The 71,101-nt window shown below is 54.3% G+C and overlaps 2 protein-coding genes across 3 annotated transcripts in view; both read right to left on the bottom strand.

Moving 5' to 3' along the window:
• The window catches only part of pcloa (piccolo presynaptic cytomatrix protein a), a 113,941-nt gene extending 104,549 nt beyond the window's left edge, over positions 1–9,392 (bottom strand). The window contains 4 exon segments of the mRNA XM_042335464.1: positions 1,786–1,922; positions 2,162–3,464; positions 6,886–7,590; positions 9,267–9,392. Of these exon segments, the coding sequence (XP_042191398.1) occupies positions 1,786–1,922; positions 2,162–3,464; positions 6,886–7,422 (1,977 nt within the window). The 5' untranslated portion in view covers positions 7,423–7,590; positions 9,267–9,392.
• Positions 9,393–20,277: 10,885 nt separating this feature from the next.
• On the bottom strand, positions 20,278–55,621 carry sema3ab (sema domain, immunoglobulin domain (Ig), short basic domain, secreted, (semaphorin) 3Ab). 2 transcript variants are annotated; one of them, XM_042335629.1, is made up of 17 exons: positions 55,466–55,621; positions 46,973–47,133; positions 43,090–43,152; positions 39,613–39,732; positions 36,410–36,503; positions 35,011–35,130; positions 34,166–34,308; positions 32,280–32,394; positions 31,715–31,784; positions 31,145–31,289; positions 30,677–30,896; positions 28,182–28,273; positions 27,812–27,853; positions 27,317–27,474; positions 23,264–23,331; positions 21,622–21,767; positions 20,278–20,844 (listed from the first exon to the last, which is right to left on the bottom strand). In XM_042335629.1, exons 1-17 carry the CDS (start codon positions 55,569–55,571, stop codon positions 20,344–20,346), a joined length of 2,364 nt encoding a protein of 787 aa, XP_042191563.1. In that variant the 5' UTR covers positions 55,572–55,621; the 3' UTR covers positions 20,278–20,343. The 2 variants fall into 2 exon arrangements, with proteins under 2 accessions (XP_042191563.1, XP_042191564.1); XM_042335630.1 differs by having other exon boundaries at positions 39,613–39,729.
• Positions 55,622–71,101: the final 15,480 nt, after the last annotated feature.

Raw genomic sequence — 71,101 nt, 5'->3', positions numbered from 1 at the left:
CGGCCATCACGTGACCATTCATTCACTCACCCACCATACAATCACTCCCTCCCCCTCCTCCTGCTCTCTCTCCCACCCTCTCTCGCTCTCTCTCCATCTGCTCTCTCTCTCTCTCTCTCTTTCCCCCACTCTTCTCTCTACCCTCTCCATCTCGCTCACGCTCGCTCTCTCTCTCCTTCCTGCTCTCTCTCCATCTCTCTCGCACGCACTCTCTCTCTCTCTTTCTCTCTCTCTCTCTCTCTCTCTCTCTCCTGCTCACTCACGCTCTCTCCCCCCCCACCCCCCGCCCCCTCCTGCTCGCTTGCTCTTTCGTTTCCTATCTCGGTAATTCTCCCCCTAACACACACGCACGCAGGCACACACCGACACTCCCGCTCTCTCTCTCTCTCTCTCTTGCGGAGGATAGAAGGTGGGGGGGGGGGGGGGAGAGAGGCGGTGATTGAAAATCACCGAGAGTCACTGTGGGAGACAAATCTCATCACGAAACCAGCAATTTTCAGCTCCATTTGCTTCCCAATCAACATCTGAAAGCTTCCCCCTCCGTCCACCCCACCCCACCCCACCGCCCAATCATTCTGAGTCGGAGCAATTGTGTGTGTGGGGGAGAGGGGGAGGTGGAGGAGGGGAGGGGGAGAGGAGAGACTCTGAGCTCACAGTCCAGGCTGCCGTTCCACCGCAGCGCCGGGGGGAGAGAGAGAGAGGAGAGAGAGCGCAACATTGTCGGAGATGCCACCCTTTGGATGAGATGTTAAACACCCACCGCCACCCCTGTCTCTCCTGGCTGACAGTCACCCCCCGATAAAATCAGTCACGCACTTCATGGCTGTGTGCGGGGACATGGCTGCGCGCAAATCGGCTGCCTACAAAGCGCACAGTCACTACACTTTACGGCGAAATCCCGTAAAAAACACACGGAGACAATAGGAGCAGCTGCCACATCGAACCCCGCTCTAAAGGCTCCCTCTTTTCTCCAAGATCGCCGACAACAACAACTTGCACTGACACAGCCCCCCCCCCCCCCCTCCACCCCCACCCCTCGCAGGGGCTGGGTGCTGGGTGCCGGGTGCCGGGTGCTGGGCGCCGGGTGGGCCTCGGAATTGACACGGGTTCCTGACCCGAAGCTGAATCTCTGCGAAAATCTCTTTTACGAAAAACAAATGATAAAAAAAACGTACATAAAACCGAGCGACGAGGAGAGACCACCAATCAGAGTGTTTGCCCCGGAGCTGGTGACGCGCCTTCGCTCCGCGTTAGCCTCTCGCTCGCTCGCTCGCTCGCTCTCTCCGTGTACATCTCTCTCTCTCTCTCCCTCTTTCTTCCTGTCATTTAGGTCCACATCATCACGTAAGCAATGGCTGAGCGCACACTCACACACACATAGACACACTCACACACACACACACACACACGCACACACACTCGCACACAAACGCACACACACGCACACACTCACACACTCTCTCACACACACGCGCAGGAGCGAAAGGGCACACGACACACGCCGGCTAAACACCGCTACATGAACCAACCATAAATGATGTGCACCAACATGTACCCGATACCCGGGCACCAACACGTAACAGCACGCGATGCGCGCGGACTGATCTGTGCCGACACGAAACCCCCGCCCGCAATAACACGCACCAACGTGCGCGCGCTGACACGTGCCAACACGCACCAGCGCGTGTGGATATCCAATCCCACCGACCCGAGGACGACAAGAGCTCTGCGCGCGCCTGTGGCCGCTGTGTGGGCAGCCCCGAGCAGACAGAGACACAGACCTACCTGGGTGAGGTGAGGGGTGGGGTTGAAGCCACACAGGTTACACACCACCGTCCGGCACTGGGTGCAGCTGCTGAAGTTAGGGGCGTCCCGGGACCCCACGTTCAGGCTGGTTTTGCAGAGAGGGCAGGAGGTGGAGGCTGAGGCCGGGGCTGGGTCCGGGGGGGCCTTGGCTGGGGCTGGGGGGGCCTTGGCTGGGGCTGGGGGGCCTTGGCTGGGGCTGGGGGGCCTTGGCTGGGCTGGGGGGCCTTGGCTGGGGCTGGGGGGCCTTGGCTGGGGCTGGGGGGCCTTGGCTGGGGCTGGGGGGCCTTGGCTGGGATTGGGGGGTCCGCTTTCTCAGTGACCGAGGCTTTAGGCTGTTCCTTGAGCTTGTCCGGACCTGGTTTGGTGTCTTTAGCCGCCGCTGTTGTTGTCTGTGGGCCCTTCTTGACCGGCCCCGGGTCCTTCCCGGCCTGCCCTGTGTCTGCCGGTTTTGAGGCCGGTTGTTTAGGTGTCTCGGAGATCGTTGCTGTTTTCTTCGCCGCGGCCGCTGGTGGGGGCTGGGGGCCGGGGGGCTCCTTCGCTGCGGGCTGGGGGGCTGCGGGGGGAGCTGCCTTCCCCGCCGGGGGTGCAGGGGCTGTGGAAATCAAGGTGGAGGCCTGGCTGAACAGAGAGGCCCCGAAACCGAACAATTTGCCCGTCACCGACTCCTGGGGGGTGGAGGACTGCGGGGGGGCAGCCTGGGAGGCCCCCCCGAGGTTCAGGCTGAAGCGCCGGGGCTGCTCGGCGGGCTGGGGCGGGGGCTGGGCAGCTGTGGGCTTGGTTTGCGGCCCTCCCTTCGCCTCCACTTTCGTAGCCTGTGGTTTGGGGGTCTTGGGGCCTGGGCCCTTGGTTGCCGAGGCCTTGTCTGCGGGGGTCTGGCCTGGCATTTTCTGTTGAGGCCCATCTTTGACTACAGGGGCCCCGGTTTTTACCTGCTGGGCCGCTGGCTTCCCCCCGGCCTGTGTCTGCATTTGTGGTGTCCTAGAGTCCGGCTGAGTTTCCTTACTGTGTTCCGGTTCCTTCCGCAGCCCGGGCGGCTGGGCCTGGGGGCCCTGCGGGGGTTGCTTGGCCACCGGCCCCTGGGAAACGGGAGCCGTCTGCTCTGAGAGGCCTCTCACAGCCTGCGGCGGCTTCTCACTCTCCGGCTGCTGTGGCGCTTTAGTTGGATCGACTTTCTGAGCTGCTGCCTGAGAAGCCTGAGGCCTAGCTGTCGGCTGCTGAGTCTGAGGCCCAGTCGTGGGCTGTGGAGCCTGAGGTTGCTGAGGTTGAGGCCCAGTTGACGCCTGCTGAACCTGAGTCCCAGAAGGCGGCTGTTTGGGTTGAGGCCCGGTTGAAGGCTGCTCAACCTGAGGCCTATGACCCGCCTGTTTGGCCTTCGCTGGGGGAGAGCCAGACATGGATTGCTGCTTGGCCAATACTGGCTGCTTCTTCGGGGCTCCTTGTTGAGGCTGTGGGGAGGGCTTGGCTTGCTCGGGTCTCTGAGCCGGTTCCTTCTTCGGGGAGGCAGGCTGAGGGCCCGGTTTGGCTCCCAGGGGGGCGGTCGCTGGTGGCCCCTGAGCCGGCTTGCGGTCCTGGGGAGGAGGCTTGGGGCCCGAGGACGAGGTCATGGCCATCCCCTTGGCCCGCTGCACCTGACAGTTCAAACAAAGCCATTCTCTGACCTGAAAAAGCACAAAAAAAAGTATTAAGAACCACACAATGACAAATATGTGACGGTCTCCAGTCCCCGGGTCCTGAGCCGGGAGGGGCCGCAGTGTCCCAGGGCACTCACTGCTGATGGCAGCACAGCCCGGCCCGGCCCATCGGCAGGACCCGGAAGGGCCGACCAGTCACTGGGGGCCGGGAATCCTCCCCCTCAGCTCCTGGTAACCCCACAGCCAAAGACAGAGAGAGAGAGAGACTCCTTCACTTTTCGAACAGCGCCACGAGATCTTTAACGTCCACCTGAACAGACGCAGACGGGGAGTGAGGTTTAACATCTCCTCCGAAGGACGGCATCTCCGACAATGCGACACCCCCCCCCCCCAGCGCTGCACTGGAGCATCAGCTTAGACTGTACGATTTTAGTTAGTTAGACTCCAGCGGTTACGCACACTGTGGCTCCTACCAACCTGAGCGGAACAGCCTCTACTCCAGCGAGAGAGCACGCACACTTTGGGCCAGAGGAACTATTCGCCCACAAAATACACAGTCACTCCACCTTACAGTACATCTATCTTGCGAAGCACTTTGAGACATCTCAACGATGGGATAATAAGCCCTTAAAAAGAAATGTGGCCACTCGATCTACGTGGGACACTGCTGTGGGGATTGGCTGCCATGTTTCGCCCACAAAATATACAGTCAATTCACTTTGCTCTATACCAAGTGCAAGGATTATTGTTATTATTATTGTTATTATTATTATTATTATTAACTGAAGCCCTATGTGAGCGAAGCTCTCGGTTGGAGACTTAAGCAGCGTGACAGATAGCTGTCTAACTCAAATATACTGAAAACTGTTAATGTTTAACCAACTGGAGCCATTTTTGCTGCAACAAAGGAGGTCGGGAGATGGTTTGATGGAGACACGAGGAACTGGGGGCGAAAGAAAGGAACCGCTCCCATCAGCCACCACTGAGCTAACACACCTCACAGGGTTACGCTTCTGAAAGAGATACCGTGAGCATCAGCCATGGTGTCTGTGCTGGGGTTCGCGCCCCCACTGGAGCTCTCTACTCTCACCCCATTCCCTGCTCTCTCTCTCTCTCTCTCCCCATGGTGTCTGTGCTGGGGCTCGCTCCCCCACTGGAGCTCTCTACTCTAACCCCATTCCCTGCTCTCTCTCTCCCCCATCGTGTCTGTGCTGGGGCTCGCTCCCCCACTGGAGCTCTCTACTCTAACCCCATTCCCTACTCTCTCTCTCTCTCCCCCCATCGTGTCTGTGCTGGGGCTCGCTCCCCCACTGGAGCTCTCCACTCTAACCCCATTCCCTATCTCTCTCCCTCTCTCTCTCTCCCCCCATGGTGTCTGTGCTGGGGTTCGCTCCCCCACTGGAGCTCTCCACTCTAACCCCATTCCCTACTCTCTCTCCCTCTCTCTCTCTCCCCCCATCGTGGCTGTGCTGGAGCTCGCTCCCCCACTGGAGCTCTCTACTCTAACCCCATTCCCAGTGTCAGCCAGTTGCACATGGCAGCGTCCCCACAAACAGTCGTGGATCGAGTGACCAAATTATTATATTTTATTCTTTTTTCTGACTTGCGCAATTGTAAAAAAAAAATCGTAACATTTGTGATGGATTCGGAAGCAGTTTTTTCCCCCTTTATAGGGATCAAACAGGATTGTAGGATCATCCGGGGCATCCGTCCCACCTCAATGATGGGCGGTGTCCTATAGGGTATTGGTTAGGGCACTCGCCTCGCAATTCATTATTGTTAATAATACTGTAACGTGGTCCCTCGATCCACGGCTATTTGTGGGATGGGGGGGGGGGGGGCGACGCTGCTGTGCGCAACTGGCTGCCGCGTTTCGCCCACAAAACACACAGTCACTACAGTGTACAGCGTATCCTGTGAACGCTTTGAGACGTCTCGAAGACGTGATGAGACGCTGTGTCAAATGCGAGGAATATTATGGTTAGGATCATTATTATTAGGGTGGAATCGGGGGCCCGTTTTTGGGGTTATTGGCGACGCACAGAGGGTGTAGCATCCGATCACGTGGAACCAACACAAATCAAGAACGTCAACCCCCACTCCCACAGATCTGTTGGTCCGCTTCTCCTGTCCTTCCCCTCCTCCCACTCCCATTCCTACACACATCTCTCTCTTCCCCCCATCGGCCCCCCACCCACCCACACACACACACGCACACGTGCGCACAAACACACCATTGCTTCTCACCCCTGCGACACACACCAACCTACTTGCCTCTCCCCAATTTCCCCCCCTCCCACATATATGCATATCTCTCCCCCCCCCTCCTCCCCCCAGACACCTCTCCTGCTTTGATATACTCACACTTGTATCTTCGCCCCCCACCCTCCCACTCCGACCCGCATGCATCTCTCCCCGCACCACATAAACACACTTGCCTCCCCTTCCCACACACTCCCCCTCGTCCCCAAACACACACACCTCCCTCCCCATCAAACACCAAACCCACAACCGCCCTGTAATACACATCACACTGACTGCGGGACACAGTCCAGAGACAAACAGCACAAGCACAGGGTGGGGAGGGTGTGGGGGGGTGGGAGGGGGGGTGGGGGGGGTGGGGGGGGGGGGGGGGGGGAGGGGGGGGGAGCGTAAAACCACAACATTACAAATGACATTTTCATTAATGGACAATAAACCAGTCGTTCTCTCTCCTGTCTGGCCCTGTGCTCTCTGCACGTCACACTCTGACCAGCTAACGCCATGTTTAAGCTGCAATGTGGAGCTCTCTCTTTTACACACACACACACACAGTATATATAAATATATATATAGATAGAAATGTAGGAAAATGACCGTGTTTTATTCCAGGTCACACCCACCGAGTCACTGAGCGAGTGTCCAGCACAGCCTCTGAACCTTCATATAACAGCACAACCCTGTGTGAGAGATTTTAACCTCTCTCTTTCCCACCCCCCACCCATCTCCTTCTCTCTCTATCCCCTTTTCTCTCTTCCACCTTCTCTCTCTCTCTGCCCCCCCAACCCCCCCATCCTTCTCTCTCTCCCCCCCTCTGCTCTTCCCCATTCTATTCCCCTTCCAGTCTCTCCACAACACCCCCCCCCCCACTCTCTTCTCCATCCATCTCTCCCTCCCACATCTCTCTCTCCTCCCCATCTCTCTGCCCTCCCTCCCGCTTTCTACCCCCCATCTCTGCTCCTCTATCTCTTTCCCCCCCCCCCCCCTCCTGCCCTACATTGCATAATCGCCAGACAGTTAGCATTAAACGCCAGGCGGTTGGGGTCGGTTGAAGAAAAAAAGAAAGAAAAACACACTGACCTGTGCGATGTGGGGGTTGGGATGGGGGTGGGGGGAGGGGGTGGGGTGAGGCCAGGGATTGGGGAGTGGGGGAGCGAGAAAAGAGAGAGAGAGAGAGAGAGACACTGACCTGTGTGATGTGGGGGTTGGGGTTGAACCCACACTGGCTGCAGACGAGGGTTTGGCACTGGGTACACTGGCTGGCATTGGTTTTCTCGGGCTGGTCCAGGTGGTGGAGTTGGGTGGTGGTGCAGATGGGGCAAAGGCGGCTCTGTTTCTGGGGCCCGGGAGCTGTCTGTGGTGCTGAAGGTGGCTGGGCTTGGGGCTTTGCTTGGGCTAGGAGTTGGGGTTTGGGTTTGGGTTGGGCTTGGCTCTGGGGGTGAGGCTGGCCCCCTTTGCCCTGCAGCACAGAGCCAAGATGGGGCTGAGATGGAGATGGAGTTGGCCCGCCAGGAGCCTTGCTCGGAGGCGTCCCCTCCTCCTGTCTCCTGAACAGTTGCTGGGAGGCAGATTTCACCGGAGCTCGCCCGCCCTGGACACCTCTCTGCTTCTTGGTCGCCTCCTCCTTGGCATCGCTCTCGCTCTTGGAGTCGAAGAGATGGAATTTGTTGACCACAGAAGATACGGCGCTCAGAGGGTTCCCTTCGCTCAGAAAACTGGGCATCATATTGTCAGCCTTCTCTCTGACCCCTTCCCTCTGCTCCACCAAGGCTTCGTTTGCTCCCACTCCTTCTTCTGTTAATCCATCCTCACGTTTTCTTTTTGCTCACACGCGCACGCACACACACAGGGGCGAACTCGCCCCCTCTGCTAATCACCAGCCACCTTCTGTTTCCTAAAGGGTTCAGGGTAGAGAGAGACACACACACACACACAAATAGAGAGACACTGAGGTAGAGAGAAAGACGCACACGCACATAGATAGATGTAGAGAGATAGAGAGACACACACACACATGAACACAGATGCAGAAACACACACAGATACGAGAGAGACACACACACACACAGATAGAGACACACACACACAGATAGAGACACACACGCACACACATAGATAGAGAGACAGAGACACACACATACACAGAGAGAGAGAGACACACACACAGACAGATAGAGACACACACAGATAAACAGGGAGAGAGAGACACACACACACACACACACAGATAGATAGAGAGAGAGAGACACACAGACAGATAGAGAGGGGGAAGGGAAGGAGAGAGAAATAGGTTAAGACAAAAAAAATGAATTCATAGAAACGCGTCCATTAAAAACATCATAAACACCAAAACAAAATTCTAGTATTTTTCATTGCGATCTCCCCCTCCCCATCCCTCCCAGAACCGAATAACAACAACAGTGACATTAATCACATCAGTACACCCAGAGGGGGAGAGAGACAACAGAGGCTAATCGTAAGGTACATTTATTCTCTCTCCCCCCCACCACACACACACACAAAATAACACTCCCCACCAAATAAAACAGTCTAGACTCATCTATTCCGATTCCATCTCGCAATATAAATAGAATATCCCAACATAATAATCATATACAGTATATATTTATGTATAAAAGAGAGATGGGAGGGAGGGAGGGGGAGAGGGAGAGGGAGGGGGAGAGAGGATGGAATGGAGGGAATGGAAATAGCATAAAACACGATTTACAGAGGAAGAGGGGATAATAATCTGAAATAATAATCCTTGCATTTAAATCTCGAAAATAAAGCTTTTTTTAAAAAAAAAGCGAGACACACATACACAGAGATAGAGACACACACAGAGATACGTAGAGACAGAGAGAGACACACACAGACAGACATACACACAGATAGACAGACAGACAGATATATAGAGACACACACAGACAGACAGAGAGACACACACACAGATACAGACAGATATATAGAGACACACACAGAGACACACACAGATAGAGACACACACACAGAGACACACACAGATAGAGACACACACACACAGAGACACACACACACAGAGACACACACACACAGAGACACACACATAGAGAGAGACACACACACACAGACACACACACAGAGACACACACAGACACACACACAGACACACACACACACAGACACACACACACACACAGACACACACAAATAGACACACACAGAGACACAGATAGACACACACACACCGATAGACAGAGAGTATTGTGTAAACCACAATCAGACAGAGGGAGAGAGGCAGAGGGAGAGAGGCAGAGGGAGAGAGACAGAGGGAGAGAGGCAGAGGGAGAGACAGAGGGAGAGAGACAGAGGGAGAGAGGCAGAGGGAGAGAGACAGAGGGAGAGAGACAGAGGGAGAGAGACAGAGGGAGAGAGACAGAGGGAGAGGAGAGACAGAGGGAGAGACAGAGGGAGAGAGGCAGAGGGAGAGAGGCAGAGGGAGAGGAGAGACAGAGGGAGAGACAGAGGGAGAGAGGCAGAGGGAGAGGAGAGACAGAGGGAGAGGAGAGGCAGAGAGGAGGCGATCCTTACAATATCCATTCACAGGGGACAAAACGCTGCTTTTCTTCTTTCTTTCCTCTCCTCTTCGCTTATTTACTGATGTTCCACCTCTGGGGTGGGGTGGGGGTGGGGGGTATTAGTTGTTTTGCCCCTCTCCCCTTTTTTCCCCCCCTCTATCTCTCCCTCTCTACAGACCTGGGAGGGGAGGAAGAGAAAAGTGACAGGAGAGAGAGAGAGAGGGAGGAAGAGGGAGGAAGGAGGAATGGATGGAGAGATGGGAGAGAGCATCTGGACCAATAGAGAGGAGAGGAGAGGGATGGGGGAGGGAGGGATTGCTTATTAAACCCTTGTGCTGAACACACCCCAACCTCTCCTACAGGTTGGGTTGTTCCATCGCTGTCCAGAAACGTATTAAATACCCCCCCACCCCCCACCCCCCCAACTATAAACCCACACACACAGAGAGAGAGAAGGGGGAAATAAATGGGCTGTTATTCATGCTATGCAATTGAGCTGCTGTGTTAGAAACAGTGCAACGTTTCATTTACATTCGTTTGTCTTATTTGTGTTTTTTATTTTGTTTTATTTATTGTTTTTATTTATTTATCACCTGCTGTGATACTGACAAGAGGGTGAGATGGACAAGTGTGTGATTGCAGGCGACAGGCAAACTGCACACACACACACACACAACATATACACACACCCACATACACACAAATACACCAGACACACACATATACACACACACACACCCCAATACACCACACACAACATACACACAACCCGCATATACACACACACACACAAATACATCATATACATATATACAGTATATATGCACACATACACCATATATACACACACACCATATATGTACACACACACACACACACACACTATATACACACACACAAATGTATATATATAAGACTGGCTGATATCCCCCTATCTACAGATAAGGCGCTATATCAAATCCAAGGATTATTATTATTATTATTATATATTATATTATGTAAACCGGCTCCTACGCTCCGCCTGACCATATTCAGTGTGAAATTGCCTTTATTCCGCCTGAATGATCATTGCGGATCATGTCTGCATGTCTCTGTTTGTTTCTCTCTCTCTCTCTCTCTCTCTCTCTGCCTCCCAGTCCCTGTCAGAAAATCCCTGGTTAATCCCATCCTGAAGACGCATGCTCCGAGCCGGTAACCCCACCGGGGATCCATCCCCTGCTCAGACCCATTTAAAGCTACGACAAAAACCTTTCACCAGATTTCCCAAAGGAGTCTGAGACCTGCCCCGAATGCCCCCGAATTCCGCCTGCTCTTAGCCTGCCTTGTCATTACCTTTCAATAATAATAATAATAATAATAATAATAATAGTAATCCCGGCATTTCGCGACGTCTCAGAGCGCTTCACAGGACACGTTGTAAAGCGTAGTGACTGTGTGTTTTTGTGGGCGAAACGTGGCAGCCGATTGCGTCCCACAAACAGCCGTGGATTGAGTGACATCATTATTATTATTATTATTTTTTGGAGGGACTATTACCCCTGGAAAACCGTCCACCAGTCAACTAACAGCCAGGTTCCTGCTTGGCAGAGGCGTGAGGAGTGAGGAGACTCGACTAATTGAACCCAGGTCCTCTCGCTTGCGAGGCGGGGGCTCTAACTACTACGTAGTGTAGTCTTTTTTTTGAGGGGGTTGGGGGGTGGGTCCTAAAATATTAAACTGCAGCAACAATCTCCAAACCCACTCTTACCAAATTGTAAGATGTCTTTCCCTCCCCCTCCTTGTCCTTTCTCTCCCCCTCCCTCCTTGTCCTTACCCTCCCCCTTCTTGTCCTTTCTCTCCCCCTCCCTCCTTGTCCTTTCTCTCCCCCTCCCTTGTCCTTTCTCTCCCCCTCTCTTCTTGTCCTTTCTCTCCCCCTCCCTCCTTGTCCTTTCTCTCCCCCTCCTTGTCAAAGTTGCACAGCTTTCCACAGTTCAAAAACACGCAGTCACTACACTTGTCCATAATTCCCCGCGAAGCAAACGTTGTCGTTGACAGACCCTGTATCAAAGGCGAGGATTATTACTTGGTAGAACAACAACAACTTACACAGTAATGTCTCGAGTGTTGTTTAGAGATGCCCTTGGACTCCAAGGGTGGGGTGGGGTGGGTGGGGGGTGGGGGGTGGGGGAGTGAGAGTTGGCCATATGCGCAGACAAAGAGGTAGGTTTTGAGGTGGGATTTAATAATAATTATAATAATTATAATAATCCTCATCACGTCGGGATATACACTGTATATTTGAGGGCAAACACAGCAGCACAGCAACCGCCCAGAACAGCCCAAACGGGTGGCACCACCGACATAGACTATGTGACTCCAGGGACTGACTGTGTGAGCTCACAGTCCCTGACGTGGGGGCTTGAACCCTTAAGCTTCTGACCCAGACTGTTATGTAGGGCAAGGGACTCTGGATGGATGTAATCAAATGGAACTGAAGGGCTTCCTTCATCCAACCCTCTCTTGTGATCTCTTGTGAGCTTTGTAACCGAGCTCTCGCTATCACAGCCCTAAGGCCAGGTCTATTTTTGGCAGATGGGGATCGATCAAAACTAGTTTGGCACAAAGGCCAAGGGCAGAGCAGGGCACCTAATGTTTGGGCTGGTGTCTGGTCCAACCTTCTCATCTCAGTCAGCTGCCAAAAGGAGTTTCTCCCAGTGACTCACTGATGGCAGCACAGCACAGCCCGGCTCGGCCCATCGGCAGGACCTGGAAGGGCCAACCATCACTGGGGGCAGGGAATGCTCCCCCTCAGCTCCTGGTAACCCTGAAGCCAAAGCCTTAACTAACGGGGAGTCCTCGCTGGCCAAGCAGCAGGATAGCTTGGCCAGACAGCGCACTCTCTCAATGGCCGTGCTATGTGTGGGTTTAACTGGTTAGACTCCAGCAGTTACCCCAACCCACACTCTGGGCCCCCCCTAAGCCTTGACTCATGCCTAATACTCTCTGGAATTAGATAAACAGGATGCATCCTTCCAAGGGGAGAGAGAGAGAGAGAGAGAGAGAGAGCGCATTCCATCCCAACAATCTCTCTCTGGGATTGCCAGGTGTGGGTGGGATGTGGGGAATTCTCAGTTGGGTTTGGAGACTCTTAAGCAACGGTGACGGGTTTCCTTTGTGTCGGACACCCCCGGCTGACAACACCCAAACCCCCCCCCTCCCACCCACCTCCCAAAATAAATCCTGGCTAGTAATTCTCGAGCGAAATCGTTCATTCACCTCCCGGCTGTTTGTGGGGACGCCGCTGCGCACAAATTGGCTGCTGCGCAAGCCGACAAAACGCACAGTCACTACACTTCATAATGAAGTCCTAACGGAAGGCTCTGAGACGTTTCGACGACCTGACAATGCGTCAGAGGAAATGCGAGGATGATTGTTAATATGATTACTAATGGGACCCAACAAACAGTAAAATAATTCGAAGCCTGAGCAATAGAAGCTGACTGACTGTGTGTGGGCAGACCCCGGGGAGAGGGGGGAGAGGGTGGGGGAGAGTGACGTCGGTGACTGATTTTACACAGTGAATTATGGCTTTAGGATTCGAGCGCTTGAGTGAATATAAAACCAATTTGCTGCCTCCTTGCCCCTTCGTGGCATCGTTTCTAATAGAACATCTCGCAGCTTGTCTCTTAATTCTTTTGTAACCGCCCGCCTGCCGCCCCCCCCCACCCCCCCCAAAAAAAAATACTTTCCTTTAAAACCTTCAGCTGACGTTCTAACTCCAACTTACATCATAATAATAATGATAATCCTGGCATTTGATACAGCGCCTTGTCACGTTGTCGAGACGCCTCGAAGCGCTTCACAGGACATACTGTCAAGTGTAGTGACTGTGCATTTTGTGGGTGAAATGCGGCAGCCGATTGCGCACGGCAGCGTTCCCTCCCCCCCCCCCCCTCCGCAAACAGTCGTGAGGCGAGTGACCCATTTTATTTGGGGAATCGTTGACCAGGACCCAGAGATAGAGAGAGAGAGAGAAGCTCTCGTCTCTCAGGCCGGCAGAGAGAGAGAGAGAGAGAGAGAGAGCGCGCGTGTGTGTGTGTGTGTGTGTGTTTATGAATCTAAACTGCGAGTGAAACACAGTCAGGGTAACAGCGCGAGGGTGTAAATGAGTAATGAGACACTCGATCCACTCCGAGCTGCACGAGGCATCAGGTGAGGCTGTTGTCAGGTCGGGGACTGACAGGTTACTCCCGGTCAGCGCAGCGCAGCGCCGGCCGGGAGATGTGGAGACATCTTTGGAAACTCAAGACGTGAAAACCCATCACCTCCTCCGTCACCAAAGTCACGAGCGCATGGCTGACAGGCGTGAATGATTAATACCTCGTGTTCGCAGCCCGCCCAGCGCCCGAGTTATTGCTACGACCGTAAGGCAGTCAAACGCGCCCTCCAGGTGTGACGTTAGACTGAGGTCCCCACAGGTGCAGCTGGAAATTACCTTTCTATTGAGAAAAGAAAGGAGTTTCTCTCTCTCTCTCCCTCTCTCTCTCTCTCTCCCTGGTGTCCTGGCCGACAATCCCCCCCCCCCTCCGCTGCTCTTTGTGGGGACGTCGCTGGGCGCAAACTGACTGCCGTGCTCGCCCGCAAAACACACAGTCACTACACCTTACAGCGATTGTTAATCAGGGATATTTTGGCATTGTTATCGTTAGGATTACTTTTTTTTATTCCAAGGCATTTCAGGGTAAGGCGTAGTAACTGTGCGTTTTGAAGGTGAACGCAGCAGCCAATTTGTATACGGTAATATACCTCAAACAGTCATGAAGTGAGCGAGTGATTTTATTTGGAAGGATTGATGGTCAGGACATCAGGAAAGAGAAACTTAATGACTAACTGAGGAGGAGGACTTCATTAAGAGAATCGATAGCAATCAACATCTCTGTTCCTTCTAATGGGTGAAAGGGGCAGAAAGCCTTTCAGTTCCAACCGCTACGTCATCTTACATAGAGTTACAGCTTTATTCCCCTCTCCCTCACCCCTCCATTCCCCTCCCCCCCACCCCTCCATTCCCCTCCCCCGACCCTCCATTCCCCTACCCCCCGCCCCTCCATTCCCCTACCCCCCGCCCCTCTATTTCCCTACCCCCCGCCCCTCCATTCCCCTACCCCCCGCCCCTCTATTTCCCTACCCCCCGCCCCTCCATTCCCCTACCCCCCGGCCCCTCCATTCCCCTACCCCCCGACCCTCTATTCCCCTACCCCCGGCCCCTCCATTCCCCTACCCTCTATTCCCCTACCCCCCGGCCCCTCTATTCCCCAGGGCACAGCCGGGAGTGAGGTTTAACGTCTCATCCAAAGGACGGTGCCTGCGACAATGCGGCGCTCTCTCTCTCTCTCTCTCCCCCCACCCCCCCATCCCCAGCCCTGCGCTGGAGCGTGAGCCTGGACTGTGTGATCCCAAAGTACATGACGTGGTGGGGCTCGAACCCACGACCTCCTGACTCAGAGGAGAGCAACGAAACCACGGAGATACATGGAAGCACCATCGAGTAGTCAGTGCGCATCGCCCCCTGCTGGCCGGGCAGGTAAAGGCATCTCATCTCACTCACCTGCACCTGTTCAGGTGGATGTTGAAAGATCCCTTGACGTTGTTGGAGAAAGGAGAAGGGCGGTTCTCTCTCTCTCTCTCTCTCTCTCTCTCACACTCTCCCCCAGTGTCCTGCCCGACAATCCCCCCCCCACTCCCCCGGGTACAGTCACTCACTCACTTACTTCATGGCTTTGGAGAGCGGGAGGACCCGGGGTTCGGGGTTCCCGGTCGGGGCGATACCTTCATCGAGTTCCCCGACACCACACACAGCCGCCTCTGTTCACTGAGCAGCGAGGAGCAGCGAGGAGCAGCGAGGAGCAGCGAGGAGCAGCGAGGAGCAGTGAGGAGCAGCGAGGAGTGAGGAGCAGTGAGGAGCAGTGAGGAACAGCGAGGAGCAGCGAGGAGCAGCGAGGAGCAGCGAGGAGCAGCGAGGAGCAGTGAGGAGCGCGGAATAGGTCCACCAAATGTCCAGTCAATTCACTTGACAGTGTACATTGAGAAGCGCTTTGAGACGTCTCAATTGGCTCCTGATTGGCCGCCAATCACACAGTCACTAACTACACTTAACAGCGATTCCTTGTGAGGCGCTGACACGTTGTGATGTGACGGGCAGGGGGTGTGGGGTGGGGGGGCGTTGGTTGATGGGCGGGCGGAGGAGAAACAACAGGAGAGAAGTGGGCACCTGCTCACTCCTCATTAACAAGCGCTGCTTCATGTCTGCCATCAACCACAAACCAGGTTCCTCCGAGGTGAACACAGGGGAAAACCAAACACAACGGTCGCTACACTTTGCAGTCCATCCCGCGAAGCGCTTTGAGAAGTCTCGGAGATGTGATTGCGGGGTGAGAGCGCGGGGACGGGGTGGGGTGAGGGGGTGTCGTGTCGTTAACGCACCTTAAACACCTGCAGCTAATTCCAGACCTCTCGCCTCAGACCCTCAGCTGTAAACGGTGATTATTCTCAGAAGAATCCTTTCCATTCAGAAGAATTGCTTTGTGCTCGAGGCTGTAACTCACCCTCACATCCTCTCTCCCCCACCCCTCTATTCCTCTCTCCCCCACCCCTCTATTCCTCTCTCCCCCACCCCTCTATTCCTCTCTCCCCCACCCCTCTATTCCTCTCTCCCCCACCCCTCTATTCCTCTCTCCCCCACCCCTCTATTCCTCTCTCCCCCACCCCTCTATTCCTCTCTCCCCCACCCCTCTATTCTCCTCTCCCCCACCCCTCTATTCCTCTCTCCCCAAGCCCTGTCCCCCACACCTCTCCCCCCCCTCTTCCCCCTCTCCCCCGCCCCTCTGTTCCCTCCCTCCTGTACCTGAGATGCTGAGAGCTTTCTGCGCAATCGCATCTCCGAGCCGTCTCAAAGCGCTTCACGGGATGGACTGCAAACGGTGCGGTGGTGACCGTGTGTTTTGCGCTTCCTCTGTGTTCACCTCGGGGGAGCCGGGTTTGCGGTTGACGGCTGATTGCTTGTTGACGAGGAGAGAGCGCGGGCGCCCACTTCTCTGCTGGTGTTCCTCTCCTCCGCAGGTTGACAGCCCAGAGTCCAGGTCAGAACTGCTCGGGGGCCGCCTTTCTCCTGAGGTGTGATGCGGATCGAACACAATAATAAATTGGTCATTTTCAATCTACGACTGTTTGTGGGACATTGCTGTGCGCAATTGGCCGCCGCGTTCGCCCACAAATATACAGTCAATTCGCTTTACAGTGTGTTCTGTGAAGCGCTTTGGGACGTCCTCCCGACGTGAAAAGCGCTATATCAAATGCGAGGATTATTATTATTATTAGAAGAGAGGCAGAAGATCTCGGAAGACGTATTGCAGCGCGTGACAGCTGTCAGGAACAGAACCCCACAGCTGTTACAGAATCTCACAGACCCCCCCCACCCACCCCCCCAACCCCCACCCCGGGACTAGTCGCAAACACAAAACAATTCCCGGAGTTTTACAGCGCCAGGAAATTGGGGAGAATATTCCTAACGGCTGCTGCAGGCGGCCGGGTGCGGAGTGCGTGAATCAGAGGAAAGAGTGTGGAAGGTGGGGGAAAGCGGGGAGGGAGGGAGGGAGGGATGGGGGTAAAACGGAATGCGATGGAGACGAGTGGGGGAGGAAAGAGACGAGTGTGGGTGGGGGGGGGTGGGATTCGAATAAAATCACGCGGCTTTTAAAAGAAAGAAAATTTATTGAACGACTCGATGCATTCCGGGAGAAATAATTTACAGCAGCATTTAGCAATCTCACTGTATTTTGTTTGTGTTTTATAACGAACCCCAGAGAGAGAGAGAGAGAGAGAGAGAGAGGGGGGGAACGAGAGAGAGAAACGGTCAAACTGTGTGGACCTTCCGTCTGCTCATGTTTCGTACTGTCATCAGATCCGCAGTTTTCCCCTCTGTTTGAGGATTGAACAACTTTTTTTGTTTCTTTCACTCAATCTGCCTTTTAAACGTCTTTTTATTCTCTTTTTTTCTCCCCCTCCCCCCTCTCTCCCCCTCTCTCTCTCTCGCTCTCTTCTGTAAATTTCCGGGGGCGGGAGATTTGATACCCGATCCGAATTTTTTTAGAAAAAATAATAATGATGTGGTCACTCAATCCAGGACTGTTTGTGGGACGTTTCACCCCCAAAACACAGTCACTCCGCTTTACAGTCTATCCTGTGAACCGCTTTGAGACGTCTCGACGACCTGATCAGGTGCTTTATCAAATGCCAGGATTATTATTATTATTATTATTATTATTTCCACAATTTAAAACCTTTCCGGTCTCAGTTTTATATTCTGGAAGGTTTGTGGTGCAGGAATGTGGAAAAGTACTGTCGTCTTCGCCTGGAAGCTGTTTATTTATTATTAATAATATTAATCCGAGCATTTGGCACAGCGCCGTATCACGTGATCGAGATGTCTCAAAGCGCTTCGCAGTAATTACCGGGAGGTGTAGTGACTGTGTGTCTTTGCAGGCCAACACACGGCAGACCAGTTGTGCACAGTAACTTCCCCGCAAGCAGCCGTAAAGTGAGCGAGCGATTTCGTCGGTGGGGTGGGATTCAGCCGGGACACTGGGGGGGTGGGAGGGGAGAGAGAAACTTCCTTCTCTAAGGACGGGGTCTCCGACAATACGGCACTCTCTCTCCCCCCCCCCCCCCCCACGCTGGGCTGGATCTCAGCCCGGACTGTGAGCTCAAAGACCCCGACCTGGGAGATTGAACCCATTCACCTCCGGGGTTGAAAGCGGATTGGATCGGATTAAGGGGGGAAAACACGGTGAGGCGCGCGGGCTGAGACCGGGTGGAATTTCAGGGCCTTAAACAAGCGCTCAACAAGTGTTAACTGACATGAGGAACGCAGATGGAAACTTTAACCCCCAACCTTCTCCGTCTCCCCCCCTCCCCGACCCCTCGCCAGCCAACCCCCCCCCCACCCCCACCTCTCCTCATCCCTCCCCCGTCCGTCCTCAGACACACGTGAGACAGGAGGAGGAGGAGGGGGTGGTGGGGGGGGCGGGGGGGGGGCAAAAAAAATATTTACATCAACTCCAGGCGAAGGGGAGACTTGACTTGAGTCCCGAGATACGTTTAGCATTTAGTGTTTCAACACAGATAGCAACGTGACTCACACAGTAAAAACAGAGGAAACACTTGTTATTGTATACAGAACAAGTTCCCCCCCCCCACCCTCACACCCCCTCCCCTACCCCCCAACCCTCCCCCTCCCTCCCTCCCTCCCCAGTAAGTAGCACATTCACATGCATATTCTGTACACATCGCTCCTTTTAAGGGGCTCCATATTCTTCTCTCCCTCTTGGAACTGGCTCGGACATAGAAAGTAAAGCAGTACAATGTCCCCCACCCCACCGCCCCCCATAACAATATACATCTCTCTCCCCCCCCTCAACGTGGGCTTATGTTGATCCCCGTACCAAAAACAAGAGTGGGGGGGGGGGGGGGGCTGGTCTTGTTGATAATAATAATAATCCTTGCATTTTATATAGCGCCTGATCACGTCTGTGAAGACAGGATACACTGTGAAGTGTAGTGACTGTGTGTTTTGTGGGCGAAACGCGGCAGCCAATTGCGCACAGCGATGTCCCCACAAACAGCCGAGGATTGAGTGACCAGATTCTCATTAATGAAGGAATTATTATCTCTGAAGGGATCATTATCCCTGGAAATGCCATCCACCAATCAACCCTCAACCCGGGTTCCTGCTTACTGCCCCCCACCCGGGAATCGAACCCGGGTCCTCGCGCTTGCGAGGCGGGTGCTCTAACCACTGAGCTACAGGACTCCAACCTGTCCCTCTATCCTGATGTTCCCACTCACTCCCTTCACCGCCCCCCCCCGGAAGGTCATCCGTGATTTCCAAAAGATGGGAATGTTTACAGAAACCTCTCTCCTCACCCACCCACTCCGAACCCCCCCCCACCCACCCGCACCCACTCGTCCTCACCAAAACATGTTAAGAGAGCGATGTTGTCAGAGTCAAATTAAGAGACAGACACACACACACACACACACACACACGCTCACATACACACACACACACTCACATACACACGCACTCACACACGCACACACACATATATATATATATGAATATATGTGTACACCAGAATATATATATATGTACATGAAATGTCAAGGCATTTACTGCATTCCTGAATGAAACGAGCGAAGGGGGGGGTGGGGGGGGGGGGTGCGCGGGAGGGAGAGAGGGAGGGAAGGAGAGAGGGAGGGAAGGAAAGAGGGAGAGGAGTGAAAGAGGGGGAGCGAGAGGTGGAGAGGGGAGAGAGGACACATAGATCTTCTCATGTGTCGCATTCCTCTACCATGGCAGTGCATGAGGCCAACACGGCTTCTGAGTCCAGCCATCGATGTGAGCGTGGCTTAGGTGGGGTGGGGGGGGGGGGAGTGGGGGAGTGTTGGGGGGGGGGAGAATGTGGGGGGAAGGGGGTGAAGAGGTGTTGCTTATTTGCTGTCAGTCTTGGAATTTCAGTCAAGTTTTGGTAAAACAGCCCCAAGTCGTTGAGCGCGACAGACAGAGCGCATCGCAGGGGCAAAGGGGGGTGAGGTGGAGGGGGGGTGAGGTGGGGGGGGTGAGATGGGGGGGGGGCGAGGAGGGAGCGAGTGTCAAACAAGATGGGGTGGGGTTGGGGGTGGGGGGGCGAGGGGGAGTGTGGGATCCAGGAAGTGTCTAGCGATCGTATTGTACAGCGGTGGGGGGGTGGGGGGAGGTGTAGAGGGGGGAGGGTTTGAGCAGCCTGTATAATTGTAAACATGAACATAATGCAGCGTCGTGGTTCAACGACTGATTTCCCCCCCACCCTTACCCTCACCCTCACCCTCCCTCACCCCCACACTCGCACACACACACACACACACTGGCATTGAGGAGGTGGGGTGGGGGGGTGGGGGGGGGTTGGAGAGAGAGTGAGAGAGGAGTGTGTGTGAGGCCAGGAGCCGGTGAGGAGATGATGGGGTGTGAGGGAGGGAGAGGGAGGGGGAGGGAGATGAGGAGGGGGTTTAGTTGACAGTTAGACACTCCGTGGCGCTCTCTCATTCTCGTGCGTCCGTCGGTTCCTCCCTTTCTTGCTCTCCTGCAAGTGCTTCCATTTGTTGCCGGTTCCGTGTGGGTTGGCGTGTGCGTGTGCGCTGGCGTGTGGGGGTCGCTGCTTCCGCTGTCTCCTCTCTCTCCGCCACACCTGCTCGCACAGTTCATCCATGGTGTTGAGGTTGGGGTGGTTGATGAGCTGCAGGAAGTCTCTGTACCACACCTTGTGGCTGGGGGGGTGGGGGGCCGCTAATCCGTGGCCCCCCCTGGCCCGAGCCCCCCCTCCCCCGAGCTCCCCGTCCGTCTCCCTGTGGAGCAGCTCCCCCAGGTGCTCGGCGTCGATCACCTCCAGGGTCAGGCTCAGCACCGTCTGCATGTAGCCGTGCTCCACCGTCTGGCAGGTGTACGTCCCCCCGTCCCCCCGCTCCAGCCTCCGCAACAGCAGCCCCTGCTCCGTACCCAGCACCCGCTCGTCAGCCGCCACCTACACAGGGGAGGGGGGGAGAGAGGGAGGGAGGGAGGGTGGGAGGGAGAGAGGGAGGGAGGGAGAGAGATGGGGGGAGACAAGGAGAGAGGGGGAGGGAGACAGGGAGGGCGAGAGGGAGGGAGAGAGAGAGAGGGAAGGAGACAGGGAGGGATGGAAGGAAGGAGAGAGAGGGAGGGATACCAGGAGGGAGGAAGAGAGAGGGAAGGAGACAGGGTGGGATGGAGGGAGAGCGAGGGAGGGAGAGAGAGTGTCAGTGTCACAGCAAACAACAACAAGATCAATATACACGAGGTTGGTCCAACGGGTGGATTTCCAATGTCCTGGTCAACAATCCCCTAAATAAAGTGGTCACTCGATCCACCAGTGTTTGGGGGGGGTGGGGGGGGGAACGGCGCTGTGCGCAATCGGCTGCCGCCTTTCGCCCCCAAAATACACAGTCGCTGCTCTTTACAGTATAATTTGTGAAGCGCTTTGAGATGGACGTCCTGACGATGTGATCGGGCGCTGTGTCGAATGCAAAGATTATCATCATTATGATTATCACTGATATTAACATCAACCGCATCAAGAACATCCACAACAGGGTTTCACTGTAAAGTCCGGGGACCGTGTGTTTTGTGGGCGAAACGCGGCGGACAATTGAGCGACAGACAACGCAGAGCGGACCGTGAGCTCAAAGCCTCCCCGCCGTGGGGGCTCGGAAACGGTACAGCTGGGCTGTTAGTTGCCGGGAAGGCAGAGGGGGACAAGCGGACCGTGAGAGTCTGTCGTTACCTCCTGCTTGTGCTCCTCGTTGTGTCTCTGGAACTGCCAGTAAACCAGAGCTCTCTGGGATTTGGGAACACATTCCAGGAACGTGGTGCTGTTCTCAACCCCGTAGATCACCTTCTCCTCCAGGTCCTCGTGCTCGTGTAGATTATCTGTGGGGAGAGAGCGTCAGAGAGTGCGAGAGAGAGAGAGAGAGAGGGAGAGAGAGGTGGGGTGGGGTGGGGGGGGCAAGAGAGTGACAGAGTTTGTCACAGAGAGAGAGTGAGTGAGAGATGACGGTTTTGAGAGTGAGAGAGAGAGAGCGCGTGTCAGAGAAATCGAGTGAAAGAGCCATACAGAGAGAGAGAGAGACAGAGAGAGAATGAGAAAAAAAGAGGGACAGAGTGTCCGAGGGAACCAGAGAAAGGGCGAGAGAGACCGACAGAGGGAAAAAATTAGAGCGCGAGCGACAGAGGGTGAGGGACAAAAGACACAGATCTTTCTCTCTCTCTCTCTCTTTCGCGCGGAGGACAGTTCTTTGGTATAAACAATCCACTGAGTGTGTGCGCGTGTGCGTGTCGATGCATGTGTGCGTGTATGTATGTGCATGTGTGTGTGTGTGTCTGTGCGCGAAGTGTAAGCTTTTATTACATGCGACAGCTCTGGGAACACTTTGACAGCCCCTCCCCACCGCCCTCTCAGCCCCCCCCAGCGATGGCCGCCCGGGCCCCCTCCCTGGTGCACGCGGTGTGTGGCTGACTGCAGCAACACGATGCATTCTTTGTTCGTTGACAACAGTTAATTAAAAAATAAATACACCCTCCAGGTAATTCAGGAGCAGGTGGAGGCCATTCAGCCCATCGTCCGACCTGTCCCACCAGTTTATTACTGCCTGGCGGGGGTCGCTTAACCCCATCCCGCTGCTTGTCCAGCTAGGACCACCCTCCCCGTCAGTTAGGGCTTTGGCTCAACAGGATTCCCGGCCCCCAGTGACTGGTCGGCCCTTTGAGACGTCTCAACAATGTGATGAATTGCCATATCAAATGCAATGATTATTGTTATTATTAATGGTTCAGTTGCTGGGGGTGTCTGGGGCACATGCACCTCCCTACACCCCCCACCTTCCCCCTCCCCAACCGTATGAAACATCTCCTGATCTCACTCTGAACCACCTCGCCTCCAAGATTTGCGGCGTTCCTGGTAAAACTGCTGCCCCGAAACTCGTCCACCAGGGGGCAGCACACACCTCCATATCAGTGGCTGTATCCATTAACCCAGGGAACAAACCCACGGCGAAGCACCCAACCTTACAACAATAATAATAATAATTGACACAGCGTCTCATCACGCCTTCGAGACGTCTCAGAGCGCTTCACAGGATACACTGCAGAGTGTAGTGACTGTGTGTTATACCAACAATCCTTACATTTGATACAGCCACGTCCCCACTGACAGCAATGGAGTGAAGGAGCAATTGTATCTGGGGATTGTTGGCCAGGACACCGGGAGAGCGAGCGAGAGAGCGAGGGAGAGCGCTACCACTGAGCCAGGCTGGAGGGGCACTCATCATGGAGGGCGTGCGCTGCCCCCTGGTGGCCGACAATCAATTTGCCTCATCCCCACTGTTCAACCTGTGGATCGAATGGATCCATCCAAGGAGCTTCCTTACCATTGTGCTGTTGATCGGAGCATTGAGTGAGAGGGTCACCGTTCCTGATGTCCTGCCTTCTGGTTCGCCTGAAACCACACCATAATAATTAATATTAACAATAATCCTCGCGTTTGACACAGCGCCTTATCTCATGGTCGAGACGTCTCAAAGCGCTTCACAGGATGCACCGTACCCCCACACCCCCCCCACCCCGCAAACAGTCGTGGATTGAGTCACCAACTTTTTTTTCTTATGGGGAGGGACTGTTACCCCCGGAAAACGATCGGCTAATCGACTAACAACCGCGGTCCTACTGACTGCTGGTAAACAGGTGTGTGTGTGTGTGTGTGGAAACTTGCCCAATGTTTCCCGCTGCCCGGGAATCAAACCCGGGTCCTCTCGCTTGCGAGGAGAGGGCTCTAACCCCTGAGCTACAGGACTGCACAGGTCTGGTGATAGTCTCCCGTCTCTCCACAGCTGTGGAACCAGGCAATTTAGACCGGGGGACTGGCGGGGGAGGAAATCGTAAAAAACACCAAATAAAAGCACCTTCCTTTCCTGAACTTTCATCTGTGTAAAGTGCAGGTGAGGTGGGGGTGAGGGTTGGGGGTGGGGGGGAATATGTGGAATCGCCTCCACTCTTCAAACGCTGGGGGAAGGGGATTTGGGAACGTTGTACTGACCAATGGAACACACAACTCCCACACATCTGGAAACCGCAGAGTGACTGCCATCTGTTTGATGTCTGCCTTTCTCCTGTTGCCTCCCCCCCCCTCCGCCCCCCCCCCCCCGCCCACCCCTCCCATTTGATACAGGGTCTTATCATGTCATTGAGACGTCTCAAAGCTCTTCACAGAATATACTGTAAAGTAGATTAACCGTGTATTTTGTGGGTGAAACACGGCAGCCAATTAATTGTGCCCGGCAGTGTCTACACAAAGAGTCGTGGATTGAATGGCCCAATTTGTTTTTGAGGGATTTTTATCCCCCGGAAAAGCCGCCCACCAATCAGCCAACGACCAGCTTCCGACTTATTGCTTGGTGGAGTGTGTAGTAAGGAAACTTGTCTAAGGATTCCCCGCCCGGGAATCGAACCCGGGTCCTCTCACTTGTGAGGTGAAACTTATTACTTGTTTAAGTGTGAATGCGAGCGACAGAGGAAGGCTGACACATCTGTAGTGAGTGTGTGACTGTGACTGTATGCGAGTGTGTGTGCGTGTGGGTGTGAGTATGAGTGTGTAAGTATGAGTGTGTGTGACTGACTATGAGTGTATGTGTGACTGTGTGTGTGACTGCGTGACCATGAGTATGCGTGTGACTGTGACTGTGAGTGACTGTGTGAGTTTGTGTGTGAGTGACTGTGAGTTTGTGTGTGACTGTGTGTGACAGTGAGTGTTTGTTTGACTGTGTGTGAGTGTGTGAGTTTGTGTGTGACTGTGAGTGACTGTGTGAATTTGTGTGTGACTGTGTGTGACTGTGAGTTTGTGTGTGTGTGTGTGGTTGTGTGACTGTGTGAGTTTGTGTGTGACTGTGTGTGACTGTGAGTGACTGTGTGCGTGTGTGGTTGTGTGACTGTGTGAGTTTGTGTGTGTGGTTGTGTGACTGTGTGAGTTTGTGTGTGACTGTGTGTGACTGTGAGTTTGTGTGTGACTGTGTGAGTTTGTGTGTGACTGTGTGTGACTGTGAGTTTGTGTGTGTGTGTGTGGTTGTGTGACTGTGTGAGTTTGTGTGTGACTGTGTGTGACTGTGAGTGACTGTGTGCGTGTGTGGTTGTGTGACTGTGTGAGTTTGTGTGTGTGGTTGTGTGACTGTGTGAGTTTGTGTGTGACTGTGTGCGTGACTGTGTGTGTGTGAGTGTGTCCGTGCCACCTGCCGGTACATATCCAACACACATTATTTAACACAAGGAAGGTTTGAATGCGATCTCTCTGCTATTGAGAACTTTTGATCCTTTGATCTTCAAAAGAGGAAGAGAGAGAGAGAGAGAGAGAAGGGGGAGCGGACGCGCGGGAGGGGGGGGGGGCGGAGAGAGGGCGATGGATCCGGGTGGGAACGCTGAACACACAGAGACCGGCACAGGTGCTGGAGTGAGCAACTACAAAGGCTTTGGAACAGGAACTGGCAGCTTATAATTAAATGGATTTACTTATTAGATGTGGGGATGGATATGTCCTTTGGAATGCTGTCGGGAGGTGGGCCCGGCACAGCGTTCCGGGACAGGTTTCCGGAGACCGAGGGAGATGAGTGAAGGGAGGGAGGGACCAAAGTAATCATAATAATCCTCGCACTTGATGTCGCGCCTTATCACGTCACTGGGACGTCTCAAAGGATACGCTTCACAGGATACGCTGTAAAATGGAGTGACTGTGTATTTTGCGGGCTAGGCGCGGCAGCCAGTGTAGAGGTGTTTTGTGGGCGAGGGCGAGGATCTTGAGGTCAACGTGTCGGGGAACGGGAACCAAACAGCCTTACGGTGAATGAGCAACTTGGCCTGGGGGGCGGCCGGGGAAGAGAAGGTCCCAACACTCCCCCGAACCCTTCTCTTGTCCCCCCACATCTCCGCGGGATCTTTAACACGAGGCTGAACAGGGCCCAGACGGGGAGAGGATGAGGCTTAACGTCTCATGTGACAAGTCAGCTTTCTCCCAGTTGGAGCTGAAACGAATGGAGGAACAGGCTCAAGGGGCTGAATGGCCTCCTCCTGCGATGCTATGTTCCCCCAGCACAGAATCGTGCTGGGGGAGTGGGGGGAGGGGGGGGGAATCAGCCTAGACTGTGAGCTCAAAGCCCACCGCCTGGGGAGAGGGGAAGGCGGGAGAGGGTACGAATCCACAACCTACTGCTCCAAGAGGTGAGAGGGGGGGAGAGAGCGAGAGAGAGAGAGAGAGCGAGACAAGCCCCGGGGCTGACACCTGTTGACAAAACAAAACTTTTTATTGAAACGCGGGATAATGAACGCTGTAATTTTGGAGCTGAAAACCACAGGGGGGGGCGGGGGGGGGGTTTCTTTTAAAAAGCTTCAGGAATCTGTTTCAACTTGTACGGAGAAATAATCAGACACAAACTCAACGGGGCAGCTGGTGGGGATCAGTTTGGGTGATGGCTTGTGGTTTTGTGATGACTTTACTCGCGTTCTGGAAGACCGATCAATACAGTGGAATTCTACTATACGTGGGGGGAGGTGGGGGCCTGGGGGTGGGAGTTGTGGGGGGGGGGTGGGTGGGGGGGCAATCAGCACTGCAACAGGGGCACAAGTTGCCCATATCTGCAGAAAGACACATGAATTAGATAACCGCGGGGTCCGGTAGGGCAGCGATCTGCCCGCCCGTCCCTCAAGCAAGCGAGTGGACCCAGCTTCGATCCCCGGCAGGAACTCGGCGTCATAACACGCTGTCAAGCGTAGTGACTGTGTATCTCTCGTAGGCGAACACGGCAGCCATTTTGCACGGCAAAGCCCTGCCCCCAAACAGCCGCGTGAGTTAAGTGAACGGCCGATTTGTCGGCCAGGATACCGGGGGGGTGGGAGGAAGAGAGAGAGAGAGAGAGAGAGAGCATGAAACTACCCCCACCTTCTTCTCTTGCTCTCGTCCAAAGGAACTGTGAGCTTAAACAGTCCAACACCTGGGGATGGTGGGGGCAAGGAGGTTGAACTCATTTCCTCTGACCCCTGAGCGTGACTGACTGAGCCAGGCTGGGGGGGTGGGGGGGGGGGGGGGGGACTGACCCTAAGGCCTAATTACCTCACCTGCTGTTCTCCGGCTCTTGGTTATCAGCTCCCACCTGTCCACTCACTCACTCAGTCAGTCAGTCAGTCAGTCACTCACACCTTGACCTGCCAACCACCTAAACAGCCCACAGAAATATGTTTATCCATCGCTTTTGGCCCCCGATTCTCTCCCATCTCCCTCTCTCCCCCCCCCCCCACCCCGATCTTGGCACAAAGGTTGAGAAGATTCCAATGGCGGGGACTGTGAGATGGCGGCTTTGGGCCAAACTGTTCTGCGGAGGGGTGGGGGGGCGCTGTGTAAATGCCAGCGGTGGTTGGTTGGATGTTGTTATGGCGGCTCTGACCTCTTGGCGGTGGGGAAGTATCTGGAGCAGGAGAAGCCGTCCCAGGCACAGTAAGGGTCTCGCGCGAGGCAGCACTCGGCGCAGGCCCGGCCGTACACGTCACAGCGGTGCAGGGGGAGTTGCGAGACCCCCGCCGACGATCCCAGGTACAACTGTTGCTGTGGCAATGAGAGAGACACAGAGAGAGACAAGAGAGGGAGGGAGTGAGAGAGTGACCGCCCGGATAGGTCCCAACCTCCCTCCCAACCGCCTTTACACAGACTCTACAAAGGTGTGTTCACAAAGTCCTGTCGCGGAGGGCTGGGCTCGATTCCCCACATTCCCTTACCAAATATGTCACCTTGGGGCCAGTTCAGCTCCGAGGAGACCCCAATACCTCACTCACCACCCCCACCCCCCTCCCCCACCACATTGGGTCGACTTTGTGACCGTGTGGTTGTAAGTGGGGGTGTAGGATATAGTTCTATGTGGTCGGCTGGTGTCCCCAGTTCCTACCTGTTTGGTGGAGATCTTCAGTGTGGTGATGGGAATCGGGTCCTGCAAGACAAAGGCATTGAACATAGCTAACGCTCGCACAGCAATCAGAGACCCCTGTATTGGGGGGGGGGGCGCGGGCAGGGGGGCCCTGTGTTCAAAGAGGGGGTGTGGGGGTGAGAGGGATTTTGGGGGAAAGACCTCAGCTGCTCTGTCAGTATTGAACCATCCATTGCATTCTCACACTTTCTGGGAGAGGGCACGGGAGAGGGGGAGAGGGGAGGGTTAGCATAAACTTGAGTGGGGGGAGGAGTGCGGACGGAGCAGTGAGGTGAAGCTCGGGAAGGGGGGGGGGAATTAGGGGGGGGGGGGGGGGGGGGCGAAAGCTCACCCTCAACACGGCCACTTCCTCCAACAGGACCTCCTCAAGGTCTCTCCAAGTCTCCCTGGGGATTGACACCACCTTCAGCACCGTGCCCACGTCTGTGAGGGATGAAATCACACGTCAACGTCGTTCCTCTCAACACTACTCCCTCACCGTTACTCTGTGGTGCGGCCCCCATAGCTCAGTGGTTAGAGCGCTCGCCTCACAAGCGCGAGGACCTGGGTTCGATTCCCGGGTCAGGGCGAAATGTTGGGCGAGTTTCCTCACTCCCCCACACACACACACGCCTCTGTTTACCACCAGAAAGTAGGTTGCAAGTCGTATTGGCGGATCTCTTTCTGGGGATAATCTCTCAAAAAATATTATCATATATTTGGTCACTCAATCCACGGCTGTTTGCGGGGACGCTGTTGTGCGCAATTGGCTGCCGCGTTTCGCCCACAAAATGTGCAATCAATTCACTCTACAGTGTATCCTGTGAAGCGCTTTGAGACGTCTTCTCGACGACGTGATGGGGCACTGTATCAAATGGGAGTATCATTAGTATTATTATTATTCAGCGCCTTATCACATCAGGAGGGACGTCTGAGTGTGCTTCGCAGGATTGTACTGTGAAGCGTAGTGACTGTGTGTGGTCGTGGGTAGCTGATTTGCGCACAGCGATGTCCCCACGAAGCGAATCAAAACTTGTATCGGGGTGGGGAGGGGGGGGGTATGTCTACCATTTGTTTTTGGGGGGGTGGTGGGGGGGTGGCAATTCTACGCTCAGAGCAGGTGGGCATTCAGGCGCTCCGAAAGTCTTAATATTTAAGGTGGCGCCAGGAAATTCCTCAAACCGGGATTAATCTGGAAGGTATTTCCACTCCCCACACCCCACCCCCACCCCACACCCCCACCACTGGGGAGTCCTTAAAAATTAAGAGCCGTGCGGAAGAATTCTCAATGCTTAAAATGTGCCCCCACCCCCCGACTGAGATTCCATGGAAGTTTTGCGCTGTTAAATCATTCCATTCGCCCATGTGGCAAATTCGCTGCGGAATAAAGCCCCGTCCCTCGGGATCCGGTGTCAGCCTTTACAGTGAATCCCGTGAAGCGCTTTGAGACGTCTCGACGACGCGATGTGGCGCTGTATCAAACGGGAGGGATCGTCACTGCATTATTGTCGTTAATGCTGAATTTTAGGGTCAGGTTAAAAAAAAAAAGCCCCCCCCCCACCCACCCCTCCCACCCCTCCCTTATCTCCCCGCCCACCCACCGAAAAAAAAAAAAAAGTAGGTTGGAGAGAACAGAAAGCTTTTGGTTGTGGGGCAGACATTGAGATCGCAGCTGAAACATGAAACGTGCTGCTGTAGGAAACATCTGGGCGAGATCACAGAGCTAATGCTCGCCCTCGCTGGTTCCGCTTGGCTCGGTACAGAATGGAAAGCTTTCTGCCACTTGCCCTAATCTCCCGAAAGGCAGCGAGGATTGGGCTCCCAAATTGGATTTTTAACGCTGGGCTGAAAACAGATACTTCTCTGGTTCTGGCGATGGTGGGAGGGGGGGGGGGGGACGGGAGGGGGGGGGGGGGTGCGGAAGGTAGTGAGGGGGGACAGGGGTCAACAGAACTAATCAGATAGCTGGCACTGAGCCAAACTCATGCTCGAGAGTGAAAGAGAGACAGAAACACACACACAGAGAAAAAGGTAGAGAGACAGAGAGATGTAGAGTGGAAGATACAGAAAGAGAGAGAGAGGGGGAAAGATAGACAGAAAGAGAGAGGGTTAGATGTGTTTTTTTTTTGGTCAGCCGGGTGTCCGGCACATGCGGAAAGCCGCTCACTGTGCTTAAGAGTCTCTAAACCAAGCTGAGATTTCCAGGCCTCCCACCCACACGTGTAGAGAGAGAAAGATACGGAGAGAGAGAGAAAGCAAGAGAGAGAGAGAGAGAGAGAGATAAACAGAGAAAGAGAGTGATCGAGAAAAACGACAAGACGATAGAAACGATAGAAACACGGAGAGAACTAACAGAGAGACAACCAGAGAGTGAGAGAGAGAGATAAACAGAGAGAGAGAGATACTGTCTCCAGCTCTGGGGTGGCGGGAGGGATGTGTGGATGGGATGGGGAGTGATGGAGAGAGAGCTGGGGGTCGGGGGTGGTTAAGGTTAGGGTTAGGATGAGGTTACATGGGCCTCCGATAATAACAATAATCCTTGCATTTGTGTCGTCTCAAAGCGCTTCACAGGATATACTGTAAACTGAAGTGACTGTGTACTTTGTGGGGAAGGGCGATGTGGGATGAGGGGTAGTGAGTGGTGGATGAGGTTAGATTACCTGTACCTATGATGGGATGGGGAGAGGAGGGGTTGACGGGGAGAGGAGGGGTAGGAGGAGGAGATGAGGTTACCTGATGGGGTTGGGGTGGGGGAGCTTTACCCGTGTCTTTCATGGGGGAGGGGTTGGGATTGAGGGGAGGGCTTGGGGTTGAGGGAGGGAGGGAGGGAGGGAGGGGAAGTATTACCTGTGCCAATGAACATGACGTTGTACTGTCCGTCCTCAGCCTCCACTCTGTCCACCACGATCTGTGTGAACTGATAGTCCACGTCAGTCTTGATGATGATGGGCCGGTTGTTGATGGGCAGCACCGAGTTGTACATGGCTGGGTGGCTCCGGGCGAAGGTGATCACGTCGTCGGGAAGGTCCTTGGTGGACTGGAAGCCTCCGAACGTGTTACTGGGACACTGTCAGCACAGGCCAGGGCTCAGTCACGCCGGTCACATCAACACATCGTATCATACATAACGTCCCTCACCCGGGGTAACCCGCGACACTAGCGGAGGGAGCATGACCGCCCCCAATCCAGGGGTGGGGGAGAGGGGGGGGAAGTGACCCTAAGCGGGTGGGATGTGTTGGCAGCACTGGGGGTTGGGGTGTTCCGTGTGCGGAGGTCTCGGCAGCACTGGGTGAGGGTGAGGATCCATGTACTCACCGTGCCCGGCCGTGGGTAGGGCACTCGACCCTGAAACGGCACCCACTGGTACGTGGGTCCCTCCCGGTGAGCGAAGGGCCCCAGGAAAACCCTCCTGATGTCGGACATGCTGTACATGCACACAGCAGAGCCTCGGAAAATGTTACTGCGGGAGGAGAGGAGTTAACGGTCAGGAACGCCCCAACTCACACCCCTGGCCCACACACAACACCCCCCCTCACACACACACACACACACACACACCCTGACCTTCCCCACTCTCAGCACCTCCCCACACATCCACATCTCCGCACGACATAGCCCCACCTTTCACTTCCGCACCACCACAACTCCCCCCACTATCTGCCCCCCCCACCACCACATTTCCCCCAATCTCCTCGCATTGCGTGTCCATCTCTCTACTCCAGTGAAGCCCCAGTTCCCTCCGCATCCTCTCCCCCACCCTCACCTCCACCCTCGCACGCTCGTCTAATTCCTTCCAGGACCCTCCATCTAACACACCAACGGAAACGGGTGCGATGGGTGAGGATGGGCGCAGAGGGGGGAGTCGGGGCAGGTGACTGTGGTTACCTGGAGGTGGTGAAGATGCCATAAATAAAAGGATTCTTCGGGTCTTTGGAGTTCATCAGGTACACGGACTCTGAGAGACAAGCAGATAATAATAATAATAATAGTCCTTGCATTTTGATACAGAGCTTTATCAAGTCCTCGAGACATCTCAAAGCTCTTTGCAGAATATAATTGACGACTGTTTGTGGGACGCTGCTGTGCCAATTGCTCACAAGAGTGTCCCAGCCGCGGATTGAGTGACCAACCTATTATTATTATTTTTTTGGAGGGATTATTACCCCCAGAAAAGCAATCCCCCAATCGACTAACAACCGGGTTCCGCTTACAGTCGGTAAACAGAGGCGCGTGTGTGCGTGTGTGTGTGTGTGTGTGTGGAGTGAGGAAACTTGCCTAAGGTTTGGCCCTGCTCTGGAATCAAACCCGGGTCCTCTCGCTTGCGAGGCGAGGGCTCTAACCCCTGAGCTACAGGACTGTAGATTGTGCTGGAGTTGCAGCAGGCTGGGGAGTGTGTGAATTTCCGCCGCCCGTGTTAATGATCACATCACAGGTCCCCTCCAGTACTTACGGAGCTCGTCGAAGTGGGTGTCGATGCCATTGAGACCCGGTACCGAACACAGCAAGCGGGCTTTCAAGAAGGTCACCCATTTATTGACCAGACTCCTGTGTCCTCCAAAGTCATTCTGCCAACACGGAGAAGATTTATTACTAACGATAATAATCCTCGGATGCGACACAGCTCCTTATCACGTCGTTGAGACGACTCAAAGAGCCTCACAGGATACACTGTAAAGTGAATTGACTTGCGGGCGAAACGCGGCAGCCGATTGAACGCAGCAGCGTCCCACAAACAGTCGAGGATTGAGCGGCCAATTTTCTTGGGAAGGTTTATTACCCCCAGAAAGCGATACCCCAATCGACTAACAACCGGGTTCTTACTCACTGTTGGGTGTGTGTGATCAGTAAGGAAACTAGCCTAAGGTTTCGCCCTGGGAATCGAACCCAGGTCCTCTCGCTTGTGAGGCGAGCACTCTAACCACTGAGCTACAATAATCCACATGAGTTAATTTCAAGGGGGGCGCGGGCGGGGGGAAGAGGAGGGGGTCAGGACAAATGCTGAGGGTTCGTACATCATGACTGTGATTGATACAAGGTTTGAGCGTGAGTAAACGCCGCAATTTACAATTCCCCCCATACAGAGTAACTGGTAACAGATAGTCGAGGAGAGACTTCAAAGCTTCAGTGGAGGTCGGGGGGGGGGGAGAGAAGTGGGGGGGGAGAGGCGCGGAGGGAGAGGTTGTGGGGGTTCAGTCTTCCAATGCGTTTCCTCTCCTGTAGTTTTATGGTACAGTGGTGCCCGTTATAGCAGAAACTGTAATTAGTAACAGCCCACTGTAAATCTCCACTACATTATTCTCTGTTCATCTCCCCCCCCCCACCCCTCCCCCCCACCCCACGCACACAGGATCGCTCTGATATCACAACACAGCAATGTAAAAGTTGGCCAAAGACCATTTCTTTTAGGTCATCCGGGTGTCCGGCACACACGGAAACCCATCACCGTTGCTCAAGAGTCTCCAAACCCAACTGAGGATATTCCAGGCCTCCCATCCCACACCTGGCAACGCCGGACAGAGATTGTTGGAATGGAACCCGCGCTCTCTCTCTCTCTCTCTCTCTCTCTCTCTCCCCCCACGGAGGGACACATCCTGCTTACCTAATTCCGGAGAGTATTAGGTGCAGTTTGGCAAGAGCCAAGGCTACGGGGGGGTGGGAGAGAGGGTGGGGTGAGAGCCCAGAGGGTGTGTTGGGGGGTAACTAGTCTAACCATCTAAACCCACATATAGCTTGGCCATTGAGAGAGAGAGAGAGAGAGAGAGAGAGCGCTGTCTGGAACACTGCAGACCCTCTTGGCTCAGGAACTGACCAGGAGAGGCCTGGCCTCGATTCTGCCATTTTGTCCCCTTGGAAGTTTAAGGTCTCATTAAGTTTAAGGATGGAGTATTGGCATTGGGAGCGTCAGCAGCTCAAAGGGCGGGAGTGGGGGGGGGGGGGGGGCACTAACCCACACAAGTGGGTGAGCGAGAGGCGAGAGAGAGGGGGCAGGTGACTGAGCCCGAGGCTGACGTTGGGGCACCGACGGGCCGGATTTAGTGTAATTAAGCGGATGTGACTGCGTTACAGACCGGATTGTAACGTGACTCCCGCTAATTGGAAGCAGCAGTCGCCACTCAGCCCCCGAAACCCACACAGATACCTGAGCCAGACACGGTGGTGATGCCACCAGAAGCCGGGAGCCACTCGAATTCCACCCGGTCTCAGTCTGAGGGCACCGTCGCGCCTCTATATTTAAGGTGGCGCGGAATCGTGGGGTGAGATATATCCCTTTCTCTCCCAACAACAACAACAACAACAGTTTACATTTGATTGCTGTGATGGCCCCCGGAGGCTCACCTTGCAGACCTGCCCGATCCTGGCGTACGTTGCCTTTCCGGAATACTCCCCGTCCAAGGCGTTTTCCCGGAAAAAGAAATATATTTTGTCGTCCTCCGGATTGTCGCTCTCCGGGATGAGCTGCACGTGGACAAACCGCGGCTCTGCACGAGAGGAGACAGCGGAGATCAAACTATAGGGACGTCAGCATCATCGTCACCGTCATCATCATCACCAGTATCATCACCACCATCATCATCACCAACACCAGCATCATCATCATCAACACCATCATCACCATCATTATCAACACCATCATCATCAACACCACCACCATCATCATCATCATCATCACCAACACCATCAACACAGCATCATCACCACCACCATCACCAACACCATCATCATCACCAACACCAGCATCATCATCATCAACTCCATCATCACCATCATCATCAACACCATCATCATCAACACCATCATCGTCATCATCAATACCATCATCATCATCATCAATACCATCATCATCATCAACACCATCATCATCATCAATACCATCATCATCAACAACACCATCATCATCAGCATCATCATCATCAACACCATCAACACCATCATCACCATCATCATCAACACCATCATCATCAACACCATCATCACCATCATCATCAACAACACCATCATCATTAACAACACCATCATCATCAGCACCATCTTCATCATCATCATCATCATCACCAGCATCATCAACACCATCACCACCACCAGCATCATCAACACCAGCATCATCATCATCGCCAACGTCATCATCAATATCAACAACGTGATAGTAGTAATAAACCTGTTCCCGGTGTTCGCCCACTCACCGTTCAGCCACCGGGAGTCGTGCTGCTCGGTCCTGATGGGGTGATGGTGGCCGAGGGTGCGGAAGATGGCGTAATCCCGGCTCATAAAGTCTGCAGCCGTCCCAGCGTAGAGTTCCCCGTCTGTGTGTGTGTGTGTGTGTGTGTGGTGGGGGGGTTGGGGGAGAGAACAGAGGTCATACCAACGGCAACAACTTGCATTTATATAGTGCCCTTCACACAGGATAGCGTCCCAGAGCGCTTTCAGGGTGAGGAAGTCCCTTCAACCCATCTGATCTCATCCCTCCAGAAATCCCACCTCACCGTCTCCCACCATATTACCCCCTCTGGGTAAAGGAATATTTACTGGTGTCAGTTGGTGCAACTCAAAACCCCTCACACAACCTTCTGCCAAATCAGTGTCCGATTTAAAAGAATTTCAACGCTTTTAGGAGGAAATTAATGCAGACACGAGGGGAAGGGATTAGAGGGTTGTGGGAGGGAGGGAGCGAGTAAGTGAGAGAGAGAGAGAGAGAGTGTGTGGTTGTGTGCTTGGTGGTTGAGAGCCGAGGCAGACTTCAAATCAATCCCTTTTTAATAAAAAATGATTTAAAATCCACCTATTAATTTTTTCAAATGATTAATTACTCAACGATTAAACGCAGTGGGGGAGCGGAGCGAGAGCGAGAGAGAGAGAGCGAGCGAGAAAATATATATGTATATATTCATTGCCATTCGGGGCCAAAAAGATTAAAAAGGATATTTTACAAAACGCAAAGCGACGGGGAGGAGGGAATATCCATTATTAATGGCTGGAAATGAGAAATTGCGACTTTGATATGATTGGAACATATTTCAATGGAATGAATTTGGGAGCAGATTCCAAGGCACTTTATTGCTGGGCCATTTATCTTCAGGCTCAGTTCGGAGAAGGGGGGGTGGGGGGGGAGAGTGGAATCCAGAGCAAGGCATCATCTTAACAACATCATCATCATCATCATCATCATCATCAAGGCATACTGGGCATCACCTTAAAATTAGCGCCAGGGCATTTAGGAGTGAAATCAGGTGCAATTTTTCACCCAAAGGCTCAGTGGGTGTCTGGAACCCTCTCCCTCCCCCAAAAGGCTGTGGATTATGGCTGTGGATCCATTCACATTTTCGAGCCAGAGGTGGAGATGTTTGTTAGGTCAGGGGTTCAGGGGGTACGGGGCAAAGGCGGGTAATTGGAGTTGAGATACAGATCAGCCGTGATCTAATGGAATGATGGAACAGACTCGAGGGGCTGAATGGCCTCCTACTGTTCCTATGTTCCCACGATAGCTAAGGAACACCGAAAACCTTTCCTCTAAAACCAAGTCCCTGTAATACAGGACTGTGGTGTCAGACTCCACTATGACACTTCGCTGTGTCAGACACTCACCTATTAAAAGAGACGTCGTCAGCAGCTTTGGGTCATACGGGCTCTTACCCCGACCGTTCTCTATGTGAGCCGTGTCCAGTCTGAACACAATGTCCTAGTAACAGCGAGAGAGAGAGAGAGAGAGGGGGGAAAAGTAATAATAATAATTATTCTTGCCTTTGATATATCGGACAAATGCATGGGGTGGATGGGTGGGGGGAAGAGGGGGAATTGGCAGAATATAATATAATGAATAATAATCCTTGCATTCGATAGCCTTATCGCATCATCGAGACGTTGAAAGCGCTTCACAGAATATACTGCAAATTGTGGTGACTGTATATTTTGTGGACGAAACGCGGCAGCCAATTGCGCACAGCAGCGTCCCCACAAACAGTCGTGGATTGAGTGACCACTGAATTTTTTTGGGGGGGAGGGGGTGGGGAATTATTATCCCCGGAACGTGAGTAAGAAACCTTGCCTAAGGTTTCACCCCACCCGGCCTGAAATCAAACCCAGGTCCTCCGGCTTGCGAGGCGAGGGCTCTAACCACTGAGCTACAGGATAGGGTGAAACATGCCGACGTCAGGCTCAAAGCCTCTGTGGCGCAGCACATCTCCGTAAGATATGAGAGCCTGAAACGACCTTGAGTGATGGATTCAGGCAGGAATGATGGCATTTCGATTGCGGTGCAGAATTGGCTCCTGTTAAAGACTATTGACCTCAAGGTCCCCGGTGACTGAATCCAATTGTCTCCGAGCTCGGCTGATACCAATCCTCTTCTCATCACATTTGGCTGGGATGTCAGGTGTAATGTATAGCCGATGCCTTAACTCACCGCCCTCAGCCGAGGATTGAAAGACAGCCTTTTTCTATCTCAGCAAATCCTCAAGAGGTTTCGAAACCTCTCACACAGCCTCAGCCTTAAAGGTTGTCTTTCACCCCTTAACGTTTGAGGAGAGTACAACTGGGAATCGATTAAGGCGTCACAATTGTTGAACGGGTTAATTAAGAGCGTGCGTGCCCGTGTGGGGGTGGGGGTTGGGGGAGAGAGAGAGAGAGAACGCTGTCTTTAGATGAGATGTTAATAATAATAATCCCCGCATTTGACACAGCGCCTTATCACGTCGTTGAGACGTCTCAACAGCGCTTCACAGGATACGCTGTAAAGTGCAGTGACTGTGTGCTTTGTAGGCGAAACGCGGCAGCCAATTGCTCCCAGCAGCATCTCCCCCCCCCCCCCCACACACAGCCTTGCATTTGATAGCCTTATCGCATCGTCGAGACAGAATATACTGCAAATCGCTCCCCCCCCCCACCCACCCCCAGTGCTACACTGGAGCATTAGCCTGGACTGGGAGTCGGAGAGAGAGAGAGAGAGAGAGCGGTGTGGTGTGCAGAAGGAGGAAATGAAACAACTTATTTATTTGATTTGGGGCTGACCAGATGGGCTATGGGGGTGGGGGGGGGTGGGCAGGGGAGGGGGTTGGGGGTGAGTTTGATTGCTACGTTCCTATCTGCCTCATTTCCCTCTGTGTAAATAGCCATGAATCTGCCGTGTTACCACACAGAGAGATGCAATGAGAGGGAAAAATGTGCGGGGAGGTTGATGAATATTTCGGGGTTTGAGAAAATAAATAGTCTGGTAACTCGTTCAATCTGGGTTTGCGGAGGAAATGGATCTGCGAGGAAATAGAATAATGAGCTCCATACGTCACTGTAATGAGAGTCTCAACATCCCTGGCAATATTCTGCCCGGAGTCAGACTTCAGAGCCCGCTCACCCTCAAACTCGCTCTCTCGCTCGTTCACCCTCTCTCCTCTCCTCTCCATTCCCGGGCGGAAAAATAAAATTAATAATAATAATTATAATCATATCGTTGACACCTGTCCTGTCCGCGCTCTCTGCTCAGCGGGCTCCCGCCTGCTCGCTCCATGTCCCCCTGCCCGGCTCGCTCTACCATCGGCGGTCAAGCCTTCAGCCTCTCTGCCTCCCGCCCTTTGGACCTTCATCCCACAGTCCCTTCGCCTCGCCCTCGCCTCCTTCAAGGCCCATCTCAAGACCTTCCTCTTCGACCGCTCCGTCTTCGGTCACCCTCCTACCCCCCCACCCCCCACGCCCTCCACCCCCTCCTGATCCCAACCCCCAGCTCGGGTCCAGAGCACTGACTGTCCAGCGCCTTGGGACGTCCTCCCGATGTGAAGGGCGCGGTGTAACTGTCATGTGTTGCTGAGACGCCTCAAAGCGCTTCACAGAGGATACTGTGTGAGTCACAGAATGACTATATTTTGTGGAGACGCTGCTGTGTGCAATCGGCTGCCGTGTTTCGCCCACAAAATATCCGGTCAATTCACTTTACGGTACGTCCTGTGAATCGCTTTGAGACGTCTCAATGACTTGATAAGGTGCTTTTCCACATGCAAGGATTATTATGATTATTATTATTATCATCTGAAGGATGGCGTGTCTGACAGCCGTTATGAAATGCTATGTTGCTGTATGTTCCGCACTAAAAATTAAATGTGTTTTACTGAAACAAGGCCTCCCCCTGTGCTGTAAACATTCAAATGTTCTGTAAATACTTCCAAGATAAACTATCGTAAAGGTTACGAGGAGAGAGCAGGCGAATGGGGGTCAGAGCGGAGAGCTCCAGCGGGGGAGCGAACCCCAGCACAGACACGATGGGGAGAGAGAGAGAGAGGGGGAATGGGGGTCAGAGCGGAGAGCTCCGGTGGGGGAGCGAGCCCCAGCACAGACGATGACCGCCCTCTGGTGAGCAGTGTGGAGCTTCTGTGGTTCTGTGCCAAGGTTCAATGTGATTAGCCCAGTTTGTGCAGTAATCACAGCAGGAGGCTGGTGCCTCTGATCAAGTCTTCTGTTGAGCCGTGGGCCTGGCGTCTGCGAGGGAATGAGCGCAGCCCCCAACCTACACACCACGCGGCCAAATTACTGTATTCCCAAACCGGAATTCCGTCTCCTCAACCAGGAATCTCCTCGGCATTCTCATCCACCGGCTCCACCGGTTACAGGGGTAATGACCCATCCCCCCCCCCCCCCCACCCTCACCCACCACCCCCCCAAAAAAACCATCAGGTCACTCAATCCACGGCTGTTTGTGCAATTGCCTGCCGTGTGTCACACACCAAATACACAGTCACTTCACTTTACAGCGTATCCGGTGGAGCCAGCGAGGGGGGAGGAGGGTAATGGAGGTTTCAGGTTACCTGTGACTGGTGACCGATCTCGATGTAGGCACAGATTGGGTGAAAGGCTCCCGTCCCACAGGCATACAGGTGAGTGTGGTTATAGAACTCCAGAACCCGCACATAGTTGGCACATTCCTTCTGTGTGAGACGGGGAACGAGAGAGAGAGAGGGAGAAAGAGAGAGAAATAGAGAGAAAGAGAAATGGAGAGGGAGGAATAAAGATTGAAATATATATAGTATATTAATATATATGAGGAATAGAGAGAGGGGGGAAATGGAGAGAGAAATAAGGAAATATGAATACATGTGTGGACAGAGAATGAGAGCGAAAGAGAAGGAAGGAAGGAAGGAAGGAAGGAAGGAAAGAAAGAAAGAAAGAAAGAAAGAAAGAAAGAAAGAAAGAAAGAAAGAAAGAAAGAAAGAAAGAAAGAAAGAAAGAAAGAAAGAAAGAAAGAAAGAAAGAAAGAAAGAAAGAAAGAAAGAAAGAAAGAAAGAAAGAAAGAAAGAAAGAAAGAAAGAGGAAACGAAAGAGGAAACAAAAGAGGAAACGAAAGAGGGAACGAAAGAGGGAATGAAAGAAGGAACGAAATAGAGAAAGAGAAATATAGAAGAGAAAAATATAGAGAGGAGTGGAGAAAGAAACAAGAGAGAGAGAAAGAGAATTAGAAAGCGAGTCAGAAAGAGAGAGAAAACACACAAAAAAAAATCCGTTAGTTCCAGAAACTTCTGAAAGTTTTCGCACGAACAATATTGTCCAAATTCCACCCCTGGCATCACCCAACCCATCCCCACACCCCTCCCTCCATCCCTCCCAGGCCCCTCTCTCCCCCACCCCCCCACCCTCTCCCCCACCCCACCCCACCCACCCTCTCTCCCCCACCCACCCACCCTCGCTCCCCCCCACCCTCGCTCCCCCCGCCCCCCCTCTCTCCCCCCCCCACCCTCTCTGCCCCCCCACCCTCTCTCCCTCACCCACCGCCCCTGCCAATTTGTCTCTCTCTTTGCGCAGCGGGACATTGTGAATTCCAGAAGCTTCCGTCTCGCTGTGAGAGTGGTCCGGTACAGCTCCCCCTGGCCTGGCCTGGCCTGGCCTGGACACAGAGCACCCGGTCAGAGACACACTGTCAGAGCCCAGGGTGGGTGTGAGCTCACGCTCGCTCACAGCTAACACAACAACCACCTCAAAGACACCACGTTCCCGGCTTTGGAACCCCTCCCCCCAAAAAAAAACCATTTGCTTCCTTTATTTCCGCAAACAATTTCACACATTGTTCCCAAAAACGCCATTTGTCCCAACCTGACCGTGTTTATACTCTACACATCTCCCTCCTCTATCCCCCTCTCCCCCACCCCTCTATCCCCCTCTCCCCCACCCCTCTATCCCCCTCTCCCCCACCCCTCTATCCCCCTCTCCCCCACCCCTCTATCCCCCTCTCCCCCACCCCTCTATCCCCCTCTCCCACACCCCTCTATCCCCCTCTCTCTATCCCCTCTTCCGTTTCCCTCTCCTTCACGGATATTTGCGAGGACCTCGCTGTGGGCAAATTTGGCTGCTGCGTTCGCCTACAAAACACACAGTCACTACGCCTTACACTTTTACAGTGAAATCCCCTGAAGCGCTTTGAGACGTGCAGCTGACGTGAAAGGCGTGGTAAGGATTATTACTTATTACTAAGTATTACTTCTTACAACGTTTACGACGTTGTAAGGAGCCCCTTTTTTTTTCCTGAACAAGAACCCAAAGCCGAGAGAGAAAGAGAGAGAACGAGACAGAGAACGAGAGAGACAGAGAGGACCCTGGAGTTTATTGAGGGGTTGGGCGGAGAGGATTGAGTAGGTAACACACAGAAATGTCCCCTGGGCCCCAATATAAGGTCGGTGAGTGATTTGCCAGCGTCGGACATGAGATCTTCACCCGCTTAAAACAACACAGCACATCTGTGTCAACATGTTCTACACAGGAGCCGGTTGGGTGAGAAGGAGGGACAGCCATTTGGTCTCTGTGTGATCGCACTCCGAGTTAATTGTCAATCACCTTCAGTGTGTCAGCCTGAGGCTCAGTCACTTTGCGCTCTCGCCTCCGAGCCCGAGTTAACTCAACACTGTGGGTTCGAGCCCCAGATTAAGAGCACTCTGAGCTCGCAGTCTAAGATGACACTCCAGGGTAGGGCTGGGGGGTGGGGAGTGGGGGTGGGGAGTGCGGGTGGGAGCGAGAAATCTTCTGCAGCGTCGGATGAGACGTTAACACTCACTCCCCGTCTGCCTGTTCAGGGGGATGTTAAAGATTCCGCGGCTTGGGAAAAGAGGAGACTCTCTCCCTCTCTCTCTCTCTCTCTCTCTCTCCCGGTGTCCTGGCCGACAATTCCCCCCTTCCCCCAAAATAAAATTTGGTCCCTCGCTCCAGGGACTGTCTGTGGGACCCTGTGACACCCAACTTGGCTGCTGTGTTTCGGCCGGAAAAATATAGTCACTCCACTTTACAGAGTATCCCGTGAAGCACTTTTGAGGCGTTCCCCCCCATCCCATGGGGAGGGGTGGGGGAGAGAGAGAGAGAGAGAGAGAGAGGGGGAGCATTTGGCAAGAAAATGCACCGAAAGGACATTAAATTCTCTGAATCAAGTTTGAGGAGCATTTGGATGGAGCCTCCCTCCCTCCCTCCCTTCCTGCCCCACTTCCTCCCCCCACCTCCCCCCGCCCCTTCCCCCCACTCCGAGCGTTCCCTCAGTAGCTGCGGTCGCAAGACAATCTCTGTCAATCCCAGAGAATTATTTTCCAGCTCATAGAGCTATCCAAACACACGCTGTATAAAGCACACCCGATCCTTTTGAAGTGCAGCCGGGCAGGGAGGGCTCTGAACAAATACTGCTCCGTCAATGGCTTCCTGCTTCATTCACATCCATCCCTCTCTCGCCCTCGCCCTCGCCCCCGGGCTTTGCTGTGTTGGTCACCGGGTGTCTGACACACTCGGAAACCCGTCACCGTGACCGGCCGGGTATCTGACACACACGGAAACCTGTCACCGTGACCAGCCGGGCGTCTGACACACACACGGAAACCCGTCACCGTGACCAGCCGGGTGTCTGACACACACGGAAACTGTCACCGTGACCAGCCGGGCGTCTGACACCCACACACGGAAACCCGTCACCGTGACCAGCCGGGTGTCTGACACACACGGAAACCCGTCACCGTGACCGGCCAGGTGTCTGACACACACACGGAAACCCGTCACCGTGACCGGCCGGGTGTCTGACACACACGCGGAAACCCGTCACCGTGACCAGCCGGGTGTCTGACACACACGGAAACCCGTCACCGTGACCAGCCGGGTGTCTGACACCCACGGAAACCCGTCACCGTGACCAGCCGGGTGTCTGACACACACACAGAAACCCGTCACCGTGACCGGCCGAGTGTCTGACACACGTCTCCCCCCTTCCCCCTCTCGACTCTCCTCTTCCCCCGGTGTGATTGCTGAGATGAGCGGTGTCTTACCGTTAGGTCTTTCCCGGCCCACTTACACTCGTCTCTCCTGGTCTGGGACGGGGGCCAGTGAATCTGAAACGTCAAACACAAAGATATCAGACCCCTGGCTTTCCACCCCTCACCTCATCCCATCCTCCAGGGGCCTCACAGCACTTGGCAGGATTTTACTGTAAAGCGTAGTGACTGTGTCTTTTGTAGGCGAACGCAGCAGACAATTTGTGCCCAGCAACGTCCTCGCAAACACCTGTGGCGTGAGCGAGCGATTTTATCTGAGGGGTGGGGGGGGGTGGATTGGCAGCCAGGACACCGAGAGAGAGAGAGAGAGAGAGAAACTTTTCCCTTCTCTTTTCCCAACAGCGGGATCTTTAACGTCCACCCGAACAGGGCACAGACGGGGTGTGAGGGAGTGAGACGTCTCAACGACGTGATAAAGCACTATATCAAGTGCAGGGATTGTTATTATTATTATTATTATTATTATTATTATTATTGCTGTGAGCTCACACCTCACTGACTCTGGGGTGAGAATGAGACACCAACTGAGCCCAGACCGGAGGGCGGAGAGAGAAAGCTAATCAGCTCTGTTCCTCAGCTCAGTGTAAACGTCATAATACAAACCAGGTGATAACGTCTTGAAGTCAGGGTTGTGGCTCTCTCCCTCCGAGCCGGTGGTGTGGGGGGGGGGGGGCGGTGGGGAAAGGGTGGGGGGTGGGGGAACAGTCTGAGGACATCAAAGGCAGGACTGGGTAAGAACTGGGTGATTTATCACCTCTCAAACGCAGGATGGCCCAGGCCAAGTGTAACTCAGAGCTCAGACACCGGCTGGTTTCCTTACTGCGACTGAAATTCAGGCCAGAATGACCCAGGGTAATAATAGCTTCAGCATCTGAGCTGGCGGGGGGTGGGGGGGTGGAGGGGGAGGGGGTGACGGGGTGGGCGGAGGGGGTGGACTGTGGAATTCTCCGCCACAAGCCAGTCCTGGCACACAGTACGGACACACAGCACTTTACTGGCGATTTCAGACGTGCTGTAAGAACTGATCCCCCCCCGACCCCCCGACCCACCCACCCACCCGCACCCCGTGGATCTCCTGTGGCTCAGTGATGAGACCTCACCGTGCGATCGAGAGGACCCAATCAATCAATTCCGCACAGCAGTGCCCCACAAACGGTCGTGGATCGAGTAGCCAAACTTTCGCCCCGTTCCCGGGAATCAAACCCCAGGTCCTCTCGCTCGAGGCCAGTGCACCAACCCCTACCCCACGGCAAGGTGCTGCATCAAGAGGTTATTGAGTACTAAGCATGTGTGAGGAGGGGGTTTGAAGCCCGGGAGAGAGAGAAGGGGCGAGGTGTAGGGAGGTTTGAGGGTCCCGGGGAGCGGAGAGGGCCGTGGAGGTGGGGGGGAGTGGGGATTCAGACGGGAATAGCGGAACTTTAAAGGGTGAGGGGGGGCGATGGGAGAGGTTTGTGTGAAGATAACGTGGACTGGGTTGTGTTGGCCATATGGCCCTCTGGTGTCAGCCCCCGCCATCGGACAGGGTGTAAACTGCCTCGTTCCACAACACGTTCCATGTGATAGTTATCACGTCAAATCTGTTATGAAATGACACAACTCTTCCCTTTGAGTGGACATTCGAGCCAAAGTATTTTTTGTGTGTGTGTGTGTGGGGGGTGGGGGGAGGATAGTGAGGTGCATCCCAGGCCTTTAGCCATGCGCAGTCCTGTAGGAGCTCGAACCCGCAACCTGGTGAGGGGGAGCGGGCGACTGAGCCGAAAGCTGAGGAGCACAGGACTCGGGTGTAAACGGTGAAGGAGGAAGAGATAAGAGTTGCCGAGAGGAGCAGAGTGACATATTTATTCTGCTTGAAGGAGCCTCTTACCGCGTTATGGGGGTTTGTTTGACAGAAGGAGGTAACAAGTGAGTACGAGGTGACTGAGCCCCTGTTTGTTTTGAATCGCTCTCTGCTCTAAGTACACTAAACCCAGGTCCCCACGCAGCCTGGTCCATCCTCACACTCGGCCGAGCTCCCTCACTTACTCTTCCGGTCTCTCTGCTTTGTTAATTACCCCCTCCACCCCCCCCCCCACCCCACCCCCCCCCCCCCACGCACACCCACCCCTCATCTGTGCCCTGCGCTGCCGGGAACAGAGAAGGGAGTTTCTCTCTCTCTCTCTTTCTTTATCGGTGTCCTGGCCGAAAATGCCCCCCCACCCAAATAAAATCGCTCGCTCACTTCACGGCTGTTTGCGAGGACGTCGCTGTGCGCAAATCGGCTGCCGGGTTCGCCCACAAAACACACAGTCACTACGTCCGATGATAAATTGTGTGAAGCACTTTCAGACGTCCTCCTGACGTGAAATGCGCTGTCAAATGTGAGGATCGCTGTTAGCTTAAAACTGCTTCCCTCTTGCTCTCCCTCCCTCCCTCCCTCCCTCCCTCCCTCTTTACCTCCCTCTCCCTCTTTCTTTCCCCCCCTCGCTCTCTCCCCTCTCCCTTTTCTCCCGCTCTCTCTCTTTCTTTTCCCCCGCTCTCTCTCTTCTTCCCCCTCTCTCTCTTGCTCTTGCTTCTCTCTCTCAATTTCCCTACCTCGCTCTTCTCTCTCTCTCTTCTCTCTCCCCCCACTCCCCCTCCCTGCCTCCCCCCCCTCTCTCTCTCTCTCTCTCCCTCCCCCCTCTCTCTCCTTCCCTCCTAGCCTCCCCCCCTCTCTTTCTCTCTCTCTCTCTCCCCCCTCGCTTCTATTTCTCTCCGAATCTTGTGCTAATTACCAGGTATCAGTGTCTCCCCCCACACACCCCCCCCCCAGCCCGCTCCCCCAGCCCCACCGCCCCCACAACCCCCACCCAGGTTGTCCCCTGTGCTGACGGGAGGGGGGAATGGGCTCCAGTGTGTTTTCTAGGACTCTGGGCGGAGGAGCAGTGAGTGGAGCTGAGCTGAGCTGAGCTGAGTGATGTGCTATGTCTGGGCGGTTGGAGCTGCCCTGCAGACAGATCTGCCAACCACCCGTGACGGGTGTGTGCTTTAAGTGTAGCAGGACATGCTCCGTCTAGCATGACTCTGTGTGTGTGTGGGGGGGGGGGGTGGGGTGGGGGGGGGGGTGGCAGGGCTGTGAATGCCACTGACAGGCAGATACCATCCAGTCAGTCAGCTATGGAGCCCTGTAGCTCAGCGATTAGAGCCCTCGCCCCGCAAGCGAGAGGGCTCGGGTTTGATTCCCGGGCAGAGCGAAACCTTAGGCAAGTTTCCTTACCCCCCCCCACCCCCCCGCGCCCCCCCCCATATACACACACACACGCCCCTGTTTACCAGCAGTTGTTAATCGATTGGGGGAATCGCTTTCCGGGGGTAATAAACCCTTCAAAATAATATAATAATGTGGTCACGCAATCCGCGGCTGTCTGTGGGACGTCGCCGGGTGCAATTGGCTGCCAATTTTGGAAGCGAGTTACAGTGCATCCTGTGAAGCGCTTTGCGACGCCTGAACGACGTGATAAGGCGCCGTATCAAGTGCCCAGGATTATTAACTTGAATTTCTGCAGGAATCTTTCACCGAGGGCAGCGTCTCGGAGCTCTCAACAGCAGCGGAGCGCGATGCCAAGCCGTGAGCATGAGGGGCGACGAGGAAGGTCTTCGGGTCCGATCTGAAGGTGGGGAAGGAGGGGGCAAAGGCGGAGGGACAAAGGGAGAGAGCTCCAGAGTTTCGGGGCTTAGTGGCTGAAAGCGCGGCCGATGATGGTAGAGCGGAGGGGACGAGGGACATGCAGGAGGTCGAGCGGAGGCAGAGGGGTGCGGAGTGGGGATCAGCCTCCCTGCTCCCCTCTGTCTCTCTCTCTCTCTCTCTCTCTCTGGGTGGAAGCTCTCGGCTTTGCTGCGCGTAAACACAGAAGTCAGTCACCTTCAGGACGTCCTTGTTGATGTCGGTCAGGTCGAAGGAGAAGACGTAGTCCTTGGCGCCCACGTACAGCCGGCCTCTCTCCTCGTCCAGGAGGAAGGTCTGGTAACTGGAGCTGTTGGCGATGCCGGGGAAACTCACCACATTGTTCAGCTCCACCATTTCTGTGAGAGAACAAGTAGAGAACAGGGGTGTGTGAGGGGTGTTGGGTGGGGGGGTGGGGGGGGGGTTCAGTCACAGTCGAGGGTTAACAGGGGACAGAGGATCACAAATGACAGTAATAGCAGTCCTCGTGTTTGACCCCAGCGCCGTATCCTGTCGTTGAGACGTCTCAAAGCGCTTCACGGAACACGCTGTACGGTGTAGTGACTGTGCATTTTTGTGGGTGAAACGCGGCGGCCAATTGCGCACCGCAGCGTCCCCCACAAACAGCCGTGGATTGAGCGACCAATATTTGAGGGGTTTGGGGGTGGAGAGGGGAGAGTTGAAGATGAAGGGGGGAGGGAACCGGATGGGGTGGGGTGGGGGGGTCGAGTCTGGGTGTACGGGAGCAAGCGGGGGGGGGTGGTGGTGGTGGGGGGAGGTGGGGGGAAACCAGTTGGAGGGAGAGTGAGGGTGAATGGGGGAGGGGGAGGGGGGGGGGAGCCAGGCTGCGGAGCAGTGAGTGAGGAGATGTGGACGAGCCACCTGCGTGTGTGTCCCACCCCCACTCCCCCCCCCCCACCCCCACCCTCTCCCCACCCCTCTACCCGAGGCACTGAAACACTTCCCAACCGGGACAGACAGCCGGACAGCAGGTGACGGAGGACAATCAGCAGCAAATTCCGCCAGTTACGGGCAATAATATTATTAACAATCATAATAATAATAATGATAATCCTCAACTCTCACAGCGAAATGTCTCGAGGGCCGTTCGCAGGGAGTTACCATGTAATGACACGTCGCCCGTGGCTTGGATTTAGCGCCTGGGGAGGACGTCTCAAAGTGCTTCGCGAGGTTCGGGTTTAATGGGCGGTGACCGTGCCTTTTGTGGGCGAAAGGCAGCGGACAGTTTGCGCACAGCGACGTCTCCGCAACCGGCCGTGGAGCGAGCGAGAGATTTTATCGGTGGTGGTGGGGCGCGGGGGGTGGGGGGGGTTTGCCCAAAGCAAAGTCCCGCAAAACAGCCATTTCTCTATAAATCGGTGCAGGAGTGGGGATGGGGGAGCGAGGAGGGGGGGCGCGGGGGTGGGGGGGGGTGGGTGGGGGGGGGATTAGTAACCAGGACTCCGCGCCTTCTCTTTAGATGTAAACGTTGGGTGATCAGAGCTGAACAACACAGTCCGTTCCACAGCCGAGTGTTACCCGATCTCCTGTACAGAGGCAAACTATGCACTAAATGCTGTGGCTCCGACCACGATTGTATGTTGACTTTATTTAAAAACAACACACACACACACACACAGACACAGACGGAGCGAATAATTCACGGAGGAGGTCCTCTCATTGCAGCCGACAGGCAAAACCTCCGCACTTACAATCTCCAGCTTAAGTGGTTAGAGCGAGAATTCATTCCTCCCGAAAAAAAAATGCGCTCACTCAACCCCACGACTGTTTGCGGGGGGAACGCTGCTGCGCGCAACCGGCGGCCGCGTTTCGCCCGCAAAATACACACAGTCGCTTTGAGACGTCTCGAGGACTCGAAAAGGCGCCGTGTCAAATTATTATTATTATTATTAGTGTTGTAAGTCCTCAACGTTCAACAAGAACTTTTTTACCGAAGCATTTGTACCGTGGCCCCTCACGCAGGGCCGTGTCCTGGAGCACTTGTTCAGGATATTGCGTCAGGATATTGTCCACAGACATGGGGTGAACTCTCCTGGGTTTGTGCATTACGTTACAGTAAAGGTTACGAAACCGGAGATTTTGCGAAATCCCCGAAACCTTCAGCGAAATTGCGAAATCACAAAACCGTCGAAATTAGGAGTCGGGGAATTTGCTGAAAAAAGGCGATTATTTCATCGTTTTGATAACCGGCCTCGACACTTGTTTTAGTGTTATCAACACATAAGTGTTGCACGTTGCGCAATTAATATTTTATTCACCAACTCCAAGTGATGTCTCACTTGGCTGATGAGTCAAAACAAATGTTTGTCACCGCAAGTCAAGTTTCCAGGACACCGGACGATATATTTTAGCTTTGCTTTGAAGCATTTATAATAATAATAATCCTCGCATTTGATAGGGCGCCTTCTCACGTCTTCGAGACGTCTCAAAGCGCTTCACGGGATATACTGTAAAGTGTAGTGACTGCGTACTTTGTGGGCGAATTGCGCACAGCAGCGTCCCCACAAACGGCCGTGGATTGAGTGACCGGATTATTATTATTGTTATTGCTTGAAGGGATTATACAACTGTCGGTCTGACCTTTTTTTATTTGTAGACATTCACTGTCTGTGCAATAACAGCTTTAATTTCGCAGAATCCCTGGTTTCACAACTCTGCTGTAACCGCCACTGCCTTGTGGAGCTCACCCGCTCCATGGCGGTTGGTGCATCAATCGGCTGCCGCGTTGCGCCCCGCGAAATACAGTCACTACACTTTAGTGCAGAAGCTGTGCGGCGCTTCGAGACGTCTCGACGGCGTGATAAGGCCCCGTATCAAATGCAAGGGTTGTTATTCCTATTAATATTATTATCTGCCTGTTCAGGTGGACCTTAAAGATCCCATAATAATAATAATAATAATAATAATTATTGCATTTGATTTCGCGCCTTAAGACGTTTTCAAGACGTCTCAAAGCGCCTCATTATTCGAAAAGACGAGGGAATCTCTCTCTCTCCCCCCCCCCCCCGCCCGCCGCCCGCCCGCCCCGACCCCCACAGTGTCTGGCCAACAATTCCCCAAATAAAACTGACCCCTGGCCCCACCACTCTTTGTGGGACGTTGCTGCGTGCAATTGGCTGTTGCGTTTGGCCCAGAAAATACACAGTCACTTCACTTGACAGTGCGTTCCTGTGAAGCGGGTGGAGACGTCTCGACGTTGCCGCGGCGGCGCTGGGTCAAACGCGGGGGGTTATTATTCCATGGTATTGTGATTATCATCATTTATAGAACACAGCAACTGCATTATTACGAATATCATGACATGTAAATCAGGGCCAAAGAATCTCCGCCCCGAGCTCTGAGCTCTGAGCTCGTGCCTCCCCCTCCTCGCGGTTCAGCTCCCCCTCGCTCGCTTGCTCAGTCGCCTCGCTGGCTTTTAATTTAAGACACGACAGGTTTAAAAATAGCCTCGGGACCAAAGGAACACTGAAATGATTCCCACTAAACCCACAGCGGTTGAGGAGTGTTAACGTTGACATGAGTTAAACCACAGTCAGTGTGTGACGCACCACGTTAGCAGCTCTGACTCTCTCTCTCTCTCTCTCTCTCTCTCCCCTCTCGTCTCCTCGCGCCCTCCTCTCTCTCTCTCTCTCTCTCTCTCCTCTCTCCCACCTCCCTAACCCCTCACCCACCCCCGAGTTCACCAGATTGGTTCCACTTTGCTCAGTCACTCGCTCACTCGCTCTCTCTCTCTCTCTCGCCCCCATTAATCACAATAATAATAATAATAACCAGAAGGTTGTGGGTTTAAGCCCCTCACGTCGGGCAATTTGAGCTCACAGTGCAGGCTCTGATTTTAAGGCTCTCCCTCCCTCCCCCACCCATCCACCGTCCCCCACCCACCCACCCACCGTCACCCACCCACCCACCATCCCCCACCCACCCACCGTCCCCCACCCACCTGTCCACTGTCTAACCTGTCAATTCAGTTTTCCCAAAATACAACTTACAACATAATTACCCCATCTTCGAGACGTCTCAAAGCGCTTCACAGGATACACGCTAAAAGTGTAGTGACTGTGCATTTTGTGGGCAAAACGCGGCAGCCGATGGCGCACAGCGACGTCCCCACAAACAGCCGTGGGTTGAGTGACCAAATTGTTATTATTTTTTGGGAGGGTCTATTACACCCCGGAAAGCGATCCGCCCATCGACTAACATCCGTGTTCCTACTGACCGCTGGAAAACAGAGGCGTGTGCGTGGAGTGAGGAACGTGCCGCGCCCGGGAGTCGAACCCGGGTCCTCGCGCTCGCGAGGAGAGGGCTCTAACCGCTGAGCTACAGGACCCCACAGGATCCGAGGGCTGAGGCTGAGGCAAGTGGAGACCAGGAGCTTTTGTGATGTGTTAACCTGTTCCCAATCCCGACCGCCCTTCCCCGGGAATTTCCTCTCAAGCCGATCACTTGTAAGCGATTATCCCGGGTCAGTCACTGCCCCGAGGGAGGGGGGGGGGGGGGGGAGCCTCCCTTTTACTCACTGCCTGTTGGGGTGCAGGCAGGGTGGGGGGGTGGGGGTGGGGGGGTGCGAGAGAGGAGCGGAGAGGAAGGGGGACCGGAGGGGGAAGGGAGAGAAGGAAGGTCGTGGCTCTCCCCTCCCGAGGGCCGGGGGGTGGAAGGCGATATCTGGTGATGAAATGCGGCTTTGATGTGTTGGATTTCACCCGAAGCTAATCACACTCAGCTGTGCCACGCACACGCTCACCAACACATACACACATACACACGCACACGCTCACCAACACATACACACATACACACGCACACGCTCACCAACACATACACACATACACACATACACACGCTCACCAACACATACACACATACACACGCACACGCACACACGCTCACCAACACATACAGCCACCGAGCCCGAGCTGGGGTCAGGCACACACACACACACACATACACACACACACACGTATACACACGCACGCGCTCACTCGCCAACACCAATGCCCACACGCTCATGCACACATGCTCACTCACGTGCACAACAACACACACAAGTGCGCGCACGCCATGCGGGCATGCATGCACGCTCACACACAAGCGCACGCCCGTACACGCACGTAGATGCATGTACACGAGCGTACACACGAACACGCACTTTTATATTTCGACTCTGGAGGAGTTTATCCGTTTCCCTGCGAAAACCTGACCCAACCTCAGCCACCGAGGGAAGGAGTTATTTTATTAGGGTGGGAATTGTCGGCCAAAACACCGGGAGAGAGAGAGAGAGAGAGAGAGAGGGGATCTTTAACGCCCATCCGAACAGGGCACAGATGGGGAGCTGTGGGCAAACGTGGCAACCAACTTGCGCTCAGCAAAGAGCAGTGAACTTCCCCCTCTCTCTCTCTCTCTCTCTCTGTCTCAATCTCTCCCTCTCTCACATTCTCTCTCTCTCACTCATTTGTGGAGTCCTGTGGCTCAGTGGTTAGAGCACTCGCTTTGCGAGTGAGAGACCTGAGTTCAATTCCAGGCAGAGGGCGAAACCTTGGGCAAGTTTCCTTACTCCACACAGAGCCTAATAATAGTCCCTCCAAAACAAAACAAAAATAAATTGGTCATTTTCAATCTACGACTGTTTGTGGGACATTGCTGTGCGCAATTGGCTGCCGCGTTCGCCCACAAATATACAGTCAATTCACTTTACAGTGTGTTCTGTGAAGCGCTTTGGGACGTCCTCCCGACGTGAAAAGCGCTATATCAAATGCGAGGATTATTATTATTATTGTCTCACACACACTCTCACTCACTCACTCACTGTCTCATTCTCTCTCTCGCGCGCGCACTCTCAATTCACTCTCTCTCTCTCTCTCTCACTCTAGCGCACGCACACATACTCTCACTCTATCTCTCACTCTAACACACTCCCCCCCTCTCTTTCTCACACACTCTGAATTCACGCTCAATTCACTCACTCTCTCTCTCTCTCTCTCACTCCAACACTCTCTCAAAACACACACACACTAACTCTTGACACACACACTCTCTCACACAAACCCCCTCTCTCTCGCTCTTTCTCTCTCTGTGTGTGTGACACACTCCCTCTCTCTGAATGCCTCCCAGTTGATTATAAATACATTATAACCACAGGATTGTCCTGTGGGAACCGAGTGGAAAGAATTAAAGGCGTCAGTGGCTCTGGCAGGCAATCAGCCTCGAAACCAACCTCCGACTGAAGCTTTCCATTCACGCCCTCGCCCTCGCCCTCTCTCTCCATTCCTTTCTCTCTCCCTCTCTTCCACTCTCTCCCTCCATCTTGCTCTCTCTCCCCCTCCCTCTCTCATTCCCCCTCGCTGCCGCGCGCTCTGTCTCTCTGCCTCCATCCGTCCTTCCCTATCTCTCTCTCTCTCTCTCCCCCCACCCTGTCGCTACTCGGCGTACGGTATGAACCCAGACTTGCTGTCCCTCCCCTCCACACTCCCCCCCCACCCCCTCCCCGGAAATTACCCCCCACCCCACAAACCTCAAATTGCCCTACAACCCACGGCTGTTTGTGGGGACGCTGCTGTGCGCAATCGGCTGCCGCCTTTCACCCACAAAACACACAGTCACTGCACTTTACGGTATCTCCCGCAAAGCGCTTTGAGACGTCTCGAGGACGTGATAAGGCGCTGTATCAACTGTGAGGATTATTATTATTATTATTATTAAAGGGGTTTCTCTTTCTCTCTCTCTTTCCCGGCTTCTCGTGCCCGCCCTGGTCTCCCAGCCCCTCACTGTTCCCCCCCCTTCCCCCTCCACCCCCCACCACCCGCATCGCATCTCACAGCTTCTCGTACACGGCGTACGGCAGCGTGCGCTAAGGCGGAGGTCGTGAGCGAGCGACGACGCCGTGCGAACCATTGTGAGTGCGAAGGAAACTCTGAGCGATTCCGTTGAGAATCACGGCTTCGAGTTTGTTACCCTAAGAACGTCGCCGGACAGAAGGAGACCGAGGTCCACACGGTTTGCCTCCCACCCTCCTGGCGGTCGCTTGACCTGTCGCATCTCCGAAACCCTCCGCCGCATTATCCCCGGATGCTATTCTCCTGATAAAAATCGATCAAATTTGCTCTTGAATTCATTGATTTGTTGTGAATTTGCCCCTCCCCCCACCCAGTCCACCCCCCACTTCAATCGCAGGCGGTGTCCTAACCATCCGCTTTAGTCCGCGCCCGGCATTGTTCGGGGCTTTCCAAAAAAAAAACTAATCGTCGTAATAATTAAGATAACAATAAAAATAATAAAAAGAATAATAATAAACTTTGCATTTTGATCCTAGGCCTGAAATCTCAGAAAATGCTAAGTTACTCCTTATCCTCTCCTCCCCCCCCATCCCACGCACACACACCCCCCCACCCCCAAGACAGTCCCCCACCTCCTACGCACACAGCCTCACCTCCCACGCACCCCCCCCCCCACCTCCCACGCACGCACACGGCCGACATTCATTAAAACATCTCGACCTTCAACACAAGGAGAAGATGTGCGAAGGTCTTGTCTCTCTCTCCTCGCCCCGAGACCTTCCCTCGACTGACGCGAGGTCACGTGCGGTCAGAGAGCTGGGGGTGCGGGGTGGGGGGGGGGTGGGGGGGGGGGGAGCGGAGTATTGTCAGAGACGGCCGTCCTTCAAACCGGACCGGCGTCAGGAGTCGGAATCGCGCAGACTGACGCAGGCTCAGCTGACGTTAAACCTCACTCCCCGTCCGCCTGCTCAGGTGGACATTAAAGATCCCCGGCCCACCATCCCCCAGATAACCCGGTCACTCGCTGGACGGCTGTGTCCGGGGACGTCGCTGTGCGTAACTGAGCTGCCGCAGTGTGTCCCGTGAAGGCGCTTTGAAGCTCTACATCGAACTCAAGGATTAACGTCCGTTAAAACAATGACTTCCACATTGCCAGAGAATGAGTAAAACAACGTGCTCTCCTCGCAGGGAGGGAGGGAGGGAGGGAGGGAGGGAGGAGGGGAAGAAAAAAAAACACCGCCTGTGCCAACAAAAATCATTTAATCTCACAATTACTCATCGTAATTCGTCGAGTAGTAAAACTGAATAGAGTGAGCGAGGCAGAGAGAGAGAGAGAGAGAGAGAGAGAGAGTGTGGAAGAGTGCCAGAGAGAGAAGCTTATCGCAGAGTTTTATCACCTCGGCTCAAAGCGCCTCGCAGCTCATTAATATTAAATTAATAATAATTCGAAGGTTAATATATTTTAATTCTCAATTACTCTTCAGCAGTTTGAAAGCCGGTGAGGAAGGGCGGCTGAATTCGTAGCCCCCCGCGGGTCGAAACCCATCCTTCGGATAATAATAATCCTCGCGTTTGATACGCCGCCTTATCACGTCTTCGAGACGTCTCAAAGCGCTTCACGGGATACACTGCAGAGTGCAGTGACTGTGTGTTTTGCGGGCGAAACGCGGGGCAGCCGATTGCGCACAGCGACGTCCCCCACGAACAGCCGTGGGGTTTCGCCCTGACCTGACCCGCCCGGGAAATCGAACCGGATCCTCTCGCTTGCGAGGCGAGGGGTCTAACCCCCCCTGAGCTCCAGGGACTCCACGGAAGGAGGGAGAGAGAGAGAGAGAGAGAAAGAGAGAGAAAAAGAGAGGGGAGGAGGGAGAGAGAGAGAGAGAGTTCAAAGCAAGCTTACCTTTGTAGGAGAGCTTTAATCTTGGCACATTCCTCTTGACGGCCTGGCCGCTCAGCCAGGGTGGGAGCAGGGCGAGGAGAGCGGTGATTGCTGACAGCCAGTCCATGGTTTGAAGCCCCTTCGCCGGGGGAGTCGGGGAGCGGGAGGGAGGGAGGGAGGGAGGGAGGCAGAGCACCAATCACCCAGTTACGCTTCTCTTGTGCGTGTTTGTTGCCCCTTTTTTTTCCCCCCCTTTCGGTGTTAAAGCCCCTTTCCCTCTGTGGCTGTGTTCAAGCCTGAGACCCTGCGGGGGGGGGGGGGGGGGGGGGAAGGTAACAGGTGATCAGAGGCAGTCTCGCTCACTAGAGGAGTCAGGTTGCTTTTCTCTCTAGTGTGGCTCGCTCACACTCATGCTCTCGCACACACACCTACGCACACGCACGCACTCATGCACACGCGCACACACACGCACAGCAGACAAGTGAGCTGGAATAGTTAATGCTTCAGATCAATGGGAAGCTCTTCACAGTGTATATTAGAGAAAGAGAGAGAGACACACAGAGAGCGAGACACACCCACACAGTCAATGACACACTGAAAGAAGGACACACACACACACACTCACACAGTGACAGACACAGAGAGACACACACACAGTGACAGAGAAAGACACACACACACACTCACACAGTGACAGACACAAAGAGACACACACACACAGTGACAGACAGAGAAAGACACACACACACACTCACACAGTGACAGACACAGAGAGACACACACACACACAGTGACAGACAGAGAAAGACACACACACACTCACACAGTGACACACACAGAGAGAGACACACACACACAGTGACAGATGGAGAGAGACACACACACAGTGACAGACAGAGAAAGCCACACACAGAGAGACACACACACACACTCACACAGTGACAGACGGAGAGAGACACACACAGAGACACATACGCATGGAAACACACACAGTGACAGAGAGAGTCACACACACAGTGACAGAGAGAGTCACACACACATACAGTGACAGACACAGAGAGTCTCACACACACACACACACAGTGACAGACAGAGTCACACACACAGTGACAGACACAGAGAGTCACACACACACAATGACAGACACAGAGTCACACACACACACAGTGACAGACAGAGTCACGCGCGCACACACACAGTGACAGACACAGAGTCACACACACAGTGACAGACACAGAGAGTCACACACACACACAGTGACAGACACAGAGTCACACACACACACAGTGACAGACACAGAAACACAAACACACACAAATGGAAAGCACACACACAGGACCTGCGCACACACACACACACACACACACTCATTGTTTCAGCAGTTACTGGGTCTCTCGCTCTCGCTCTGCCCCCCTCTCCTCCCCGATGATTCTCAAAGCAATTAAATGTTTGTTGGGGCTGTTGCTGGTGTCTGTCTGTCTGTCTGTCTGTCTGTGCCTCTCACTCTGCTCCGAGCACCAGATTGTGGAGCCTCAGCACATAGCTTTTCTCTCCTTCTCTGTCTTTCTCTCTCTCTCTCTCTCTCCCTCCCAACCCACTGCAGCCCTTTTGCTGACAATGAAACACCAAATGATTTCCATCTCATGTCTGTGTCCCTCCCTGGTATTAGCGGGATTAAACATACACACGCACACGCACACACACACAGGCTCAAACGCACATGCACACAGACACACCACAGGCAGGCGCGCACACGCACACACACACAGAGAGGCAGACACACACACACACAGAGAGGCAAAGAGAGACACAACACATACACTCACTCGATGTATGTGTGTGTGTGTTAGTGAGGGTCTGTGTGTTCGTGCGCACGTGTGTCAGTGCATTTGTGTATCTGTGCTAGTGTGCAAGTTAGTGTCGATGTGTGTGTGTGTGTGTGTTGGTGTGTGTTAGTGCATGTGCTGGTGTGTGCGTGTGTGTCAGTGTGTGTGCTGGCGCGCGCGTGTGAGTGGGTGGGTGTGCTGGCGCGTGTTAGTGCGTGTGTTGGTGAGTGTGCGCGTGTTAGTGCGTGTGCTGGCGTGTGCGCGTGCGCGTTAGTGGGTGTGCGTGCGCTCTGTCAGACGAGCCCTTGGCCGCGGCCGCCCGCCTCTGGTTGCCGGAGTGCTACGGTTATTGCTCAAACAAAAACAGATCGGGAGGAAGGACGGACAATTTCCCACACTCTTTCTTCCCCCGATTGTGCGCAAAGCGCCAGCAAACTTTGCCTCGCGGGCAATGTGTGTCCACAATCAGCAACAGAACGAGAGACGCGCGGAGAGAGAGAGAGAGAGAGAGAGACACAGCGAGAAACTGTTAACCCCTTCCTGTCGACTCTCTCTCTCTCGCTCTCTCTCTCCCTCCGTTTCCATCTAAAATATCACACAGTTAAAACAAAAACACGCACACGCACACCGTTCTTTAGGTTTTCTTTCCTGTTTAAGCGGCCACTCCCTCAGGAAAAGCCCCAGTAAACCTCACCCAAAAACAACTCGGATCAAAGGGAACGGGGAGAAGCCAACTGGCTCTCTGGTGCTTCGAAGATTCTTTTTCTTTTCTTCCGGGAGTGGAAATTGTTTTGGGGAATTTGGGCTCGTTTTAAGGTTCACGCTGATAGGGACACAGACGGAGGGAGACACAGAGAGAGAGAGAGACACACACAGACACAGACACACACACACACACGCACGCGGATATAGAGTGAAAGACAGACACACACGCGCGCGCACACAGATACAGACACACGCACATACACACACCACAGACACAGAGACACATGCACACAGACAGACAGAGAGAGAGAGAGACACAGACACAGACAGACACACACACAGATACAGAGAGAAAGACACACACAAATGGAAACACGCACAGAAATGTGAGCGCACATCACCCCCCACACACTCACACTCACCCCCCCACACCTTATTTTAGCAATGCAGAGATTTATTTTATCGCCAAACACAGAGCGAGAAGTTCGGGTTAATTTTCGGTGTGGACAGGCGGTCGGTCGAGGGGGTGGTTGGTGGGGGGGGGGGGGGGCGGAGGGAAGGAGGGGAGGTTATCCGGAGGAACATAAGGTTGGTGTTTTTTGCCTATTAGCGAGGGCGTAGACCCCTACCTCTCCCCCCAAGAAAAACAACAACAAACAAGGGATGAGCAGGAATGTCTGCGAGGAGGTTACAACAGGTCAGTCAGCCTCCAGCGTACAAAGCGAGTCTCTGCGCTGATGGTATTGTGTGGTGGAATGTCAGAGTCGCTGTTCAATCCCTCTCCTCTCCAGGACACTAACACAATATTATTTTAAGGTCTTTTTATTGCCGTTAACCAGCCTGCAGCTGGGTCCCCATATCGCACGGCTCACTACAGAGCTTTGGTTTTTCTGCTCAGTCGAGTGTCTCCGACACACACGGAAACCCGTCGCCGTGGCTTAAGAGTCTCCGAACCCAACTGAGAAGTCCTCCCATTCCCGCCCACACCTGGAAACCCCAGCGAGAGATTGTTGGGATGGAATGCGCTCTCTCTCTCTCTCTCTCTCCCCCTCTCTCACCCTACTTACCCAATTCCGGAGAGTATAAGGGGTAGGTTGGCGGGAGCTCGGAGTGTGCGTTGGGGGTAACTGCTGGAATCTAACCAGGTAAACCCACTTAGCTCGGCCAGTGAGAGCGCTGTCTGGCCAAGCTTTCCCGCTGCTTGTCCAGCGAGGACCACCCTCCCCGTTAGTTAGGGCTTTGGCTGCAGGTTTATTAACAGGAGCCGAGTGAGATGACTACAGAAGAGAGCACCAACGACACACACGGCCCGTAATAAAGAGCAGAGCCAAGCAATCCCCTCATTAACACAGACACACACTATAAATACTCGACTTCTAAAGACTTTTGAGTTAAAAGGTTCAGAGCACACCGACACGCCCACACACCCCAGTAATCCACGCTAAACAGCCTCGTAAAACACTAATGGTTCCTCGTCTCATCTCACCTCACCCATAAAATCACAGTCACTGCACTTTGCGGTAAATCCTGGGAAGCGCTTTGAGGCGTCTCGATGGTGTGATGACTTGATCAGCCGACACACACACGCACACACGCGCGGAAACCCATCACCGTGAAATTGGCAGCAATTTGCGCACAGTAACATCCCCATAAACGGCGGTAAAGTGAGCGAGTGATTTTATCTGGGAGTGGAGGAAATTATCGGCCAGGACTCGGGGGGGAGAGAGAGAGAGAGGTGGGGGGATACTCCCTCCTATTTTAGCCACAACGCCATAGGATCTTTAATATCCACCTGAACAGGGCGCAGACGGGGGGAGTGAGGTTTAAAGTCTCACCCACACGGTGTCTCTAACGATGGTACTGGACTGGGAGCTCAAAGTCCCTGACGTGGGAGTGTGAGAACGGGTGGTAGGAGAGAAAGAGAGAGAGAGAGAGAGAGGGGGGGGGAAGAGAGACAGAAGGGGGAGGAGAGGGGGACAAGGCGGAAGAGAGGGAGAGAGAGGGAGGGAGAGAGAGGGAAAGGGAGAGTGTGGGGGTGGGGAGAGAGAGAGAACCTTGATTTAATTGAACTTGGGACTTTCAGTGGCTCAGTCATTGTGGTCCAGTTAATCACTTCAAGACTTGCCGTCTCTGCCTGGCTGCTCTCTGCTCTCCTGTTACTCATCTGTCACCAGGAACCACTTGTTTGAGGTTGAAACGCAATCAGTAACGTTAAAAACTTGATCCGCGGCGTAAGGGGGAAGCGAGGGGAAGAAGGGAGCTCGCTGGGGAGAGAGAGAACGAGAGAGAGAGAGAGAGAGAGAGAGAGAGAGCAGGCAAGGCGAGCGAGGCAAAACCATCCCCATCAACTCAGCCTTTTGATCTCTGTGTCTTATTTCAATCAGCGCAGAGAGAGGGAGAGGGGGAGAGAGAGAGAGAGAGGGAGAGGGGGAGAGAGAGAGAGAGAGACAGACAGCGAGGGTGTGCGAGAAAAAGCCAAAGAGAGCGAGATAGACAACCAGAGGGCGAGAGAGTGAGAGAGAGAGAGAGAGAGAGAGAGAGAGTCAGTCAGAGCCTGCGCCAGAGTGAGAGAGAGAGAGAGAGAGAGAGAGTGTCTGTGCTGGGGCTCGCTCCCCCCACCGGAGCTTTCCACTCTAATCTGTGGAGTCCTGTAGCTCAGTGGTTAGAGCTCTCGTCTCGCAAGCGAGAGGACCCGGGTTCGATTCCCGGGCAGCGCGACACATTGGGCAACTTGCCTCACTCCACACACACACACACACTCACACACACGCGCCTCTGTTCACCGGCAGTCAGTAGGAACCCGGCTGTTAGTCGGTTGGCGGATCGCTTTCCGGGGGTAATAATCCCCTCAAAAAAAAGGTTAATTTGGCCACTCAATCCACGGCTGTTTGTGGGGACGCCGCTGTGCGCAATTGGCTGCCGCGTTTCGCCCACAAAATATACAGTCACTGCACTTTACAGTTTGTGAAGCGCTTTGCAACGTCTCGAAGACGTGATGAGGCGCTGTGTCAAACATAAGGATTATTATTATTATTAACTCCCTTCCCTGCTCTCTGCCCACCAATGCGAGTGAGGGAGCGAGCGAGTGAGCGAGGGAGGGAGGGAGGGAGGGGGCCTGGAACTTATGCTTTTTATTACTGTATAAAAGCTGCTGCTGATTGTTTGAATAGCTTGGCAGCTAATCAATTATTGAACTATTTCTGCTCGCGATGGTAAATAGCTGGCAATGATTATATTTAATTGAGCCAATAATACAGCCCTTCATTGATAGCTCCTCTCTTCCCCATCGTTCATGTAGACGAGGTGTCAGCCCGGCTCAACCGCTCGCTTAAGATGGTCTCCAGGGCAGAACGCTATGTGTTTCCGAAACCCCCCCGCCCACCCCCCTTCCACCCCGATACGATGGGGCTGGGGTGTGTGTGGAGGGCAGTGGGGGGGAGAGGGGAGAGCTGCATTGACTTGTCCAGTAGCTCAGTGATTAGAGCCCTCGCCTCGCGAGCGAGAGACCTCACCAGAGCTTCGGTAAGTTTCCTTACTCCAAACACACACACACACACTCACACACACACATGTGCCTCTGTAGGAACCCAGTTGTTAGTCAATTGGCGGATTGCTTTTCCGGGGGTAATAATCCCTCCCCCCTCCCCCCCATACACTCAACCCACGACTGTTTGCGGGGGACGCTGCTGTGCGCAATCGTCTGCCGCGTTTCGCCCACAAAGTACGCAGTCACTTCACTTTACAGTGTATCCCGTGAAGCGCTTTGAGACGTCTCGAAGACGTGATGGGGCGCCGGGTCGAACCCCAGGATTATTATTATTATAATTATTATTATTGTCGGCGACGCCGTGTTTTAGATGAGACGTTAAACCTCACTCCCCGTCTGTGCCCCGTTCCGGTGGACGGTAAAGATCCCACAACACTATCGGGAAAAGAGAAGAGAGTTTCTCTCTCTCTCTCTCTCTCTGTTCCGGTGTCCTGACCGACAATCCCTCTACCCCCCCCCCCCCACCCCACCCCACCCAGATAAAATCACTCGCTCACTTCACGGCGCAGAAGGGCTGGCGCGTTTACCAACAAAACACACAGTCACTACACTCGACAGCAATTGCCTGTAAGGCATCTTGACGTGTGCATGTTGTGTGTGCGCGTGTGTACACAGGTGAGTGTTACAGGCGATAAGACGGACAGATAAGCCACTACACCCCTCCACCCCACCCCCACCCGCACACCCACCCCACCCCCCGCCCACACTCCCCCGCACCACCACTCCCCACCCCACCACCCCGCCCACACTCCCCACCCCACCACCCCGCCCACACTCCCCACCCCGCCACCACCCCGCCCACACTCCCCACCCCACCACCCCCGCCCACACTCCCCCCCCACCCACCACCCCGCCCACACTCCCCACCCCACCACCCCGCCCACACTCCCCACCCCACCACCCCGCCCACACTCCCCACCCCACCACCCCGCCCACACTCCCCACCCCGCACACACTCCCCACCCCGCACGCACTCCCCGCCCCGCACCACTCCCCACCCCACACACTCCCCGCCCCGCACACACTCCCCGCCCCGCACACAGACTGCCCCTCTGCGCCACCCCCCCCAGTCCACTCCTGCCCTTGCCCCCACCCTCCCACATAATTCCACACTCCCTGCTCCTTTACGCATTCTCCCCTCACCCCAATCCACACTGCTGCCCCCCCCCACACTGCTGCCCCCCCCCCCCCCCCCGCCCCCCCCCACCTCACACTGCTGCCCCCCCCCCCCCCCCCCCACCCCACACTGCTGCCCCCCCACCCCACCCCACACTGCTGCCCCCCACCCCACCCCACACTGCTGCCCCCCCCCCCCACCCCACACTGCTGCCCCACCCCACCTGTCCCCCCCCCCACCCCACACTGCCCCCCCCCCACCCCACACTGCTGCCCCCCCCACCTGCCCCCCCACCCCACACTGCTGCCCCCCCCCCACCCCACACTGCTGCCCCCCCCCCCACCCCACTTTACACAGTCCTCACCCCCCCCCCAGTGTCAGTGACTGAGAGACCAGTTAATAACTCACAGAGCTTGTTGGCTGGACTGAACGAGAGCGACAGACAGACAGACCGACAGACTGACAGACAGACAGACAGACAGACAGACTGGGGGGGGGGGGGGGGGGAAGTGGTAAAGCCGTTTAATCTGTTCCTAATTTACCCGCAAACCTTTCAGCTGCGGTGGAAGTGTCCGGGAGCTGAGGACGGGGAAGAGGAGAGAGAGAGAGAGGGGAGGGAGGGAGTGTGGAAGGAGGGAGAGAAAAGAAAAAAGAAAGGGAATAATACCCCTTACCTGAGAGTGTGAGAGAGGGTATCCTCCGGGACCCCCCCCCCCCCGGGGCAGGTGTCGGGAGATGCGGTTGACTGCGGTTAACGGGGGATTGCGGCCCCGACAGCTTCACTGCGGTAATCAAACGGGTCACTTCTTAACCATTTGCCTCTGTTCAGCTTTTTTGGCTAAAAAAAAGACTTCTTTTTTTAATCTCAGTGTAAAAAAAGCACTAATCCACTAAGAGGGGATTAAATTATACCAACGCTCTCTCTCTCTCTCTCTCTCACTCACACTCTCTTTCTCTCTGTTTCTCTTTCTCTCTCACCCTCTCTGTCTCTCTCTTTCACACTCTGTCTCTCTCTCTTTCACACTCTGTCTCTCTTTCTCTCTCACCCTCTCTGTCTCTCTCTTTCACACTCTGTCTCTCTTTCTCTCTCACCCTCTCTGTCTCTCTCTTTCACACTCTGTCTCTCTTTCTCTCTCACCCTCTCTGTCTCTCTCTTTCACACTCTGTCTCTCTTTCTCTCTCACCCTCTCTGTCTCTCACTTTCACACTCTGTCTCTCTTTCTCTCTCACCCTCTCTGTCTCTCACTTTCACACTCTGTCTCTCTTTCTCTCTTTCACACTCTCTGCCTCTCTTTCCCTCTCTCACACTCTTCTCCTTCTCTTTCGCTCTCTCTCTCTCTCTCTCGCTCTTTCTCTCTCTCACATCGCTCACTCGCTGATTCCTTCCAAGAAACTGGAAACCAAATCTGCAGTGAGAGGCGAAGGCTGGAGCTCCGGGAAGGGCAGGGAATAGGGGCGGGGACACAGGGGGAGAGGGGGAGAGAGGGAATAGAGGAGAGGAGAGAGCAACAGTGGAACACAGAGAGGAATTAGAGAAAGAGAGAGCGGAGAAGATGAAGAAGAAATAGAGAGAGCGCGAGTGGGGGAATAGAGAGGGGAACACAGAGGGATAGAGCGAGAGAGGGAGAGCAATAGGGGGGAGAGAAAGATGGATAGAGAGGTGGGAATAGAGAGAGAGAGAGAGAGAGGGAGGAATAGAAAGAGAGACAGAGTGGGAGAGGGGGGAATAGAGAGGGAAAGAGTGGGAGAGGGGGGAATAGAGAGAGAAGGGTGGGAGAGGGGGAATAGAGAGAGAAAGAGTGGGCGAGGGGGGAATAGAGAGAGAAGGGGTGGGCGAGGGGGGAATAGAGAGAGAAGGGGGGAGGGGGAATAGAGAGTGAAGGAGTGGGGAGGGGGAATAGAGAGAAGGAGTGGGAGAGGGGGAATAGTGAGAGGAGAGAGGGGGGAATAGAGAGGGAGTGGAGAGGGGGGAATAGAGAGAGGAGGGGAGGGGGGGAATAGTGAGAGGAGTGGGAGAGGGGGGGAGGGGGGGGGGGGAATAGAGAGAGGAGTGGGAGAGGGGGGAATAGAGAGAGGAGTGGGAGAGGGGGGAATAGAGAGAGAAGGAGTGGGAGAGGGGGGAATAGAGAGAGGAGTGGGAGAGGAATAGAGAGAGGAGTGGGAGAAGGGGGAATAGAGAGAGAAGGAGTGGGAGAGGGGGGAATAGAGAGAGGAGTGGGAGAGGGGGGAATAGAGAGAGGAGTGGGAGAGGGGGGAATAGAGAGAGAAGGAGTGGGAGAGGGGGGAATAGAGAGAGGAGTGGGAGAGGGGGAATAGAGAAGGAGTGGAGAGGGGGAATAGAGAGAGGAGTGGGAGAGGGGGAATAGAGAGAGAAGGGGTGGTAGAGGGGGGAATAGAGAGGGAAGGAGTGGGAGAGGGGGGAATAGAGAGAAGGAGTGGGAGAGGGGGGAATAGAGAGAGAAAGAGTGGGAGAGGGGGGAATAGAGAGAAGGAGTGGGAGAGGGGGGAATAGAGAGAGGAGTGGGAGAGGGGGGAATAGAGAGTGAAGGAGTGGGAGAGGGGGGAATAGAGAGAGAAGGAGTGGGAGAGGGGGGAATAGAGAGAGGAGTGGGAGAGGGGGGAATAGAGAGAGGAGTGGGAGAGGGGGGAATAGAGAGAGGAGTGGGAGAGGGGGGAATAGAGAGTGAAGGAGTGGGAGAGGGGGGAATAGAGAGAGAAGGAGTGGGAGAGGGGGGAATAGAGAGAGAAGGAGTGGGAGAGGGGGGAATAGAGAGGAAACAAAAAAAAGAGAAAGACAGAGCGAGTAATAGAGAACGAGAGACGATTAGAATGAGAGGAGGGAATAAATAGAGAAAGAAAGAGGAATAAAGTGAGAGGGGAACAGAGAGAGAGATGAAGAGAGAGAGAGAGAGGGATAGAGAGCAAGAGAAATAGAGAGGGAGGGAGGGAAGGAGTGAGAGAGAGAGGGGAGGGGGGGGTTAAAGATACATATTTGCAGGAAAGCGAACAGACATAACAAACATATTTGCAATGCTGCATCAGCAGATTTATTGGCCTTTCTCTCTGATTCTCTCTCTCTCTCTCACTCCCTTTCTCTCCAATTCTCTCTCTCTTTCCACCTCTCTCTTCCTCTCTCTGTCTCTCCCACTCTCACCAAAGTAGTTTCTTTCACAGTCTCTCTCTCTCTCTCCCTCTCTCTGTCAATGTCAAAGCAATCACCAAATAAATGTTTCCTGATTGAATATCTCTTGATTTATGGCCTAAATCTGCGCCACTTGTTGTTTCTACGATTATTTTGGGGGTTGGCCAACAACCGACATAGTGTAGTGACTGTGTGTTTGGTCAGCGAAAGGCGGCAGCCAATTTGCTCACAGCGACGTCCACACAAATGAAGCCGGGAAGTGAGCGACTGATTTTATCGGTGGGGGGTGGGGTGGGGCGGGGGGGAAATTGTCAGCCAGGGCAACGGGAGGGGGTGGGGGGGGGAAGAGAGAGAGAGAGAGAGAGAGAGAAACTCCCTTCTCTTTGCAGCACCGCAGGATGTTTAACGTCCGTCTGAACAGGGGGCACAGACGGGGAGTGAGGTTTAACGTCTCACCCGAAGGACGGGGTCTCTGACAATGCAGGTCTCCCTCTCGCTCTCCCTCTCCCTCTCTCTCTCTCTCACTCCCACCGCAGCTCTGCGCTCACTGTCAGCTCAAAGTCCCTGAGGGTATGTTCTGCGAAGCGCTGTGAGACGTCTCGAAGACGAGATAAGGGCCCGATATCGAATGCAAAGGTTTATTCTTAGTAATACTGGTTCTGGATTTTCCGCTCCGAGCGCCGCCCGTCAGTCTCCTCTGGTTCTGATGTTCAGATCAACGCTCCTCCTGTAAATCTCCCGACAGCACAATCTGAGCCACTCCGACCCCGACTCTGACCTCAGTCTTGTGTGGTCCGTGGCTCCACCTGATGTCTGACCCTCCATTTCCTTCAGCTTTCAACACCTGAGCCCAGGTATGACCGGAGCAGCTCAACCCCTCACCTGCGACTGAGACCGACCCTTCCCCTCTCTACCTGTGATTGACACCTGTGGCCCCTCCTCTCTACCTGTGATTGACACCTGTGGCCCCTCCTCTCTACCTGTGATTGACACCTGTGGCCCCTCCTCTCTACCTGTGATTGACACCTGTGGCCCCTCCTCTCTACCTGTGATTGACACCTGTGGCCCCTCCTCTCTACCTGTGATTGACACCTGTGGCCCCTCCGATCTACCTGTGATTGACACCTGTGGCCCCTCCTCTTTACATGTGATTGACACCTGTGGCCCCGCCCCTCTATCTGTGATTGACACCTGTGGCCCCTCCTCTCTATCTGTGATTGATACCTGTGGCCCCTCCTCTCTACCTGTGACTGATACCTGTGGCCCCTCCTCTCTACCTGTGACTGATACCTGTGGCCCCTCCTCTCTACCTGTGACTGACACCTGATTGACACATGTAGCCCCGCCTCTCTACCTGTGATTGACACCTGTGACGCACGATCCCACCACAGTGAGTGAGTGAGTGAGTGAGTGAGTGTTGATGGAATAGTGGGCGGATGTTGTTGAGGTGGTGATGTGTGGGGGAAATGAACTGAAAGTCATCACCGCAGTTGACAGCATATATTCAGAGGATGGTGTGTGTGTGTGTGTGGAGGGGTGGAGTGTGGGGAGGGGTTGGGGGGGGTGTGGGGAGGGGGTGGGGGGGGGGGTGTGGGGAGGGTGTGGGGAGTGGGGAGTGTTCATTACCTGACGTTTAACCTCCTGATTATTGACCAGTGAGCGAGAGCGAGAGCACAACTGAGGAGCTCTCCAGAGCGAAGCAGTTTGATTTATGTGGGGTACACAGTGTGCGAGCAGCACAGCGCTGAGCCGAGCGCAGACCCCAAGGGTTTGCCTGTTTTTAATAACAAGAGCCGTCCGGCTTAATACAAGCGCTCAGCCTCCGACAGAGCTCCCAATGTGGAGGCAATTGAGAGTGACCGATCGTTTTACACAAATTAAGAGAAACCTTTCTTCCAGGAAAGGCTGATCTCTTTTGCGGCAGGATTTCAGGAAGGAAATCATTTCCGACCCATCTTACTTAGAAAGGAACCACTTTCATTTCCATACAAAGGGGATATTTATTCACGCGTCTTAAAGGGCCTTTTCTCTCTCTCTTTCTCTCGCTCTCTCTCGCTCTCTCTCACTCTCTCTCTCTCGCTCTCTCGCTCTCTCTCTCGCTCGCTACGCTGAGGATTTTTATGTGTATTTTTTAAATCTCTCCTCGGGAAAGACAAGTTAGGATTCGTTACGGTCCATTGCGCCTGTGCACTCCCCTCGTTGCTGTTTCCTCTCCCGCCCCACACATGCCTCCCCGTCCCCCGCCCTCCCACTCCACCATCGGCTGTCTGCCCTCTCTGCCCCCGCCCTTTGGAAATCCATCCCACAGTCCCTTCGCCTCATCGCCCGCCTCTCTTGCCTGATTCAACGCCTGTCTAAAGACCCTCCTCTTCGACCGCGCCTTCGGTCACCCTCCAACCCCCCACCCTCCCTGCCCTCCACCCCCCCACCCTCCCTGCCTCCAACCCCCCACCCTCCCTGCCCTCCACCCCCCCACCCTCCCTGCCCTCCACCCCCCCACCCTCCCTGCCTCCACCCCCTCCTGATTCCCAACCCCCAGCTCAGGTCCAGGTCCCTGACTGTCCAGGGCCTCGGGACATCCTCCTGACGTGAAAGACACTATTATAATAATAATAATAATCGCGGCATTTGACACAGCGCCTGATCACGTCTTCGATACGTCTCAAAGCGCTTCACAGGATACAGTTTAAAGTGAAGTGACTGTGTGTTTTCTGGCCGAGTCATTTGTTGTAGTTGTTGCTGTGCCTGGAGAGGTGGGGTTGGGGTGGCGTTTGAGAGGCGAGGTGTCTCCATCCCAGAGGAGAGTCTGGGTGGGGGGGGGGTGGAATGATCTGTCAGAGAGCGCATGTTAGAGGAGATGCGATTAGAGACGGGGGGAGATTTAAAGAGAATTAGACAAGCATTTACAGGGGACGGGGCTTAGAGAATTGGCTGCCACGTTCGCCTACAAAACAGTTGGGATCAGAAGAGGATGAGCAGACGGAAATCTCATGGGGGAATATCTGGAGCGCTTTGAGATGTCCCACCGACGTGAAAGACGCTATATAAATGCAAATTGTATTGGATCTGCCTCCAGCATCGCATGCCCAGCGTCGAGTGAATGAATAAGATTAATAAAGCGCAGAGATGTTGAAATCCACCTGGATTTCCTCCTGATATATTGCTTCAGACAGGATGAGAGGATAAAGTCTGGTCTGGAGCGCGGCTGAGCACGTTGGCAGAGAAATTCCGTTCAGCATAACACACAATATCATATTGATCATCATCATCATCATCATAATAGTAAATGGCTGCCGGGTTTCGCCCACAAAACACACAGCCACTCACTTTACAGTGTAATCTGCGAAGAGCTTTGAGACGTCTCGAAGACGTGATAAGGCGCTGCGTCAAATCCGAGGATTATTATTACAATGTAGTGACTGTGTGTTTTGTGGTTGAACCCAGCAGCCGATTTATACACAGCGACGTCCCCACAAACAGCCGTGAAGCGAGTGATTGATTTTCTCGGGGCGGGGGGTTGGTGGGGGGGTGGACTGTTGTCCAGGACACCGGGAGAGAGAGAGAAACTCCCTTCTCTTTTCGAACAGCCCCGCGGGACCTTTAACGTCCACCTGAACAGGCAGACGGGGAGTGAGGTTTAACGTTTCCTCCGAAGGACGGCGTCTCTGACAGTGCAGCGCTCTCTCTCTCTCTCTCTCCCCCCCACCACCCAGCGCTGGACTGGAACGTCAGCCTAGACTGTCAGCTCAAAGTCCCTGACGTGGGGGTTTGAACACACGACCTGCTGGCTCGGAGGCGAGAGCGCGAGTGTCTGAGCCACACACACACAAATATATCATAACCTTATTTACTAGACAACATAATTATCCGCAGATAAAACACCAAACGATCAGAGAAGCCACTGAACGGAGCTCGGAGCATATATTATCAGCGCAAACCAATCTCTCTCTCTGGCTCACGAACATACACACACAAAGCAGTCCCCGCCAGAGGCTTTGCTGTTGCCTGTGTAATCACGTCAAGGATCTGAAGTGAGATTTCCTTTTATTAAAAGACTTGTCTCCAATAATAACCATAATAATAATAATCCTCCCGGCGCCCGGGACTGCCAAACATCTTAACACGAACGCACACTCCACAGCAATCGCTCTCACAGGCTAAGCTGACTCTCCAGCACAGCGCTGGGGGGGGGGGTGGGGGGGCTGGTGTTTGTTGCATTGGTAAAGATGTCGTCCTTCGGATGAGAAGTTAAACCTCACCCCCACCCCCCGTCTACCTGTTCAGTTGGACGTTAAAGATCCCGCGGGGCTGTGGGGAAAAGAGAAGGGAGTTTCTCTCTCTCTCTCTCTCCCAATGTCCTAACAGACAATCCTCCCTCTCTTTTCCCCACAGCGCCACGAGATCTTTAACGTCCACCTGAACAGAACCAGATGGGGAGTGAGGTTTAACGTCTCCTCCGAAGGACGGCGTCTCCGGCCATGCGACAGCCCCCACTCCCCCCCCAGCGCTGCACTGGAGCGTCAGCTTAGGCTGTGATTCCAAGTCCCTGACAGTGGGGGCCTTGAACCCACAACCTTCTGACTCAGAGACGAGAGAGAGAGAGAGAGCGCGATACCCACTGAGCCGGGCTGACGCACACACACACAGACCATTATTAGTGGGAAACCCGGCCTGGAGCTCTGCTTGTTCCTGCTCTTAATTTTACTCTGTGAATCATTGTCAGAGTTAATTCCCTCCTTAATGTGAAACTGGGACTGCGGGCGGTTTAAGATACGTGGAGTTTAGCCAATCAGTGCTCAGCGGAGGGCACTCCGCTCCTGAGCTGGTTCGGTGAGGGGTTGGGGGGGGTGTTTGGGGGGGGGTTTGGGGGGGGTGTGGGGGGGGGAGAGTTAAACAGTTGCCGTCACTATGACAACTGTTTTATGAGGTGTTGTTCTCAGGTCACTAACTTGTTTTCCCCCATTAAAAATGCGTAATATTACACTCACCGCTCCTGCTCCGAGCCAACACATGGGAGACTTTGAGCTCCCAGTCCAGACTGACACTCCAGCCCCGCACCGGGGGGGGGGGGGGGGGAGAGAGCGCCGCCATTGTCGAAGGTGCCGCCCTTCGGATGAGACGTTAAACCTCACTCCCCGTCCGTGCCCTGTTCGGCTGGACGGCTGTGCACAATTGGCTCCCGCGTTTTGCCCACAAAGGTTGGCAGGTTGGCACGAGCCAAGGTTTGGGGAGGGGGGGGTGCGTTGGGGTAACTGCTGGAGTCTAACCAGCTGAACCCACACATAGTTTGGCCATTGAGAGAGAGAGAGAGAGAGAGAGC

The sequence above is a fragment of the Callorhinchus milii genome, unplaced genomic scaffold (assembly GCF_018977255.1).
Source record: "Callorhinchus milii isolate IMCB2004 unplaced genomic scaffold, IMCB_Cmil_1.0 Scaffold5, whole genome shotgun sequence".
Taxonomy (NCBI): Eukaryota; Metazoa; Chordata; class Chondrichthyes; order Chimaeriformes; family Callorhinchidae; genus Callorhinchus; species Callorhinchus milii.
This window is presented reverse-complemented; position numbering and strand designations above follow the sequence as displayed.

What these genes read in the sequence shown, in the direction of transcription:
- sema3ab (XM_042335629.1), bottom strand. Translation starts at nt 55,571, where the DNA reads ATGGACTGGCTGTCAGCAATCACCGCTCTCCTCGCCCTGCTCCCACCC. An exon ending in ATTAAAGCTCTCCTACAAAG is followed by an intron (nt 47,134 to 55,465) that starts GTAAGCTTGCTT and finishes GTTCTCTCACAG; the next exon opens with AAATGGTGGAGCTGAACAAT. An exon ending in CCTACCCACGGCCGGGCACG is followed by an intron (nt 30,897 to 31,144) that starts GTGAGTACATGG and finishes CTGTGCTGACAG; the next exon opens with TGTCCCAGTAACACGTTCGG.